This window comes from Apodemus sylvaticus, chromosome 8, assembly GCF_947179515.1.
Source record: "Apodemus sylvaticus chromosome 8, mApoSyl1.1, whole genome shotgun sequence".
In the NCBI taxonomy this organism is placed as follows: domain Eukaryota; kingdom Metazoa; phylum Chordata; class Mammalia; order Rodentia; family Muridae; genus Apodemus; species Apodemus sylvaticus.
Window position 1 is genome coordinate 102,187,578 of NC_067479.1, and position 72,089 is coordinate 102,259,666.

General features: G+C 37.3%; 1 pseudogene; it reads right to left on the bottom strand.

Annotated features, from left to right (window-relative positions):
* Positions 1-38,365: 38,365 nt before the first annotated feature.
* On the bottom strand, positions 38,366-50,511 carry LOC127690827 (60S ribosomal protein L6-like; annotated as a pseudogene).
* Between the last annotated feature and the right edge of the window lie 21,578 nt (positions 50,512-72,089).

Below are 72,089 nucleotides of genomic sequence, written 5' to 3' on the forward strand. Positions count from 1 at the left end.
TCTCTCTCTCTCTCTCTCTCTCTCTCTCTCTCTCTCTCTCTGTCTCTCTCTCTCTCTCTCTCTCATTGTGTGTGTATGTGTGTGCATACCTGTGTGTATGTGTGTGTTTTTGTGCAGGCACAGGCGTGTGTACTCCTATGTGTATTGTGGTTTGTTAAGAGAGGTGTTTGCTTCATGTTCTGTGCAATCAGGTGCATCCTGGTGTAAGTTGCTACAGATCCCTTAGAGTTCTGATGAATAATGTTTCTCTAATCCTTGACACACCAGCAGTAAAATCATAACAGTGTGGAAAAATTAAGCTGAAGAAGAGCTCTCAACAGCAGATTTACATATAGTTAACAGTAGATTAATTCAGCATTCGGTAGTGACATAGTGTGGGTGTCATTACACTATTTTTATTCTTCATACAGATGGCTTTAAATCAACAATTTGATTTAAAATATGAGCCTCATATTTATGTTTGAGTGGCAGGTTGTCATTTGTTCTTAACACTATTCTCATATTCTGTTTTATTAAAAAATGTCAACTCATAGCACATACAGATGAATGCAATCTACCTCAAGCATTCATTAAAATATTCACGAAGGATTACAAAGCTAAATATAGCATCAGCTTAGAAAGAAAAAAGACAAGGACAGCAAAGACTCACTCAAATGAAAAAGATCACAACAAAACAGTTTTGTCCACAATGTCACTTAAAAACTTTTCAAAGAGGGAAGTTTTACATGAATTCAATACACCATATTTTAAGAACCATCTGCTTAGCAGTCATTGTGATAAGAAGTGAACTAGATATGAGGACCTACCTTGATGGTAAAGAAATGATCCCGTGCCTCATAAAATACTTCTGCTTTCAGATTCTTTTCACATGGTACAAACTTCTGTTGTAAATACCAAATATAAGACAAAGGAGCTGCGTGATTTCCAAGGAAGTATTTACAGTCTAAGCTACTATATCTTCAATAGTATGTCCATATGAGCTCTTTAACTTTGCAGATTTATTCTCAAATGGATTAAAAATTTACAGCTCTCTTAAGAAAAATCAGGAATGAAGGGCTACCAAAATACTCAGTTTAATGTTTTTACTGAAAGACCCTTTTACACAGACACACTGGAACCTTTAAAAGGGGGATAAAAAGCATAACCAGAGTCCTATATATTGATACTGGTTAACAAATAGCCAGGAGGATGCCCTTCTGAGAAGACACAAATATTCATTCTCTGTTTACTTCTTCCCAAAAGAACTACACATAGGAAGTCTGAAAGATGAGAGAGGAGTGGACTGGTTAGGAACCTTTAACTCAAAGAATAATATAGTACTGAATCCTGCGAAGTCAGCTTTAAACTGTATGTCTCTGACTTATCTCTAAAGAAGTCAACTACTAATATATACCAGAATAGACAAGCCCAAAAAGAAGGAAATTAAAATAACAACAAAAAACAAGAAACACCAAAAAAAAAACAAAAAACCTGTGACTATTCCCTTTCTAGTTTCCAAGTGCAATATAACAAGACAGAAAATGTACATGGAATAACCAATGTACTCAGCCAAGACCTATAGAAAACTGAGAACCAAACCTATGTTTTCTACAAAATCTTAGGGAATAATCTAGATCCACTCCCACCCTTCTGTAAACTAATAAAGCATTATAACCCCTTCTCACATACTAAAGTGGCTAAAAAAAAAAAAAAAAGTGGGAGAAGAGAGTATTTCCCTTAGTAATGTGAGTCACCAAACTGCACTGAAATATCACAAGTGACATCCTGCAGTCTTAAGCTATCCTCAAATATTTTGATGGTATTTGAGAAGGCAGTGAGGAGCCAAGTACATTCACCATTGCCTGGCATTGAAACCAAGTTCCTTGCTACACTATCTCTACACTCTATTTTAAAAGAAGCTAAAACAGGGCCAGAAAGGGACTAGTAACCAGCAATGCATCAGTGTAGGTCTACTGGAGAGCTGACATTGGCTCAAACTCAAAATCAATAAACCAAATTTAATTTAACTAGGAGAAAAATGGGGAGCTTGTTCATGCATCTCCATCTGCCTGAAACAAAAGGAGGTTACGCTCATTATCTTCTCTCTCTCTCTCTCTCTCTCTCTCTCTCTCTCTCTCTCTCTCTCTCTGTGTGTGTGTGTGTGTATGTGTATGTGTGTATGTGTGTGTGTGTGTACATGTTCATAGCAATCCTTTTTACAGATCAAATAACAACTCTTGGTAAACACTGACTTTTGGAAGTAGCATTTATTCAGAAGGACATGAAAGACACCAGAATAGCATTTTGCAGCTTAGCATAAAAGAACATTTTATGCATGTCCTAATTTGAGGACAAAATAGTTTAATTTTGATGACATATAGCTTAGCAGAATTGTTATTTTATGTGTTATGATCTTGTGACCCAAGGAATATACTTTCTACTTAATATTTATGAAAATTTCCCATTTTAGTTTTCCTTTAGAAGACTTATAAATCTTTATAAGTCTTTATTTTATTTTAGCATTTTGACCATAGGTCCATTTAAAATTGTACTTTATGCATATAAGTAGGTTGTATGTGTTTATATACGTAGATTTGATGTTTAAGGAAAATAAGTGAGGTGGATAGTATAAAAAAATTTGTAAGTAATAGCATGAAGTTTGAAGATTTTGATTTGATTAAGTAAATAGATTTATCTTTGAGGACTCAGATTATAATCCAGTTTGGTATATGTTAGATTCCTTAAATCTTAGGTCTTACATTTTGTCTACTTCATGCTAACTGTGCAAAAATGAATGAAGTGCTTTCCCTGAATTTTACTTATAGTTAAAGATTTTCTTCACTCCAAAATTTGTATAGTGTTAGCATTTTTCATGAAACAAGAAAATAAATCTCATGTTGCTGTAATGAAAAATGGGTGTACTTTGTGATTTGGTAAATGACTCACTATGTCATGAAAGATTTTGCCATTAATACAATATAAAATACGATTATATCTCATTTTTATTATGGCAAAATCCATGGTAGGAAATACAATAGAAAGAAAGTAACTGAGCTAATTCAAGCATTTCTTGTTCTTGACTGAAACAAGATTTTTTTGTTGTTTTTTGTTTTTTAATTCTTTTCACTGTTCTTTGCTCCTGAGCAATGACTTCTAGCCAAATGCTTTCAAATTACATCTGAGGGGAAATGGTAAGACTACCCTAGCCATAGTTTTTTCATCCACATTTTTGGAATTGTGTTAAGATCTTCACTAATCTCATTAAATTTCCATAGAAGTTTGATAGACTAAGTACATTTCTCCTCACATTGCCAGCAGAGGAATGGAATCTTTTAAGGGTTGAGTCATTTGCACAAGGTCATGCACTTCTAGAGTTTGTAGGTAAATGTGTTTTTCTCTGTAAACCAAAGTAAGTTTTCTGAAGCATGAAAAAATAAGAGAAAAGCTTATTTTGCATTTCTAGGGAAACTAACAGGAATGTAGTTGGAAAACTGCTTATGAGAGAGCTCATCCTGAGAACAAAAGCTACTTCTTGACCTGGGCTGGAACTAAATATCACAGTGAATGGTCTCCAGAAGTTTCATTGGTGGAGTCAACACTTTCTCTAATATGTGGACTGAAATAAACATGGTTGTGACTTCTATCCAGGTCTGTTTAACAGGAGCTCATCTCATGTTAATGTTTTATTTACAATGTGAAGATTGCTGAGGATTCTACTATTAGACATCAATCAAATGACAATTGGAAAGCTGAATAATGTGAGTGAAGGGTCAAACACATTTAAAATCCATTGATAATTATAATATCAGTCTTCAAAAGAGTCTATTTATAAGAGATGAAGATTATGTTAGATGTTGGGTTTTTGAAATTTAAAAATGAATGAATTACAATAACTTTCTTTTTATCTATATATTTATTGTGTATGCGTGTATATGTATGCAAGTACATTCACGTATACTTCACACTGCACATGGAGGTCACAGAAAAACTCACTTGAGTTGATTTTTACATTGTACCATGCAGTCCGCAGGGTAGGATCATCATTGCTTGGGAGCAAGTCCTTTCACCTGCTGACCAAACCTCAAAAGCCATAAAAAGATGGTGTTGATTTTGTAGTTAGTGATTCACAGTTGGAACTGTGTTGGTATTCACCAAGAGCAGCCTTCAATTTCTATCTTGTCTGATCATCAAGACTGAAATACTATTGAGCAAAGTCTTCTTTGCTTTGCTTTCCACAATGCGATTTTATTTTGAAATGAACCATGAGTATTTATGGCTAATTTCTGTAGCTAATTATTTCTCCAGTTCATACTCTCTATTTGTCTCCATAAGCTAAAGAACTTTTTGTTTTCTTTTGCTTTTTGTGTTTTTGAGACAAGATTTTTCTGTGTAGCTCTGGCTGTTCTAGAACTCACTCTGTAGACCAGTCTGGCCTCGAACTCAGAAATCCACCTGCCTCTGCCTCCCAAATGCAGGGATTAAAGGCATGTGCCACCACTGCCCGGCTGCTAAAGAACTTGAAAGCTACAAATGTAGCATTTTTCATTTTTCTTCACAAACTAATGACTGCTCAGAATCTTTATGATACCATTTAGAGTTTTTGGTGTAGTAACCAAGGATTTTTGAAAACTCAAAATCATGAGTACATACACTGGGTGTGGAGGTGACAGAAATCACTGTTGGATTTCACTGCAGATGGATTTTGAGATTATGATAGACATAATGAAGAAATTTTAGTTTATGTATCATGGATTATAGCAATAGCTATACGGGAGATAAAACTAGTTATCTTTGGAATGCTCTTTTGAAAGAAGGGGAACAGGCACCTCTGCCTCCACAGGATCATCATCATCATCATCATCATCATCGTTATCATCATTATCATTATCATTTCCAGCAGCAGCAGCAGCAGCATCCACTGCCACTGTCACTGTCATAACCCTCATCGTACACCTTGATCAAGTCTACCATTTCCAGTTCTATATTCACCATTCTTCAAGATTTCTAGAGTTTCTAGATCAGTGTGTGTATCTCTGTAACCCAAAGTAGTAAGTTTTCTGAGGCATGAAAGAATAAGAGAAAAGCTTATTTTGCATTTCTAGGGACCCTAAAAAGAATGCAGTTGGAAAACTGCATGTGACAGAGTTCATCCTGAGAACAGGAAGAACTTCTTGACCTGTGCTGGAACTAAATACTATAGTGAATGGTCTCCAGTAAATGGTCTTCTTCCACCAATGAATGGCTTCATTGGTGGAATCAACAGTTTCTCTAAAACATGGTCTGATGAGAATTGCTTCTGTAAACATCATGGCTAGAAGAGTAATAGCAGAAAGTAGAATGCAATTAGAGTTGGGAACAGTCAGAAGATGTTCAATGCCATTCTTACTGGCTTTTGTTTTTGACAAAAGTTCTATTTATGCTTTAATTTTTAAAAATTGTGTTGCTCTTCTTGGTCTTCCTTTGATTGATTTCTGGTGGCTATCTGTCAGTATTACCTTCTTGCTCTTTTAATTTTCTTTTTTTTCTTTTTTTTTATTCAATATATTTTTATTTACATTTCAAATGATTTCCCCTTTTCTAGCCCCCTACTCCCCAAAAGTCCCATAAGCCCCCTTCCCTCCCCCTGTTCTCCCACCCACCCCTTCCCACTTCCCTGTTCTGGTTTTGCCCTATACTGCTTCACTGAGTCTTTCCAGAACAAGGGGCCACTCCTCCGTTCTTCTCTGTTTTCATTTTCAATTCCATCCTTTAGATGAATCCCATGCTAAAAATGATTATTCACACAAAACATTTGGCAAATGGATAAAGCTTTTATATATAAGATGTTGCATTTGTCATAAATACTCACTACTAATAATTTAAACCATTTTTCAATTATATCATGATTAAACCACCTTTACCCACAAAGTTAATTTAGGTGATGGTCATCTCTCCTTTCCTCCATTTCCTAGCACATATTTTTATTTTCATAATATGTGGTCTGCCATGCTCTGGAAAGATTCTGTCCCCCTTTTGGTTCTTAGTTGTGACTTTCTGAATCTATTTTTTTCTTTTCTTTTTTTTTTTGATGTATTTTTATTTTACTCGATATATTTTTTATTTACATTTCAAATGATTTCCTGTTTTCTGGTCCCCCACTCCCCCAAAGTCACATAAGCCCCCTTCCCTACCCCTGTTCTCCTACCCACCCCTTCCCACTTCCCTGTTCTGGTTTTGCCTTATACTGCTACACTGAGTCTTTCCAGAACCAGGGGCCATTCCTCCGTTCTTCTTGTACCTCATTTGATGTGTGGATTATGTTTTGGATATTCCAGTTTTCTAGGCTAATATGCACTTATTAGTGAGTGCATACCATAATTGATCTTTTAAGACTGGGTTACCTCACTTAAATGTTCTCCAGCTCAATCCATTTGCCTAAGAATTTCATGAATTCATTGTTTCTAATGGCTGAATAGTACTCCATTGTATATATATACCACATGTTTTGCATCCATTCTTCTGTTAAGGAATATCTGGGTCCTTTTCAGCTCCTGGCTATTAAAAATAGGGCTGCTATGAACATAGTGGAGCATATATCCTTATTACATGCTGGGGAATCCTCTGAGTATATGCCCAGGAGTGGTATAGCAGGATCTTTTGGGAGTGAGATGCCCAGTTTTCTGAGGAACACCAGACTGATTTCCAGAGTGGTCGTACCAATTTGCAACCCCACCAGCAGTGGAGGAGTGCTCCTCTTTCTCCACATCCTTGCCAACATCTGCTGTCTCCTGAGTTTTTAATCTTAGCCATTCTAACTGGTGTAAGGTGAAATCTCAGGGTTGTTTTGATTTGCATTTCCCTGATGACTAATGAAGTTGAGCGTTTTTTAAGATGTTTCTCTGCCATCCAAAGTTCTTAAGGTGAGAATACTTTGTTTAACTCTGTACCCCATTTTTTAATAAGGTTATTTAGTTTTTTTGCGGTCTAACTTCATGAGTTCTTTGTATATATTGGATATTAGCCCTCTATCTGATGTAGGGTTGTTGAAAATCTTTTCCGAATTTGTTCGTTGCTGATTTGTCCTTTGATGGTGTCCTTTTCTTTACAGAAGCTTTGTAATTTTATGAGATCCCATTTGTCAATTCTTGATCTTAGAGCATACGCTATTGGTATTCTGTTCAGGAACTTTCCCCCTGTACCGATGTCTTCAAGGGTTTTCCCCAGTTTCTTTTCTATTAGCTTCAGAGTGTCTGGCTTTATGTAGAGGTCCTTGATCCATTTGGAGTTGAGCTTAGTACAAGGAGACAAGAATGGATATATTCACATTCTTCTGCATGCTGACCTCCAGTTAAACCAGCACCATTTGTTGAAAAGGCTATCTTTTTTCCATTGGATGTTTTCAGCCCCTTTGTCGAGGATCAAGTGGCCATAGGTATGTGGGTTCATTTCTGGATCTTCAATCCTGCTCCATTGATCCACCTGCCTGTAACTGTACCAATACCATGCAGTTTTTAACACTATTGCTTGAGGTCAGGGATACTGATTCACCCAGAATTTCTTTTGTTATTGATAATAGTTTTAGCTATCCTGGGTTTTTGTTATTCCAGATGAATTTGAGAATTGCTCTTTCTACCTCTATGAAGAATTGAGTTGGGATTTTGATAGGTATTGTGTTGAATCTGTATATTGCTTTTGGCAAAATGGCCATTTTAACTATATTAATCCTGCAGATCCATGAGCATGGGAGGTTTTTCCATTTTTGGAGTTCTTCTTCCATTTCCTTCTTCAGAGTTTTAACTTCTTGTCTTACAGATCTTTCACATGTTTGGTAAGAGTCACCCCAAGGTACTTTATACTGTTTGTGGCTATTGTAAAGGCTGTCATTTCCCTAATTCCTTTCTCACCCTGCTTATCCTTTGAATATAGGAAGGCTACTGATTAGCTTGAGTTGATTTTATAACCAGCCACTTTGCTGAAATTGTTTATCAGCTGTAGGAGTTATCTAGTGTAGTTTTTTTTGTCACTTAGGTAGACTATCATATCATCTGCAAATAATGATGGTTTGACTTCTTCCTTTCCAATTTGTATCCCTTTGACCCCCTTATGTTGTCTAATTGCCCGAGCTAGTACCTCCAGTACAATATTGAAAAGATAAGGAGAAAGGGGGCAGCCCTGTCTAGTCCCTGATTTTAGTGTGATTGCTTCGTGTTTTTCTCCATTTAGTTTGATGCTGGCTACCGGTTTGCTGTATGTTGCTTTTACTATGTTTAGGTATGGTCCTTCAATTCCTGTTCTTTCCAAGACTTTAAGCATGAAAGGATGCTGAATTTTGTCAAATGCTTTTTCAGCATCCAATGAAATGACCATGTGGTTTTTTCTTTGAGTTTGTTTATGTAGTGGATTGCATTGATAGATTTTCGTATATTGAACCAACCCTGCATCCCTGGAATAAAGCCTACTTGGTCATGGTGGATGATCATTTTTATCTGTTCTTGGATTCAGTTGGCAAGAATTTTATTGAGTATTTTTGCATTGATGTTCATAAGAGAAATTGGTCTGAAGTTCTCTTTGTTGGATCTTTTTGTGGCTTTGGTATCAGCATAATTGTGGCTTCATAAAAGGAATTGGTTAGTGTTCCTTCTGTTTCTATTTTGTGGAATAGTTTGAAGAATATTGGTGTTAGGTCTTCTTTGAAGGTCTGATAGAATTCTGCACTAAAGCCATCTGGCCCTGTACTTTTTTTTCTATGACCCCTTCTATTTCTTTAGGGGTTATGGGACTATTTAGATGATCTATTTTATCCTGATTTAATTTTGGTATTTGGTATCTGTCTAGGAAATTGTCCATTTCCTCCAGATCCTCCAGTTGTGTTGAGTGTAGGCTTTTGTAGTAGGATCTGATGATTTTTTGAATTTCCTCAGTTTCTGTTGTTATATCCCCCTTTTCATTTCTAAGTTTGTTAATTTGGATACTTTCTCTGTGCCCTTTGGTCAGTCTGGCTAAGGGTTTATCTATCTTGTTGATTCTCTCAAAGAACCAGCTCCTGGTTTTGTTGATTCTTTGTATGGTTCTCTTTGTTTCTACTTGATTGATTTTGGCCCTGAGTTTGATGATTTCCTGCCTTCTACTCCTCCTGGGTGAAATAGCTTCTTTTTGTTCCAGGGCTTTCAGGTGTGTCATTAAGCTGGTAATGTATGCTCTCTCCATTTTCTTTTTGGAGGCACTCAGGGCTATGAGTTTTCCTCTTAGCACTGCTTTCATTGTGTCCCATAGATTTGGGTATGTTGTGTCTTCATTTTCATTGTGTTCTAAAAAGTCTTTAATTTCTTTCTTTATTTCTTCCTTTACCAAGGTATCATTGAGTAGAATATTGTTCAGTTTCCACGTGTATGTGGGTTTTCTGTTGTTGTTGTTTTTTTTTTTTTTTTTTGCTATTGAAGACCACTTTTACTCCATAGTGATCTGATAGGAGGCATGGTATTAGTTCGATCTTCTTATATTTGTTGAGGTCTGTCTTGTGACCAATTATATGGTTGATTTTGGAGAAGGTACCATGAGGTGCTGAGAAAAAGGTATATTCTTTTGCTTTAGGATAGAATGTTCTATATATATCTGTTAAATCTAATTGGTCCAAAGCTTCAATTAGTTTCATTGTGTCCCTGTTTAGTTTCTGTTTTCCAGATCGGTCCATTGAGGAAAGTGCAGTGTTGAAGTCACCCACAATTATTGTGTTAGGTGCCATGTGTGCTTTGAGCTTTAATAAAGTTTCTTTTACGAAAGTGGGTGCCCTTGCATTTGGAGAATTGATGTTCAGGATTGACAGTTCTTCTTGTTGTATTTTTCCTTTGACCAGCAAGAAGTGTCCCTGAGAGTCTCTTTTGATGACTTTGGGTTGAAAGTCAATTTTATCTGATATTAAAATAGCTACTCCAGCTTGTTTCCTGAGACCATTTGCTTGTAAAATTGTCTTCCAGCCTTTTACTCTAAGGTAGTGTTTGTCTTTGATGCTTAGTTGTATTTTCTGTAAGCAGCAAAATATAGGGTCCTGTTTGCGTATCCAGTCAGTTAGTCTATGTCTTTTTATTGGGGCATTTAGTCCATTAATGTTAAGAGATATTAAGGAATAGTGATTGTTACTTCCTGTCATTTTTGTCGTTATTTTTTAAATTTGATTGGTTAACTTCTTTTGGGTTTGATCAAAGGTTACTATCTTGCTTTTTCCAGGGTGAAATTTCTCTCCTTGTATTGGTGTTTTCCTCCTATTATCCTTTGTAGGGCTGGGTTTGTGGATAGATATTGGGTAAACCTGGTTTTTCATGAAATATCTTAGTTTCTCCATCTACGTTGATTGAGAGTTTTGCTGGATATAGTAGTTTTGGCTGGCATTTGTGTTCTCTTAGAGTCTGCCTGAGATCTGCCCAGGATCTTCTAGCCTTCATAGTCTCAGGTGAAAAGTCTGCTGTGATTCTGATAGGTCTTCCTTTATATGTTACTTGGCCTTTTTCTCTTACTGCCTTTAATATTATGTCTTTGTTTAGTACATTTGGTGTTTTTATTATTATGTGACAGGAAGTATTTCTGTTCTGGTCCAGTCTGTTTGGAGTTCTGTAGGCTTCTTGTATATTCATGGGCATCTCTCTCTTTAGGTTAGGGAAATTTTCTTCCATAATTTTATTGAAGATATTTGCTGGCCCTTTAAGCTGTAAATTTTCACTCTCATCTATGCCTATAATCCTTAGGTTTGGTCTTCTCATTGTGTCCTGGATTTCCTGGATATTTTGGGTTACAAGCTTTTTGCATTTTGCATTTTCTTTAGCTGTTGAGTCCATGGTTTCTATGGTATCTTCAGCATCTGAGATTCTTTCTTCTATCTCTTGTATTCTGTTGTTGATATTTGCATCTATGTCCCCTGATTTCTTCCCAAGGCTTTCTATCTTCAAAGTTGTCTCCCTTTGAGTTTTCTTAGTTGTTTCTACTTCTGATTTTAGATCCTGGATGGTTTTGCTTAACTCCTTCACTTGCTTGTTTGTGCTTTCCTGTAATTCTTTAAGAGATTTTTGTGTTTCCTTTTTTCATGACCTCAGCCTGTTGACCAAAGTTCTCCTGTATTTCTTTAAGCATTTTTTGCATTTCCTCATTATTGGCTTTTGTATTCTCCTGGATTTCTTTCAATGAGTTTTGTGTTTCCCTTGCAAGGGCTTCTAACTTTTGATCCATTTTCTCCTGAATTTCTTTAAGTATGTCCTTCATGTGTTCCTGTACCAGCATCATGACCAGTGATTTTAAATCCAAATCTTGTTTTACTGGTGTGATGGGGTATCAAGGACATTCTGGTAAAGGAGAATTGGGTTCAGATGTTGCCATATTGCCTTGATTTCTGTTAGTGACGTTCCTGCGTTTGCCTTTTGCCATCTAGTTCTCACTGGTGTTAGTTGGTTTTGTCAATGCTGGACTCACCAGTGCAAGCTGCCCCTTCCCAGGTGGCCTCTGGGTGCACACCAGGTCTCCTGCACTTCCTGGAGACCAAGGACTGTGGCCCAGGCTGTTCAGATCCCAAAGCAGACACCTGAAGGCTCCCGCTGGGACCTGCTGGATTCACCAGAGCATACTGATTACTCCCTGCTGGCTGCCCGGATGCCCCTCTTGCCTTTTGCAGGACCTGGAGATGTGGTGTTGCAGCCCAGGCTGATCCGGATCGAGGTCTGAGGGCTACTGCCACAGGAGCATGCTGTGCTGTGAGCTCCCAGACTGCCTCTGGGTGCTCACCAGGTTGCCCTCACTTCCCGGAGACCCAGTGCTGTGGCCCAGGCTGTTCAGATTCCAAAGCAGGCACCTGAAGGCTCCCGCTGGGGCCTGCTGGATTCACTGAAGCACACCAACTACTCCCTGCTGGCCACCGGGAAGCTTTCCTATAATTCTTTAAGAGATTTTTGTGTTTCCTCTTTCATGACTTCTGCTGTTTGACTCACTTTCTCCTCCATTTCTTTAAGTTTGTGTGTGTGTGTGTGTGTGTGTGTGTGTGTGTGTGTGTGTGTGTGTGTGTGTGTTTGTGTGTGTTTCTTCTTTATTGGCTTCTATCTCTTGAGCCTTATTCTCTTGAATTTCTTTAAGTGATTTTTGTGTTTCCATTATACGAGTTTCTAGTTTATTCATGTTCCCCTCTATTTCTTTAAGAGATTCATTTATGTCCTTTTTGTGTTCTTCTAGCAGCATCATGAACAGTGATTTTAAATCCAAATCTTTTTTTTTAATTTTTTTTATTCGATATAATTTATTTACATTTCAAATGATTTCCCCTTTTCTAGCCCCCCCACTCCCCGAAAGTCCCGTAAGCCCCCTTCTCTTCCCCTGTCCTCCCACCCACCCCTTCCCACTTCCCCGTTCTGGTTTTGCTGAATACTGTTTCACTGAGTCTTTCCAGAACCAGGGGCCACTCCTCCTTTCTTCTTGTACCTCATTTGATGTGTGGATTATGTTTTGGGTATTCCAGTTTTCTAGGTTAATATCCACTTATTAGTGAGTGCATACCATGATTCACCTTTTGAGTCTGGGTTACCTCACTGAGTATGATATTCTCTAGCTCCATCCATTTGCCTAAGAATTTCATGAATTCGTTGTTTCTAATGGCTGAATAGTACTCCATTGTGTAGATATACCACATTTTTTGCATCCACTCTTCTGTTGAGGGATACCTGGGTTCTTTCCAACATCTGGCAATTATAAATAGGGCTGCTATGAACATAGTAGAACATGTATCCTTATTACATGGTGGGGAGTCTTCTGGGTATATGCCCAGGAGTGGTATAGCAGGATCTTCTGGAAGTGAGGTGCCCAGTTTTCGGAGGAACCGCCAGACTGATTTCCAGAGTGGTTGTACCAATTTGCAACCCCACCAGCAGTGGAGGAGTGTTCCTCTTTCTCCACACCCTCTCCAACACCTGCTGTCTCCTGAATTTTTAATCTTAGCCATTCTGACTGGTGTAAGATGAAATCTTAGGGTTGTTTTGATTTGCATTTCCCTAATGACTAATGAAGTTGAGCATTTTTTAAGATGCTTCTCCGCCATCCGAATCTTGTTTTTCTGGTGTGTTTGTGTAACCAGGACTTACTGATGTTGGAGAGTTTGGTTCAGATGCTGCCATATTGCCTAGATTTCTGTTAGTAGTGTTCCTGCATTTGCCCTTTGCCACCTTGTTATTTCTGGTGTTAGTTGGTCTTGTCTCTGGCTGGTATTTGTGCCTCCTGTGAGGCTGTAGGTCTATTTCTGCAACACTGGATGGCTTGGTTTCCCCTGTTGCAGATTGCTGATGTGCTGTCCTCCTCTTGGATACCCTTGGAGCCCTAGTGTGCCTTGCCCCAGGTTGTCTGTGTGAACCAGGTGGTGCCTATTTGCTCCTTCAGGGAGTGCTGATGGTCTATGTTGCGGGGCCTATTCTGAGTGCTGGTCACTCTGCTGGGCAGCTGATCTCCCAACCGGGTTGGTGCACACAAGGCTAGCCTAGCTGCTGAGGCCCTGAGTCTAGGCAAAAGCCTGGTAGGCTAAGGCCTGAGCAAAGTTCCCCTCAGGCTATGACTGTTAATTAGTTCTGTCAGATGGAGTGGGTGCATGCTCCCTGAAAGTTCTGGGAGAGTCTGCTAGGCTAATAATCTCCTGGCCGTGTTGGCACACAGATGGCCCACTGAGCAGCCCAGGGCCTGGGGGCAGTCCAGGGCCTGTCGGGCCTAGACCCAGGTATGTTAGCCTCGGGCTATGACTCTTAGCTGACTTTTCCTGCTAGAACTCTCTGGAGTCCTGTAGTCAAAGTGTGCTGGGCCGGGCAAACAACCTTCTGGCTGGGTTTACACACTGATGGCCCCCCAAAAAGCCCTGGGCCTTGGTGCAGGCCAAAGCCCATCGAGTTTAGACCCCCGCGATGTTGGCCCTGGGTTACATTTGCATACCTCAGTCTGTCTGATTTCTCTGGCAACCGAGATCCAAGATGGCGGAGAGACTCTCATAACTGACTGGCGGGAGGCAGAGTTTTGTTGTAGCTTCTGTGGGGTGAAAGGCACTGTAAATCTGCCACCAGCTTGCAGCCTGGTTGTCCAGCAAAGGTCAGTCGTAGTGGGCCCAAGGCTTGCCTGGACCCATCACCTTGGTTCCACTGCTGATAGCCCTTCTGCTGGACCAGCTGCTGCTGCTGCTGCTGCCACTGCTGCCGCCTATTTTTTTTATTTTTTAATTTATTTTTTTATTGAATATTGTCTTCATTAAAATTGCCAATGGTAAAACCTTTCCCGATATCTCCCTCCCCTAAGACCCCCAATCCCTCCTTTTCCTACGTTCCCTTGCCTCCACATATATGCCTCTCCACCCAACATACTCCCTCCTCCTCTCCCCTCAGTTCCCCTTTGTTTGGTCCTCTATTGAGCCTTTACCTGACCAAGGACCATTCCTCCCACTGATGCACAACAAGGCTTTCCTCTGTCATGTTTTTGGCTGAAACCATGTGTATCCCTTGGTTGATGGTTCAGTCTCTGGGAGTCTTGGGGCATCTGAGTGGCTGAAATCATTGTTCTTCCCATGGGGCTGTAAACCCCTTCAGCTCCTCTGAACCATCCTCCAGCTCCTCCATTGGGGACCCCATGCCCAGTCCAATAGTTGGTTCTTAGCATCTGCCTTTGTATTTGTAAGGTTCTGGCAGGGCCACTCCAGAGACAACCATGGCATGTTCCTTTTGGTATACACTTCTTGCCATCCCTAGTAGTGTCAGGGTTTGTTGACTGTTTATAGGAAGAATCCCCAGGTAGGGCAGTCTCTGGGTAGCCTTTACTTCAGTCTCTCCTCCATACATTGTCTCCCTTATTGCTCCTGCGACTATTTTGTTCCCTTTCTTAGAGGAACCGAAGCACCTTCACTTAAGTCCACCTTCTTCTTGAGCTTCCTGTGCTGGGTGAATTCTAACTTGTTTATTTTGAGCTTTTGGGCTAACATCCGTTTAAGGTGAGGGCTTACCATGTGTGTTCTTTTGTGATTTGGGTTGCCTCGCTCAGGATGACACTTTCTAGTTCCATCTATTTGCCTAAGAATGTCATGAATTCATTGTTTTTAATAGCTGAATAATACTCCATTGTGTATATATACCATAGTTTCTGTATCCATTCCTCTGTTGAGGGACATCTGGGTTCCTTCCATCTTTTGGCTATTATAAGTAAGGCAGCTATGAACATAGTGGAGCATGTGTCCTTATTACATGTAGGAGCATCTTCTGGGTATATGCCCAGGAGTGGTATAGCTGGGTCCACTGTTAGTACTATGTTTAATTTTCTGAGGAATCGCAAAACTGATTTCCAGAGTGGTTTTACCAGCTTGCAATCCCACCTACAATGAAGAAGTGTTCCTTTTTCCACATTCTCCCCAGCAACTGGTGTCTCCTGAGTTTTTCATCTTAGTCATTCTGACTAGCATAAGGTAGAATCTCAGTGTTGTTTTGATTTGCATTTCCCTGATCACTAAGGATGCTGAACATTTCTTTAGATGCTTTAGAGCCATTTGAGTTTCCTCAGTTGAGAATTCCCTGTTTAGCTCTGCATCCCATTTTCAATAGGGTTATTTGACTATCTGGAGACTAACTTCTTGAGTTCTTTGTATACAGTGGATGTTAGCCCTCTATCAGATGTAGGGTTGGTAAAAATCTTTTCCCAATTTGTTGGTTGCCATTTTGTCCTATTGATTGTGTCCTTTGATTTACAGAAGCTTTGCAGTTTTATGAGGTTCCATTTGTCAATTCTTGTTCTTAGAGCATAAGCCATTGGTGTTCTGTTTAAGAACTTTTCCCCTGTGCCCACGTGTTCAAGATTTGTCCCCACTTTCTCCCCTATAAGCTTCAGTATGTATGGTTTTATGTGTAGATCCTTGATCCACTTGGACTTGAGCTTTGTATAAGGAGATAAGAGTGGGTTGATTTCCATTTTTTGCATGCAGATCTCCAGTTGATCCAGCACCATTTGTTAAAAATGCTATCTTTTTTCCACTGGATGTTTTTAGCTTCTTTGTCAAAATCAAGTGACTGTACGTGTGTGGGTTCATTTCTGGGTCTTCAATTCTATTCCATTGATCTTCCTGCCTGTCTGCATACCAATACCAAACAGGTTTTATCACTACTGCTCTGCAGTAAAGCTTGAGGTCAGGGATGGTGATGCCCCAAGATCTTTTGTTGTGGAGAATAGTTTTTGCTATCCTGGGTTTTTTGTTATTCCAGCTGAATTTAAGAATTGCTCTTTCTATAACTATAAAGAATTGATTTGGGATTTTGATGGGGATTGCATTGAATCTGTAGATTGCTTTTGATAAGATGGCTATTTTTACTATATTGATTCTACCAATCCATGAACATGGGGGATCTTTCTACCTTCTGAGAGTTTCTTTGATTTCTTTCTTCAGAGACTTAATGTTCTTGTCATATAGATCTTTCACTTGCTTCGTTAGGATCACACCTAGGTATGACATATTATTTGGGACTATTGTGAAGGGTGTCATTTCCCTAATTTCTTTATCCTCTTGTTTATCCTTTGAGTAGAGGAAGGCTACTGATTTACTTGAGTTAATTTTATATCCAGCCGCTTTGCTGAAGTTGTTTATCAGCTTTAGGAGTTCTCTGGTGGAAGTCTTGGGGTCACTTAAGTATACTATCATATCATCTGGAAATAGTGATATTTTAACTTCTTCCTTTCCAATTTGTATACCTTTTACCTCCTTTTGCTGCCTGATTGCTTTGTCTAGGACTTCAAGTACTATATTGAATACATAGGGAGAGAGTGGGCAGCCTTGTCTGGTTCCCGATTTTAGTGGGATTGCTTCAAGTTTCTCTGCATTTAACCTGATGTTGGCCACTGGTTTGCAGTATATTGCTTTCACTATGTTTAGGTATAGGCATTGGATTCCCAACCTCTCCAAGACTTTTATCATGAAGGAATGCTGGATTTTGTCAAAAGCCTTTTCAGCATTTAATGAAATGTCCATGTAGTTTTTTTTTCCTTTAGTTTATGTGGTGGATTACATTGACAGATTTTCATATATTAAACCATCCTTGCATCTCTGGAATGAAGCCTACCCGATCGTGATAAATTATAGTTTTGGTGCATTCTTGGATTCGGTTGGTCAGGATTTTGTTCACCATTTTTGCATCAATATTCATGAGGGAGATTGGTCTGAAGTTCTCCTTCCTTGTTTGGTCTTTGTTTGGTTTAGGTATAAGCGTTATTGTGGCTTGTGGGTTGTATTCCTTGAGTTTCTATTTCATGGAAAAGTTTGAAGAGTATGGGTATTAAGTCTTCTTTGAAGATCTGCTAGAATTCCCTGCTAAACTCATCTGGTCCTGGGCTTTTTGTTGTTGTTGTTGTTTTGATGGGAGACTATTAATGACTGCTTCTGTTTCCTCAAGACTTATGGGACTATTTAGATGATTTATCTGATCCTGTTTTAACATTGGTACCTGTCATGTATCTAGAAAGTTGTCCATTCATCCAGGTTTTTGAATCTGTTGAGTATAAACCCTTGAAGTAGGTTCTGATGATTTTTTTGAAATTCTAGTTTCTGTTGTTATGTCTCCCTTTTCATTTCTGCTTTTATTAATGTGGATACTGTCTCTGTGCCCTCTGGTTAATGTGGCTAAGGGTTGATTTATCTTGTTGATTTTTTCAAAGAACCAGCTTCTTGTTTTGTTGATTCTTTGTATAGTTCTTTTTGTTTGTTTGATTGATTTCATCACTAAGTTTGATTATTTCCTGCATTTGGTGTTCTGATTATTATGCGATGGGAAGTATTTCTGCTCTGGTCCAATCTGTTTGGAGTTCTGTAGGCTTCTTTTATGTTCATGGGCATCTCTTTCTTTAGGTTAGGGAAGTTTTCATCTATAATTTTGTTGAAGATATTACTGGCCCTTTAAGATGTAAATCTTCACTTTCTTCTTTACCTATATCCTTAGGTTTGTTTGGTCTTCTCATTGTGTCTTGGATTTCCTGGGTGTTTGAGGTTATAAGCCTTTTGCATTTTGCATTTTCTTTGACTGTTGAGTAAATGTTTTCTATGGAAACTTTGGCATATGAGATTCTTTCTTCTCTTATATTCTGTTGTTGATGCTTGCTTCTATGACTGCTGCATTCTCTCCAAGGTTTTCTATCTCCAGAGATGTCTCACTTTGCTATTTCTTTATTGATTCTATTTTCAGATTCAGATCCTGGATAGTTTTGTTCAGTTCCTTCACAGTTTTGTTTGTTTTTCCTGAAATTCTTTAAGGAATTATTGTGATTCCTCTTTAAGGGCTTCTACCCGTTGACCCATGTTCTTCTGTGCTTCTTTCAAGGACTTTTGTGATTCGTCTTTAAGGGCTTCTGCATGCTGACCCATATTCTCCCAAAATTCCCTAAAGGGTTTTTTTGAATTGGCTCTTTAAAGGCTTCTACCTGTTGACCCATGTTCTCCCATATTTCTTTAAGAGATTTTTGTCTTTCCTCTTTAGGGGCTTCTATCTACCTTTTGATCCATATTCTCTTGACTTTCTTTAAGGAATTTTTGTGTTTCTACCTCTTGACCCATGTTCTCCTGTATTTCTTTAAGGGAATTATTTATGTCCTTCTTGAAGTTCTCAATCAACAATATGAGATATGATTTTAAATCTAGATCTTGCTTTTCTGATGTGAAGGATTTGCTGTTGTGTGGGAACTGTGCTCTGATGGTGCCATATTGCCTTGGTTACTATTGGTAATTATTTTGCATTTGCCTTTGGCCATCTCATTATCTCCGGTATTAACTGCTCTTGCTGTCTCTATCTTCTCTGTTCTGCTGGCCTGTGTTTCTATACTCCTGGGATTCCTTTTCTCACCAATGCCCTGCAAACAGCTGGTTCTACAGGAAGTATCACCTGATGGGGTCTTTCCTATGGCAGACTTGGAAAGTCTCGAATGCCTTGCAGGCTGCTATTTCTTAAGTGTTTTGATGCTGCTGTATTTCAAATGCTCTGCTGATGCTGCTTCTCAAATGCCCAGCTTCTACCAGTTTGAATGCACCTACTTGTGTCAGTTCTCGAATGACCTGCTCCTGCCACTTCTTGAATGCTGTGCTCCTGCCCATTCTCTGGAGAGTATCAGGAAGTAGGTTCTTCCCCGTGTCAGAAGGGGCACAGGTCAAATAACCTGCTCCTGCCAGTTCTCCAGAGAGTATCAGGAAGCAGGATCCTCCCTGTGTCAGATGTGGCACAGGTCGACTACATTCGGTGGATGGGGCAGTGGTGATTAACCTGCTCCTGCCAGTTCTCTAGAGAGTATCAGAAAGTGGGATCTTCCCTGAGTCAGATGTGGCACAGGTCTCTAAGAGAAGGACTCTCTCTAAGCTCAGGACTCCCTGCAGGTTAAATGCTCCCTTGCAGGATACATGCCCAGACAGCTGTAGAGCTGCCCAGCTCCAATGTGCAGAAGGAACCCAGGTGGACTGTGTCCCAAGTGATCTTTCACTCTGTTGTTCCCTGCATACCTGGCTGAGCTGGCTGCTTGGTCACAGGAGCCAAGATGGTGGCGACCTCAGATCCCTGAATCTATTTTAAACATATAAAACTCTGGTTGCTACTTGGATGGAGGAGGCTCCAGGGAGTCCATGAAGGTGACATTAGCTAAGATTCCTAGCAGTGGGGGATATGGAGTGTGAAGTACAATCTCCTGTTGCTAAACATGATTCCTAGTGGAGAGCTAAGGACATAAACTCACCTACAAAATCTTTGACCCAAAATTTGTCCTGATTACAAGAAGTGCGGGGACAAAGACAAAACAGAGACTGAAGGAATCAGTAACCAATGAATGCCCCAACTTGAGACTCATCCCATGGATAAGAAGCTATCTCTGATATTGTTAATGATATTCTGTTATGCTTGCAGACATAGCATTGATGTCTTCTAAGAGGCTCTGCCTAGCAACTGACTGAAAAAGAGGTAGAGACCCACATCAAATACCAGATGAAGCTCTGGAGTAAGCTCTGGAGAAGTTGGTATGGGGAGGGGAGAAGACTAAGGGACCCACGGTAATAGGAACTCCACAAGAAGATCAACAAAATCAAATAACCTTGGACCTTGGGGGTTCCCAGAGATTGAGCCAGCACTCAAAGAGCATATGTGGGCTGAACCACCCTTCCCCTGCACATACAAATGTAGCAGATGTGCAATTTGATCTTTATGGGTATCCCCAATAACTGGAGTGGTTGCTGTCCCTGACTCTGCTGCCTGCCTGTAGATACCGTCCTCCTAACTGGACTGCCTTGTCAGGCTTCAGTGGAAGAGGATGTATGTAGACCTGCAGTTACTTAGGGTGCCAGGGTGGGGTGGGTCGGAATGGGTGTCAGAAGCTGCTATTGGGATATAAAGTGATTAGATAGATAGATAGATAGATAGGTAGGTAGGTAGATAGATAGATGAAAAATGTGGTTGCTATATTTGATGTTACTAAGATTCCTTTTTTAATATATAATTTTGCCCAATTTAATAATAGGGGCATTTCACAGCATTCAGAGTGCCATCACTATCTACCACATTTATGGTCTACTTGTCATTGGGATTTCAGGGGCTCCACATGAATATGTACAGAGAGACTCTCAGCAGAGAACTTGCAGAGATTGACCTGCCATCTTTTATCTTGATAGGTATCTTGCACTTCTGATCATAGGAGAAAGAACACTGTAGAACCTGCTGGCCAGGTGGGACTCTTTCCTTTGGGGATGGGTAAACTGGGGCTATTTCTCATTTTCTAGCAATACAAAAGCAACTTCATATTATTTTTCAGAATTATTTGTGAACTAGAAAGGGGTATCAGGAATTACAAACAATTGCATTTCTCTCTTTTATATTTTTTTTCACGATTAAAAATGCTTTTGTTCTCTGGAAAAATAAAGTTAATAAATGGTGCAATTGGTGTAAAGACAAAATTTCTCTGGAGAAATCGTGAATTCAATCAAAATACTTATACTTTGTACTTCAAAATACTTGTCCAAAGAAGATAAGTAAATCAAGGGTGTTCTATTTTAATTTTATGTGCATAGACTTTAAAAGAAATTCAGAACTCTTAGAAGATAAAATGTCATGGAGCAAAAGAGCTAGGACACACGAAGTCACAGATTCCAATGACGTAACTGGAGAAGCTGCATCATTAGAAGGGGTTTCTTCCAGATACTTTCAATTATTTTACAAAAAAATATTAAATGCCAAGGAGAGCTGAGCATCTTGAGATCATATGAATGCGAGGTTATATGGACAAAGAGATGTTCTGACTCTGAGGAAAAGTGTCTTTCATTTATCTGAAGCAAACACTCAAGAAAAATTCAGCAATCTAAAATGAAAATTGTATCCTAGTGTAACTGGACTGAACAAATATAAATGTGCTTATTTACCTCAACAACATTATATCCCTAACCTTGTTAGACAATTCTCATTCTCATGGGAATAGTCAAAATGCCAACTGAACATGCTCCAGGACTTGATGTTGAGGTTTTTATCCACTGTACTTTTCTGTTGCAAACTATGAGGTAGTGAGTCTAAGTGCTAAAAATGCATTACAGCATTCACTTATTGACATGTAGTTAAAGGGTCTAGAAATTTACCTGAATTATAAAAAAATAGATCTGTAGAAATGGTAGCTTCACATAAAACTAAATTATGGCATTAACTGAAATGGAGGCATTATACCTTATAAAATCTTGACTTTATTTTTTACTCAGATCTTACAAAACATGATTGAATAATTCACTTTTTCAATGAAAGAGACAAAAATGGTTCAATATAGTTCTTTATGGTTTTGTACATAAAATCTAAAGGATATATTTTATGATGGTGCAGGTTGCTCCTTTGTGATTAATATGTATTATTCCTTTTCATATATATTCATTGTTTCCAAAGCATGTTATTTAAAAACCTCACAAAAGTAATAGTTCAACCAAATAGTTTCCACATGTTTTTCAGGCTCCAAGAGTAAATTCTAAAAAGCATGTAATCATTTAGTCCGTGGGAGCATATGCATCCAATCACATCATTATAAAATGGGAGGTCTAGCGAGATGGATCAGAGGTCTTGAGGACATTTAAGGGGCCTGGGTTCAATTCTTAGCAAACACATGGTGAGTCCAATTCCAGAGAACACACCATCCGCCTTTGGGTCCTGTGAGCAAAGACATGCCCACAGTATGGGTAGATTTATGGAGGCAAACACTTATGTACAAAAATTAGAAATAAATCTTTAAAAGAAAGAAAACCAAGGGCTAAGAAGATGGCTCAGTGGATAGGAGCACTTTATAAACAAGTATAAAAGTCAAAGTTCAGATTGGATTTCATATCCGTATGAAAACTGGGCATCATTCAAACATGTGCCAGTCCAGTGTTGGGTAGATCCAGTCAGCTCTGTGAGGTTTAATAACCAATCAATCAGGTGACAAAAAACTAGAAGCTTCACAATCATTAAGAGATCAACATTTCTGACACCCTCCCATACCACACAGCTTCTCTGTTCCTGCCATAATCAGGAAGAGTTGAGGCTCCCACACCAATAGCCATAGCAGCAGAGACCCCCACACACATAGAGCCCTGCAGAATTGGTATCTATCCCACCGCCTAAGCTCCATAGACCTTCTGGAGTGCAATTCCATCTACAAGTGGGGTAGATTCAACACCTGGAACACAAATCCTGCCTGACTCTCAGGAGGTTTTCGCTAACCAGGAACATAGGGAGTCTGCTCTAACCAGAGACACTGGAGACCTCCTTAAACCAGGGGCACAGGATTCTCACCCTCTTAACCAGAGACTACTCCGAGGATGCCCACTCTAATCCATGTTACAAAGTACTATCTGCCTCCAAGGAGGCATGCTCCAGTCAGAGACACTTAGGACAGTTAAAACAAGAGACAACCAGGTAAAAGGCTAGCACAAGAAGATAATACACATGGAATGCAATCTCTGATAAGTGGATATTAATTACCCCAGAAGCTCTGAATACCCAAGGCACAAATCGCATAACAAATGACTCCAATGAAGAAGTATGGAGAAGGTCCTGATCCTGGAAAAGATTGATCTAGCATTGGAGAGGAATATAAGGACAGAGAAAAAGGAAGGAGGTGATTGGAGAATAGATGGAGAGAAGAAGGTTTATGGGACATCTGGGGAGGTGGGATCTGGGAAAGGGAAAATCATTTGGAATGTAAACAAAGAATATAAAAAATAAAAATATTAAAAAAAAAAAGAAACAGAAGCCAATGTAATTGGGCACCATCAGATCCCAGTTCTCATATGACAAGCTCTGCATATTCTAAGAGACCTGTAACACAGGATTCTGATCTAAAATTCCATCTCATGAAGATGATAGAGTTCTTTAGGGAGGATATAAATAACTCCCTTAAAGAAATACAGGAAAAGGCAGACAAACAGGTACAAACACTTAAAGAGGAAACAAATGAATCTCTTAACAAAACACAGGAAAATACAAGCAAACAGGTGAAAAAATTAAACAAACTGGTCCAAGACCTCAAAATGGAAAGAGAAACAATAAAGAAATTACAAGTGGCAGCAACTCTGGATATGGAAAACCTGAAAGAAATCAGGAGCTACAAATGCAAGCATCACTAACAAAATACAAGAGAGAGCAGAGAGAATCTCATGCTTAGAAGATACCATAGAAGATATTGCCAGAACAGTCAAAGCAAATACAAAATATAAAAAGCCTCAATGCCAAATCATCCAGGAAATTCAGGACACACTGAAAAGACCAAATGTAAGAATAATAGGAATAGAAGGGGTAAAGATTCCCAGCTTAAAGAGCCAGAAAATATCTTCAACAATGTAATAGAGGAAAACTTCTCTGACCTAAAGAAAGAGATGGCCATAAATGTACAAGAAGCCTACAGAACAACAAATAGATTGGACCAGAAAAGAAAATCTTCTCATCACATAATTAGCAAAACATTAAATACACAGAACAAAGAAAGAATTTTAAAAGATGTAAGAGAAAAAGGACAAGTAACATATAAAAGAAGACCTATCAGAATTACATCAGAGTTCTCAACAGATACTTTAAAAGCCAGAAGATCCTGGAAAGATGTAACCTATACCCAAAGAGAAAACAAATGCCAACCTAGGCTACTATACCCAGCCAAATTCCCAATCACCATAGATGAAGAAAACAAGGTATTCCAAGACAAAACCAAATTCATACAATATCTTTCTACTAAGCCCTATAGAAGATATTATATGAAAAACTCCAACACAAGGAGGCTAACTACACCCAAGAAAACAGAAGAAATTAATCATCTCACCACAAACTCAAAAGCAGGGAATCACACATACATAATACCACCTCCAACAACAAAAATAAAAGAAACTAAGTAATTGGTCTTTAATATTTCCATCCCAACATCAATGGAATCAGTTACCCAAAAAAAAGACACAGGTTAACAGACTGGACACTTAAATGGGATCTAGTATTTGCTGTATACAAGAAACATACCTCAATGACAAAGACAGATACTACCTTAGAGTAAAAGGATTGAAAAAAGATCCAAGCAAAGGGTCTCAAGAAACAAGCCAGAGTAGCTATTATAATATCTAATAAAATAGAATTTCAACAAAAACTTACAAAAAAAGATGGAATAGGATACTTCATACCCATCAAAGGAATACTATGCCAAGAACAAATCTCTCAATTTTGAACATCTGTGTCCAAAATCAAAGTCACCCACATAAAAGAAACTTTACTAAAGCTCAAAACACACATTCAATGTCACACAATAATAGTGAGAGACTTCAACACCTCACTCTCACCAATGGACAGATTATGAAAAAAATAAACTTAGCAGAGACACAGTGAAACTAACAGAAGCTATGAACCAAATGGAATATATATATATATATATATATATATATATATATATATATATATATATATATATATGGAACATTTCACCCTAAAACAAAAGAATACACCTTCTTTTTCTCAGCACCTCATGGAACCTTTCCAAAAATTGACCATATAATCAGACACAAAAGAATCTTCAATACATATGAGAAGATTGAGATAATCCCACTTACTTTATTAGATCACTATGGACAAAGCTTTGTCTTCAAGAACAACAAAAACAACAGAAAGCCCACATAATCATGGGAAATGAAGAACTCTCTACTCAATGATAACTTGGTCAGGAAAGATTAAAGACTTTCTAGAATTCAATGAAGATGAAGACACAGCATACCCAAACCTATGGGACTCAAAGAAAGCACTGTTAAGAGGAAAATTCATAGAGCTAAGTACCTGCATAAAGAAGTGGGAAGGATCCTATACTAGAAACTTCAAAGCAAACCTGAAACCTCTAGATCAAAAAGAAGCAAACACATCAAAGAGGAGTAGATAGCAGGAAATAGCCATATTAGTGGCTGAAATTGCAATTAGAAGCAAAGACAACCATTTACAGAATCAACAAAACTGAGATCAACAAGAGAGATAAGCCCTTAGCAGAACTAAAGGACACAGAGTCAGCATCCAAATTAACAAAATCAGAAAGAAAAAGAGAGACATAATAACAGAAACAGAGGAAATTCAAAAAATCATCAGATCTTACTACCAAAGCCTATACTCCTCAAAACTGAAAAGTCTCTACAAAATGGCTGATTTTCTAGTCAAATACCATGTACAAAACTTTAATCAAGATCACATAAACTATATAACCAGTCCCATAAACCTTGGTGAAATATAAGCAGTCATTATAAACCTCCTATCCCTCTAAGCGCACGTGCGCGTGTGCGCGCGCGTGCGCACACACACACACACACACACACACACCACAAACACACACACACACACACATACACACACCACACACTCATACAAAAACAAAAACCAAACAAAAGATCAAGCCTAGATCTAGATGATTTTAGTGGAGAATTCTATGAGACCGTCAAAGAAGAGCTAATACCAACATTTCTCAAATTATTCCACAACACAGAAACAGAAAGAACCCCACAAAGACCCAATGAACAAAGAGCAGTTTAGACAAATTTCCCTTGTAAATATTGATGCAAACGTACTCAATGTACTCAGCAAAATTCTTGCAAATATAATCCAAGAACACATCAAAACTATCATTCACATTGATCAAGAAGTCTTCATCCTGGGAATGCAAGAATGAATCAAAATATAAAAATCCATTAACCTGATGTACTATATAAGCCATCTTAGAGAAAAAAGTCACATGATCATTTGAGTAGTTGTTGACAAGGCCTTGGACAAAAGTACAAGAACCCTTCATTTTAAAATTCTTAGAGGGATCAGGAATTCCTGCCTAAACATATTAAAAGCAATATGTAGAAAACCAACCGCAAGAATCAAATTAAATGGAGAGAAATTAAAATCTACTTGTCCCTTCTCTCTCCCTCTCTCTCTCTCTCTCTCTCTCTCTCTCTCTCTCTCTCTCTCTCTCTCTCTCTCTCTCTCTTCAATAAAGTGCTTGAAGTTCTAGCTAGAGCAATTAGACAACAAAAGTATATCATGGGATACAAATTGGAAAGGAAGAAATTAAAATGTCACTATTTGCAGAATTTATGATAAGGGACCTCCAAAATTCCACCACAGAACACTTACAGCTGAAAGACAATTTCAGCAAAGTGGCTGGATATAAAATTGACTCAACCAAATCAGTTCCTTTCCTTTACAGACATGATAAACAGACCTAGAAGGAAGTTAGGGCAGCAACAACATCTACCATAGCCACAAATAATGTAAAGTAGTTTGGTGTAACTCAAACTAGTTAAAGATTTGTCTAAGAAAAACTTCAAGTCCATGAAGAAAGAAATCAGAGAAAACCACAGAAGATGCAAATATCTTCCATGCCCATGGATTGGTCGGATTAACATAGAATAAAAGGGTCATCTTACCAAAAGCAGGCTGCAGATTCAATGTCAACTTCATTAAATTCTAGGACAATTTTTCACAGACACAGAAAAACAATTCTCAATTTCATATAGAAAAACAAACAAACAGAAAAACAAAAACAAAGCAGGATATCCAAATCACTCAACAATAAAAAAATTTCTGTGGGAATCACCATCCAGGACCTCAAGTTGTATAATAGAACAATAGTGATAATGACCCCCTGGTATTGGTCCAGAGACAGACAGGTGGATCAAAGGAATAGTATCAAAGACCCAGAAATAAACCCAAAAGTTGGGGAAAATCATAAAAAAAAAAAAAAAAATCCAAACTATGCTGGCAGGGCACAAAGGGCTGGCAGGCCAGGCACTGGTGGGCATGGCCAACCTGGTCTCATCTCACAGAGACTAATTCAGAGCTCTTGTACATTCTGAGCCATCCATCCCCTGTGGTTAGCCATCACAAATCCCTTTAACCCAGTAAATCAAAACTCTTAAATCTTATAATTATCAGTCAGTTTTATATATCAATAAATTATCAATTCACAAGCGGCCCACACAATAATTTTAGAGCCAATTGATAATGATACAAACTACCCACCTAGATTACACAATTTATCCCAATCATTCTATCCTTTTATGATATGCCTAGTTATCTCTGGCTATGTAAAGACACGTGGATAATGTTCATCATCTTCTGCATCCATCTTTTCTTGTCCTCCTCCTCCTCTCTTCCTATCCCTGTTTCTGCATGTGAAACTCTTAGCTCTGCCTCCTCTTTCCCTGTCCAGTCATAAGCTTCTTGTTGTATTAATATTTAAATTAATTGGTGGAAATTCTGCTACACCTCAATCTTTCTGTCCAAATTAAAAAATAATATTTCTCTCAAATATAAATTGAGCACAACTATTACATTTTGCAAATTATAAAGTATAAGATACACCTAACATCCAGTCCATCAACTTTGACAATTAAATAGAACATTCTCTCATATATCCTAGCTTAAACGACTTATAAATCTATATTTTGGCCTGGTTTAGCTTGTATACTCTCTGAAAACTATCTTCTCAAATATGTTCTTTCAATGCTAAATAGCCTGGGTTGGCTATGAGACTATTAGTTGTCTTTCAACCCCACAGGAAATCCTAGAATGACCAACATCATCTGAAAATATAGGAAGCCTAACACAGTATCCAGAACTGAGAAACGTTATAGAGATAGCTGCCAACCTGTACAACACGAGTAAGCCAGTAAACTGGAGCATGAGTCTTCAGCCTTCTGACCCAGGATAATCTGACAGAGCTCTGAAAAACAGGAATTATTAAGGACTAGCTTATTCTGTCTTTATAGAACTAAGTTGTCTTAACCTATAACTTGTATCCTTTCAAGAACAGTACAGGTCCGCAGGGGAGATAGGCAATTTCTACCTAGTGCCATCTAGCCACAAAGTACTACCTCACCTGGAGGTAGAGACGTTCAATTTGTTTTTTGAATCCACAAAAGGGGAGATCTGCTAGGAGCAAATATGTCTTAACAATAAAAGAATAAGTGACATTAAATGTCACATTCTGTGGATTTCTGATGTTTTTGAAAACCAACTATCTATGTAAAGTAATCTGGACAGTTGTCCATTAACTCTCAGCTATTTCTAATTAAATTATCTGAAAACCCCTTTACAATAAACGCAAAGCCATGAATTTGCTATCTGGCCCTTAACATACAGGCATAAATATCTCAGATCAGTCTATAACAACAGTTATAGAACTACAGGTTCTAAGCATTGTATTTTAACATTTTGCATCAATAGAAGAAATTTATATCAATGAAAGTCTTGATTTTGCATCAAAATTAATTCTGTAACAAAATAAATTATTACTTCAACTTAGTAACTATTGTAAAGATTTCTATCAAATGAGTTTATGGCTACACAATCAATTTTAGCTGTTTCATTCCTGTTCCAAACATGGCTATTTCTAAATTCCCCAGGAAGGAAACTTTAGAATAACCACCTCCAGCCCCAAAGCCCAGAGAACAGAGGCAATGATTCTTCATAACTTCTTCAACTCAAGCTCAATATGGGCTTTGGTATATCTTTGAAATTGGGGAAGTGTCAGGAAAATGGGGGAGTTGGTTAGCCTTAAGAAGTCCATACCAACGATTAGTCTCTGATGTCTGTGTCCTGACAGGATCTGGCTGAAAGACTAAGAGATCAGTTCAAAGTAGATCAGTTCAACATGTCTGCATCCATCTTTTCTCGTCCTCCTCCTTCTCCTCTCTTCCTATCCCTATTCCTATCCCTGAAACTCTTATCCCTGAAACTGCTTTTTCCCTTTCCAATCACAGACTTCTTGTTGTATTAATATTTAAATTAATTGGGGGAAAATTTTCTACACCCACATACCTATGGACATTTGATCTCTGACAAACAAGTCAAAACTATACAATGAGAAAAAAAAAAAGCATTTTCAGGAATGCTTATCTAACTGGCAGTATGAATCTAGAGGACTGAAAATAGATCCATATTTATCACTTTGCAGAAAATTCAAGTCCTAGTGGATCAAAGACCTCAACATAAAACCAGATACACTGAATCTATTGGAAGAAAATGTGGGAAACAGCCTTGAGTGTATTTGCACAGAAGAAAAAAATTAGGTGCAGAATTAAAGAGAAAATTTTCAATACAGAAATCTTGAATAGAGGAGAAAAACTCAAAGAAATATACAACATCCTTGTGATCAAGGAAATTCAAGTCAAAATGATTCTCAGATTGCACCTTGCACCAATCAGAATGGCTAAAATAAAAAACTCAAGTGACATCACATGCTGGTAAGCATGTGGTGAAAGGGGAACAGTCCTTCATTACTGGTGGGATTGCAAACTGGTACAACCAATCTGGAAGCTAATTTACCCTTCCTTAGAAAAATGGAAATAGTTCCACTTGAAGACATAGCTATATTGCTCATGGTTATATACCCAAAAGATGTTCCACCATACCCTATAGACATGTGCTGCAGCAGACTGCTGGGTCTGGGTTCAGTCAGAGAAGATACACTTAACCCTCAAGAGATTGGTGATGCCAGGGAGTGGGAAGGTAGGGTGTGGTGGAGGTTGGGGGTTGGAGCATCCTCATGGAGACAGGAGTGAGCAGGGAGGAGATATGGGATATGGACCAGAAAGAGGGTAGACTGGGAGATGCACAAAATATGGAGTGTAAAAAAAGGATTAAGTAAAATATTGTTGATGCCAAAAAGTGCTTGCTGACAGGAGTCTGATATAGATGACTTCTGAGATGACTCTGCCAGAACCTGACCAATATAGATGAGGATGCTTTCAGCCAACCATCACACTGGGCACAGGAACCCCAATGGAGGAACTAGGGGAGGAACTGAAGGAGCTGAAGTGCTTTGCAACCCCACTGGAAGAACAACAATATCAACCAACCAGATCCCCCAGAGCTCCTTGGGACTAAACCACCAACCAAAGAGTTCACGTGGAGGGACCCATGGCTACTGCTGCATATGTGGCAGAGGATGGCTTCATCTAGCATCAGTGAGAGGGGATGCCCTTGGTACTGTGAAGGCTTAATACCCCAGCATAGGGGAATGTTAGGGCAGTGAGGCAGGAGTGGGTGGGGGAAGCACCCTCATAGAAGCAGGGGCAAGGGGGATAGGATAGGGAATTTTCGGAGGGGAAACCGGGAAAGGGGATAACATTTGAAACATAAATAAATAAAATAGCCATTTAAAAAAAAAAGAAAAAAGGATTTAAAACTTTATACTGAGTAAGGCAATCAAAACCCAAAAGTACATGCATGGTGAGGACTTACTCATAAGTGCATATTTATCAAAATGTTTAGAACACCCATGATATACCCTACATAAGGAAGGCCCAAGTGAGGATGCTCCAATTCCATTTAGAAGAGGGAACAAATAGTCATGGGAGGCAAAGGGAAGGAAAGACCTGGGTTGGGGAGGGTAGGGCTAGGGGAGTAGGGGACAGATCAGGCATGGAAAGAGTCCTAGAAGGCCATGAGAATGAATCAATATATGCAGCTGCCAAAGGCAGGGCTGGGGTGATTCTCTAGGAAGTCCCACAGAGTCAAAATGTGGTAGGCTCCCAGAAATTAGTGCAGGTGACCTTAGGTGAAATGCCCAACAGTGGTGATAAGGAACCTGAATAGCTCACCTCCAACTGTATGATAAGACTCTCAGTGGATGGATGAGGACCCCAACCCTCTTACAAAGTGGGTCCTGTCTAAATGAAATGAAATGCAGGGACAAAGATGGAGCATAGACTGTAGGAATGGCCAACCTACCCTTGAGGCCCATCCTTGTGCAGGCACCAGTCCCTTATACTATTATTGATGCTATGTTGTGCTTGCAGATAGGAGCCTTGGATTGCAGCACTCTGAGAGGCTCTACTTAGGAGCTTACTGAGACAGATTCAGATACCCACAAACATTGGACAGGGGTTGGAGAATCCTGTGGAAGAGTTAGTGGAGGACAACTCCACGGGAAGGCCAATAGTGTCAACTAATCTGGACTACTGGGAGTTCCCAGAGACTGATCCACCAACCAAAGAACATACATGGGCTGGTCCAAAGTCCCCAGCACATATGTAGCAGAAGGCTGCATATCTGGCCTCAGTGAGAGAGAGAATGCACCTAACCTTGCAGATACTTGATTTTCCAGGATGAGAAGAATCCCAAGGGTGGTCTCCATCCTCTATGGGGAGAAAGGGAGAGGGAGGATGTGGGAGGAACTCTATGATGGGTCACCAAGAGGAGGGGCAGCAGTTTGGATGTAAATAAATAAATAAATAAATAAATAAATAAATAAATAAATGAAAAACAAATTCATTCTCAAAGGGATAAGGGGTCAAGTGATAAATCAGAATACTCAATGTTCTCCATGCTCTTCTCTGGCTTCTCTGTGTGTATACATTGGTATATTCAATTGGAACACACACACACACACACACACACACACAAACACACACAGGTGCGCAGAGTGCAGGAGGAATCTATAGTAATCATACATATAAGGCAAATATTTTCTATCCATTATCACAAATGAAGTAAATTATTTGATCAAGAAGACCCATCTCAGAACTGATAGCACCTACAAGATAAAACTCATTTTCTAAAATTTAAGAACATAATTTCAAGCCAAATATCCTTGAAGTTGCATATATGACTTTGCTTCCTTTCATTTACTGTGACCTAAGACATTGGACAAACTTCCATGCTTAGCTCATAGAGACATGGCTTTCTCGCTTCCTCTTTTTTTTTTTTTATTCTTTTTTTTTTATTCGATATAATTTATTTACATTTCAAATGATTTCCCCTTTTCTAGCCCCCCCCCACTCCCCGAAAGTCCCGTAAGCCCCCTTCTCTTCCCCTGTCCTCCCTCCCACCCCTTCCCAGTTACCCGTTCTGGTTTTGCCAAATACTGTTTCACTGAGTCTTTCCAGAACCAGGGACCACTCCTGCTTTCTTCTTTTTTGTCTCCTTCCCTGAGGAAATTGCTCACATTTACAGCTTGTCTGCATGGAGTTTCCAACCCTAACAAAACGCTTTTATGATACTTCAACCCTACTCCAAGAATTGCAGGCAACTGCTGGGCATGGGAATAGGAGAGATGTTCTCACTCAGGAAAAAAAAAATACACCAATTGGTCATCTGGTGCCAATCACTTAGCACTGAAAAGTAATATATTGACTAAGTCTATACACACATGTAGTATATATACACGATATTTAGAAATACATGTACATATATTAATGAAAAAGTAATGTTTTAGTCCCTTGTGATTTTAGTTTCAGTACTGTGGACTGAACTCAGGGCCTTGTTATTAATGAAAAAGAGTTTTGTTTTTTTTTGTTTGTTTTTCTTTTTTTTAGAATTAAAGGTTATTCAAAATTTTATATAGGTATAATAATGGTAGGCATAAAAGTATTCCTAATTGAAAGTGGAATTTTAAACATTTTCTGATAAACTTGAAGATTTACATGGAAAGTATTTCTGATAAAATTGAAATATATAGAAAAACATGTTAAAATAAAAGATTATCATGGAAATTATACAGATAAAATGATAGGCATAAAGATAATGTTAGGGCGGCGACGGCAGCAGCAGGAGCAGCTAGTCCAGCTGAAGGGCCATCAGCAGTGGAACCAAGGTGACAGGGTCCAGGCAGGCCTTGCGCCCACGACCACTGACCATCGCTGGCCAGCCAGGCTGCAAACAGTGGTGGATTTACGGTGCCTTTCACCTCACAGAAGCCACTTCAGAACTCTGCCTCCCACCAGTCACGAGAGACTCGCCTCCATCTTGGTTCTCGGACTCCAGAGAGATCAGACAGACTGAGGTACACAAACATAACCCGAGGCCAACATCACAGGGGTCTAAGCCTGACATCAGAGAGCTCTAGCAGGCAAAGCTGGCTAAGAGGCATAGCCCAGGGCTAACATAGCAGGGGGCGGGGTCTAAGCCCCAACAGGCCTTGGACTGATCTGGGCTGCTCGGTGGGCCATCTGTGTGTCAACTCGGCCAGGAGGTTGTTAGCCCAGCAGACTCTCCCGGCACTTTCAGGGAGCACACATGCCCACCATCCTGGCCACCTGACAGAACCATTTAACAGTCATAGCCCGAGGGAAACTTTGGTCAGATCTTGGCCTCCTAGGCTTTTGCTTAGACTCAGGGCCTCAGCAGCTAGGCTAGCCTTGTGTGCACCACCCTGGTTCGGAGATCAGCTGCCCAGCAGAGTGATCAGCAGGCTGAAAAGGTCCCCACAGCACACACCCTCAGCACTCCCTGAAGGAACAAATGGGCACCTTCTGGTTCACAGACACAATCTGGTGTAAAGCACACTAGGGCTGCAAGAGCACCCAAGAGGAGGACAGCACATCAGCAATCTGCTTCAGGGGAAACCCAGCCATTCAGTGTTGCAGAAATAGCCCCAGAGCCTCTCAGGAGGCTCAAACATCAGCCAGAGACAAGACCAACTAACTCCAGAGTACAAGATGGCAAAGGGCAAATGCAGGAATGCTACTAACAGAAATCTAGGCAATATGGTAGCATCTGAACCAAACTCTCCAACATCAGCAAGTCCTGGTTATGCCAACACACCAGAGAAACAAGATTTGGATTTAAAATCACTGGTCATGATGCTGCTAGAAGAACACAAAAAGGACATAAATGAATCTCTTAAAGAAATACAGGGGAACATGAATAAGCTAGAAAGCCATATAATGGAAACACAAAAATCACCTAAAGAAATGCAGGAGAATAAGGATCAAGAGATAGAAGCCAATAAAGAAGAAACACACACACACACACACACACAAAAGAAAACAAAAAAAAACTTAAAGAAATGCAGGAGAACTTGAGTCAATAGGCAGAAGTCATAAAAGAGGAAACCAAAAATAATCTCTTAAAGAATTACAGGAAAACACAAGCAAACAAATGATGGAACTGAGCAAAACCATCCTGGATCAAAAAAAAAAAAAAAAAAAAAAGAAGTAGAAAAAAACTAAGAAATCACAAAGGGAGACAACTTTGGAGATAGAAAACCAGGAGATAGAAACTAAGAAATCACAAAGGGAGACAACTTTGGAGATAGAAAAAACCTTTTTTTGAGAAGAAATCAGGGGCCATAGAAGCAAATATAAGCAACAGAATACAAGAGATGGAAGAAAGAATCCCAGATGCCAAAGATACCATAGAAACCATTGACTCAACAGTCAAAGAAAATGCAAAAAATATATCGAATTAAAATAATGAAGATTATCATGAAAAATAATGCAGATTAAATGGTAGACATAAAAAAAATTACTAAATTAATTAAAAGGGGAATTACCAAGATTTTCTGATAAAATTGAAAAGTTACATGAGAAATATTTCTGTTAGTCTATGTTTTTATTGGGGATTTGAGTCCATTGTTGTTAAGAGATATTAAGGAATAGTGATTGCTGCTTCCTAAAGGGCCAGTAAATATATTCAAAAAAATTATAGAAGAAAACTTCCCTAACCTAGAGAAAGAGATGCCCATGAACATACAGAACTTCATGAAGCCTTCAGAACTCCAAACAGTCTGGACCAGAACAGAAACTCCTCCTGGTACATAATAATCAAAACACCAAATTAACTAAACAAAGTAAGAATATTAAAAACAGTAAATGAAAAAGGGCAAGTAACTTATAAAGTCAGACCTATCAGAATTACACCAGACTTATCACCAGAGACAATGAAAGCTAGAAGATCCTGGGCAGACCTCATACAGACCCTAAGGACAAAATTGCCAGCCCAGGCTACTATACCCAGCAAAAGTCTCAATCATCATAGATGGAGAAACCAAGATATTCCATGTTAAAACCAAATTTACATAGTATCTGTCTACAAATCCAGCCCTACAAAGGACAATTGATGGAAAATGCCATCACAAGGAGGAAAACTACACCCCAGAAAAAGCAAGAAAGTAATATTCTTCCAACGAACCCAAAAGAAGATACCCACATAAACACAAAAATAGCACCAACAATAAGAGGCCATAAATCTTGAGATCAGGGAAGGGTATTTATAAGGGTTTGGTGTGCTTTTAAAAAAATTAAAATGTTAGGCCAATTAGCTATGGTAACTAAATTAATTGAATTCTAACCAATAATTTGGTCAACACCTTTGTATTTTACTACAAGACCTTTGCAGGAACATCAGTGACCAATTAAGAGATGAAGTACCTCTGCTATTGTGATACCAGGAATGTATTCTTAAGAGTGAAAATTTTTATAAAGTTGGTCATGCTATATATATTATACCTAGTAAAGCAGCAGGGAGAAAACTATTTAGGAAATGCATGTCCCTTGAGGGGCAATTACTGTTTTAACTGTCACCCACAAGTCCCATAAGTTACCCTGTTATTTTCCTTAGTTAAATATATTCCATAATTTCAATTGAGATTTCTTCTTTTACCCATTGATTTATAAAAATGACCTTTACGTTTGGCTAGTTTGTTATGTTCTAGAACTCTTTCCGTCTTTGAGCTCCAGTTTAATGCCACTGTGGACTAGGGGTCTATGTGTATCATTTAGTTATGTGTTCAGTTAGTTAAGATGTGTTTTATGGTCTAGAATGTTCAAGAACAATGCGCACTCTGGTTTTGTTGAATGAAATATTCAATAAATGTCAATTACACAGACGTGACTCATATACACAGAAGTTCCATCCACCTATATGCTTAAAGATTTTCCTTCTTTCGTTGTCTATGCATGTCCTACATATTAGTATTGAAGCCTCTATAATAATGTGTTTTTCTATTTGTTTTTCAACACTATCATTTTGCCAGTTGTAATTTTGTCTCCTTGTTATATGTACATAAGTTCAGGACTACTTGATTTCTTTAATAAAGTAAAATTTCCTTCATTTCCAAGTCTTTTCCAATCTTCCTTCATATAAATTTAATTTGGCAAGTATAGCTTTTTTCATGAGTATCATATCCTATTTCACAACACATTTTTAGACTATATGAGATGCTTTTAGAGAAAATTAAATGTTATTTTCATTTGCTCCTATTTTTCTCTCACTAGGTATATTTAGATTACATTTAAGGCAGTCCATATGTATATGGATTTATGGTTGAGGTACTTGACACTTCTATTTGAGGCATTTTATTCTTTTTGTATTTTTCCCTTTTTTCTAGTTTTAACTGAATGTTTTCTCTCATCTATTTTTAAACATATGAATGTGTTTAATTGTGTTGTTAAGAATTTAGAACAACACCTGCTGTCTCCTGAATTTTTAATCTTAGCCATTCTGACTGGTGTAAGATGAAATCTTAGGGTTGTTTTGATTTGCATTTCCCTAATGACTAATGAAGTGGAGCATTTTTTAAGATGCTTCTCCGCCATCCGAAGTTCTTCAGGTGAGAATTCTTTGTTTAACTCTGTACCCCATTTTTTAATAGGGTTGTTCGGTTTTCTGGAGTCTAACTTCTTGAGTTCTTTATATATATTGGATATTAGCCCTCTATCTGATGTAGGATTGGTGAAGATCTTTTCCCAATTTGTTGGTTGCCGATCTGTCCTCTTGATGGTGTCCTTTGCCTTACAGAAACTCTGTAACCTTATGAGGTCCCATTTGTCAATTCTTGCTCTTAGAGCATACGCTATTGGTGTTCTGTTCAGAAACTTTCTCCCTGTACCGATGTCCTCAAGGGTCTTCCCCAGTTTCTTTTCTATTAGCTTCAGAGTGTCTGGCTTTATGTGGAGGTCCTTGATCCATTTGGATTTGAGCTTAGTACAAGGAGACAAGGATGGATCAATTCGCATTCTTCTGCATGCTGACCTCCAGTTGAACCAGCACCATTTGTTGAAAAGGCTATCTTTTTTCCATTGGATGTTTTCAGCCTCTTTGTCGAGGATCAAGTGGCCATAGGTGTGTGGGTTCATTTCTGGATCTTCAATCCTGTTCCATTGATCCTCCTGCCTGTCACTGTACCAATACCATGCAGTTTTTAACACTATTGCTCTGTAGTATTGCTTGAGGTCAGGGATACTGATTCCCCCAGATTTTCTTTTGTTGCTGAGAATAGTTTTAGCTATCCTGGGTTTTTTGTTGTTCCAGATGAATTTGATAATTGCTCTTTCTAACTCTGTGAAGAATTGAGTTGGGATTTTGATGGGTATTGCATTGAATCTGTATAGTGCTTTAGGCAAAATGGCCATTTTAACTATATTGATTCTACCGATCCATGAGCATGGGAGGTTTTCCCATTTTTTGAGGTCTTCTTCCATTTCCTTCTTCAGAGTCTTGAACACTCCTCCACTGCTGGTGGGGTTGCAAATTGGTACAACCACTCTGGAAAGCAGTCTGGCGGTTCCTCCGAAAACTGGGCACCTCACTTCCAGAAGATCCTGCTATACCACTCCTGGGCATATACCCAGAGGATTCCCCACCATGTAATAAGGATACATGCTCTACTATGTTCATAGCAGCCCTATTTATAATTGCCAGATGCTGGAAAGAACCCAGGTATCCCTCAACAGAAGAGTGGATACAAAAAATGTGGTATATCTACACAATGGAGTACTATTCAGCCATTAGAAACAATGAATTCATGAAATTCTTAGGCAAATGGATGGAGCTAGAGAACATCATACTAAGTGAGGTAACCCAGACTCAAAAGGTGAATCATGGTATGCACTCACTAATAAGTGGTTATTAACCTAGAAAACTGGAATACCCAAAACATAATCCACACATCAAATGAGATACAAGAAGAAAGCAGGAGTGGTCCCTGGTTCTGGAAAGACTCAGTGAAACAGTATTTGGCAAAACCAGAACGGGGAACTGGGAAGGGGTGGGAGGGAGGACAGGGGAAGAGAAGGGGGCTTACGGGACTTTCGGGGAGGGGGGGGCTAGAAAAGGGGAAATCATTTGAAATGTAAATAAATTATATCAAATAAAAAAAAAAAAGAAAAAAAAAAAAGAATTTAGAACAGAAGTTTGTGAGAATACATCCCATTTGTCAGGGATAACTGAGATTGCAAGTAGTCCTGGAGCTGAGTAATAGCTTTGATCTTTGGCAAAATCCCCGAGTCCACAGTTTTTTGATCAGCCCTGTGCTGCTCTGTAATCTCATATTTCCCTTTCTCCATGTTGAAGATTTCATCCTCCTGGTGCCTGGGCTTGTGCAGCTCCTTCTTGAAATAAGTGTTGGTCAGGTGTTTGTGGATTGTAACATTGCTGATAGAGGTGGACATGACAGACTTCTGGTGTGTTCTGTGCAGAGAAACTTGGATGAGGGCAAGAGGCTCCATCACAAACAACAAGCTGCTGCCTAGTTGCTTCAGAAAACCCACTCCCTTGCCCCTGTGGGGTCCAGTGAAGATGATCAGGATAGTCCCAGGAGTGATGCAGGATCTCAGCCTTCTCCCATGCTGACAGAAGGGCTTTGTGACATAACTCAGCCACTTCCAAGACATATCATCGGTAGGCATTGTTCAAAGCTTCACCACCTGGGTATCACTGTTCTTGTCTCCACCAGCAGTTGCTGTGATTGTTGCAAGGACCTTCTCCTTTCTCTTCTTTTCAACCTTGGACTTTGCAGTTGAATACTTCCTTTCTGGAATATATAGCAGCTTGGGAGTAGCTGCCAATTCCTCTAAACAGGACATGGTTTCAGCTGCAATGGGGTTTCCTACTTCCTGGCTTTTTAACCTTAGGGTCACCTTTTTTTTTGGATGCACCAGTACCCAGAGTAACAGCAGTTGCAGCACTGCTGCCTTCTTGGTTGCAGATTTCTTCTTTGTGTCAAGATTCTCAGCTTTTTTTTTTTTTACCTGCAATCTTGCAAAATGAGAAAGAGAACTAAGGTAGCCTCTGTCTTCCAATTTTATGTCCTTTCTTAACCTATCAACAAGAATCGTTTAAGCTTTTTTAGGCATGACATATTTCTGCTTTTTATTTAATTTGTCTCAGTCTTCAGATAACACCATACTGCCTTGAATAGATCCTTACATGTAATAGAATCCATCTGGTGTTTAGTGTTCACTTCTCACATTTATCTTTTCACAACTATAGAGTCAATCAATCATGACTCAGAATATCAAAAAATTATCTATATTGACTATAAAGGTTTTTCTCTCATTGTCATTTTTTAGAAAGTCAGGGTAGTAGCTGTTAAGCAACATTTACTTAGTATTATACTTATATATAATACTAGTTGGTAATTTGTATGCAAATACTATACCATTTATATAATTTAGCATCTTTGTCTATAAGCATTGGCCTCATGCATGACACTGAAACTAAACCCCCAATGAATACTATGGACAATTAAATCCCCATTTCCTATCTTGTACTTCAAATGATACAGCTGTCATTCATTCCTGTTATCTTTACATTTTAATGGCATGATCTATACGACAAGAACTTCAGGTCTCTGAAGAAGGAAATTGAAGAAGACCTCAGAAAATGGAAAAATCTGCCATGCTTGTGGATTGGCAGGATTAATATAGTTCAAATGGCCATCTTGCCAAAAGTGATCTACAGATTCAATGCAAAATCCCAACTCAGTTCTTCACAGAGTTAGAAAAAGCAATTCTTAAATTCATCTGGAATAACAAAAAACCCAGGATAGCTAAAATCTATTCTCAACAACAAAAGAAATTCTGGGGGAATCAGTATCCCTGACTTCAAGTAATACTACAGAGCAATAGTGTTAAAAACTGCATGGTATTGGCACAGTGACAGACAAGTGGACCAATGGAATAGAATTGAAAACCCAGAAATGAATCCACACACCTATGGTCACTTGATCTTCGACAAAGGAGCCGAAAACATCCAGTGGAAAAAAGATAGCCTTTTCAGCAAATGGTGCTGGTTCAATTGGAGGTCAGCATGCAGAAGAATGCTAATTGATCCATTCTTATCTCCATGTACTAAACTCCACTCCAAGTGGATCAAGGACCTTCACATAAAACCAGACACATTGAAACTAATAGAAAAGAAACTGGGGAAAACCCTCGAGGACATGGGCACAGGGGAAAAGTTCCTGAACAGAACACCAATAGCTTATACTCTAAGATCAAGAATTGACAAATGGGACCTCATAAAATTACAAAGTTTCTGTAAGTCAAAGGACACTGTTAAAAGGACAAAACTGCAACCAACAAATTGGGAAAGGACACATTCATAGAGAGACTGTATATCTTTATTTAATCTCAGACAATCTTCTTTGCAATTTTGTCACCTAAATATTTTTTCTTCTGCTCAATGAAATCCCTAGATACTTATGCTCCTAGGGGCCATGTAGCTCTAGTTCATTATCTTCTTCATCCATTTTTTTCTGTTCTCCATCTTGTCTCCTCCTCTTCTTACTCTTTGCCCACTCTCTTAAACTTTCAGCTTCACCTTTTCCTTCCACTGCCCAATCAGAGGATCTAGCCTTATCTGACCAATTAAGATTTCCCCTGATCTCATCTGATATGGGCACCTCTTCTGAAGGAGCAGAAAATACAAAGAGCAATCTAGATCATTCTCCTACCTCTGGTCAATGAGCTGGAATGCTAAATACATGAGGCTTTGAAAAATCAGCTCTGTTTTTGTTTGTGTAAATTATAATTCATTATAGTTATAATTATTTCTATTTAAGATTGCAATCATTCTCCACTGAGCAAATCTTTGATGCTGAATCTCTGTGAAGATGATTGGTTCCAGATTTGGGTGTTTTAACTCACCCAGGGAAATCCTCCCACTGATAGTTTCACAATAAAAAATTATTTCTCCTTTGCCACCTCTGTCAATGTTAGTGGAGCTACAATGTTTATCTGTGGAGCTGAAAACAAATGGAATGTCCCTTGACTTTAGGTCTTAATACTCTGGCAGCAAAGTGTCTCTTTGTTTTCAGAGTAAGACCAAACATACACTGGAAAAGCATAGTAGTCCTTTGAGGTTCAGAAAAGGATTATAGACTTTAGAATTTATAAATTTATAAAACACCATAGAATTAATGGCCTAGAGAACCTGGAAAGCATTGAAAGGGCCCATCTTAGATCTATCAAAAGCTTTGTGCTGTGTACATGGGGAACTCATAGCACTGAAAACATCCATAAATTCTTAGAGGAATTTTTGTGTGTATACCACTCTGTTCATCTCTCTGTCACATATCTATTTTTACACACACATAGACTCATACACAGACATGCACACAGATACAAAGAAACAAACAAACATACAAATGAGAGAGAGTTTTTAACTTGTTTTTAAACAAACTAGATCTAACATTAGCCACTATGTCCACCATTGCCCTTAAATTCACTTAAAATTATATGTATCATTAAAACAATTAGGATAATCTTCAACTATCATAGAATCTTGGAAATTCTGGTTCATTACCCTTAGACCAATCTAAACTTCATTATTTTCCACATTAAAAGACACTGTGAACATTGATTGCTGGAAGTGATCTTTCAAAATTCTTTAGCTCTTTGGCAAGGTCATTTTTCAATATCTGATATATTTAAGATATGGTTCCTCAGCCAATAAGCCTCACAGTGAAACTCTGATGAATAGCCTGGGCTCAATACCACAGACTCTAGGAATATTTATATATCCCTGTATTGTCACACTCTGTTGTAACAATCCTTTACAATCAATGTGCAAATCCAATGACATTTCACCGATTCTAAAGAACAGGAAACATGAGATATATAGAATATAAAATTATAGTCACAGAATTTTAACCTCATTTACAAATTGCTTTTCCACCACGTTAATATAGCAATTTTAAGTTCTACCATTAAAAGAACTCTCAACAGGAATGACAGTGCAGCTGGGACAGGGACTATCTGGGCTCTACCTGCCCCTAGGAGCTAGACTGAGCCACAGCACTCTGTGTACCAATTTTGCCAGGGAAGAATTGGCCTGAAGGGAGTACTTTGATTCCCTGGTTTGGAGAAGAGACTGCCATTTTCCTTCAGACAACTGTGTAGGCAGCTCAGGCTAGGGAACACAGGAATAGCAGAACAGCTGGTCCATGGTCCTTCCAGGTTCCATCTGGATCCATGATCTGGGCTGAGCCACAGTGCCCTGTGCTTGGGGAGATCCAGTCACCCAGGGGTGCTGAGACAGGCTTGAAGGCCCAAAGGAAGGACAAGCACCATCCAGAAACAGCAGGACCAACTAACACCAGAGATAATGAGGACGGCGAAAGGCAAACACAAGAATGTTACCAACAGAAATGAAGGCAACATGGCAGCATCTCACCCCAATTCTCCCACAATAGCAAGTCCAGGATACCCCAACACATTGGAAAAGCAAGATTTGTATTTAAAATCACAGCACATGATGCTGATAGAGGGATTCAAGAAGGACATAAACAAATCCCTTAAAGAAATATAGAACACAGGTAAACAGGTAGAAGCCCTTAAAGAATTAAAGGAAAGCACAACGAAATGGATGAAGGAATTGAACAAAACCATATAGAATCTAAAAATAGAGGTTGAAATAATAAAGAAATCACAAAGGGAAAAAACTCTGGACATAGAAAACCTAACAAAGAAGCTAGAAGTCATAGATGCAAGCATCAACAACAGAATATAAGAGATAGAAGGGAGAATCTCAGATGCAGAAGATACCTTAGAAATCATTGACGCAATAGTCAAAGAAAATGCAAAATTCAAAAAGTTCCTAAATCCTCAGAAATCCAGGAAATTCAGGACAAAATGAAAAGACCAAACCTAAGAATTAAGGTATACAAGAGAACGAAGATTTCCAACTTAAAGGGGCAGCAAATATTTTCAACAAAATTATGGACGAAGAGTCCCCTAACCTAAAGAAAGAGATGACCAATCATGAATATACAAGAAGCCTTCATAACTCCACATAGATTGGATGAGAAAAGAAGTTCCTTATGTCATATAGTATTTAAAACACCAAATGTACTAAACAAAGAACGAATATTAAAAGCAGTAATGGAAAATGGTCAAGTAACTTCTAAAAGCAGACCTTTCAGATTTATGCCAGACTTCTCCCAAGAGACTATGAAAGTCAGAAGATCATAATCAATTGTCATACAGATCCTAAGGGAAGATAAATGCCAACCCAGGCTACTATGCCCAGCAAAACTCTCAATTACCATAGATGGAGAAACCAAGGTATTCCATGAGAAAAGCAAATTTACACAATATCTTTACACAAATGTAGCCCTTCAAAGAATAATGAATGGAAAACACCAAGAAAGTGAGGGAAAACTGCACATTAGAAAAAGCAAGAAATTAATCTTTTAGCAAAGCAAGTAGAAGAGAGCCACACAAACATAACTCCACCTCTAAAAACAAACAAACAAAAAAACAGGAAGCAACAATCACTTCTCCTTAATATCTCTTAATATCAATGGACTCAATCCTCCAATAAAAAGATGTCAACGAAAAGACTGGATACATAAACAGGACCCAAATTTTGCTGCATTCAAGACACTTACCTTAGGCACAAAGACAGATACTACATCAGAGTAAAAAGCTGGAAAACAATTTTCCAAGCAAATAGTTCCAAGAAACAAGCTGGTGTACGCATTCTAATATCAAATAAAATCCACTTTCAACCTAAAGTGACAAAAAATGATAAGGAAGGACACTTCATACTCATCAATAGAAAAATCTACCAGGATGAACTCTCAATTCTGAACATATTTGCTCCAAATACAAGGGCATCGACATTCATATAAGAAACTTTACTGAAGCTCAAAGCACACATTATACTCCACATAATAATAATGGAAGACTTCAACACCACACTCTCATCAATAGACAGATCAGGGAAACACAAACTAAACAGAGAAACAGTGAAACTAACAGAAGTTATGAAACAAGTGGATCTAACGGATATTTATAGAACATTTTATCCTAAAACAAAAGAATATACCTTTATCTCAGTACCTCAGAGTACCTTTTCCAAAATTGACCATATACTCCTTCACAAAACAGACCTCAGCAGATATAAGAATATAGATATAATTCCATGTATCCTATCAGATCACCCTGGATTAAGCCTGGTCTTCAATAACAAGAAAAACAGCAAAAGCCCACATAAACGTGGAAACTGAACAACATTCTACTCAAAGATCACTTGGTCAAGGTAGAAATTAAAGACTTTTTAGAACTTAATGAATGCACAATATACCCAAACTTATGGGACACAATGAAAGCAGTACTAAGAGGAAAATTCATGGCTCTTGGTGCCTCCAAAAAGAAACTGGAAAGACCATACACTAACAACTTGACAGCCCAACTGAAGGCTCTAGAACAAAAAGAAGCAGATATACCCAAGAGGAGTAGATGGCAGGAAATAATCAAACTCAGGGCTGAAATAAACCAAGTAAAATCAAAAAGAACTATGCAAAGAATCAACCAAACCAGAAGCTGGGTCTCTGAAAAAAACCAACAAGATAGATAAACCCTTAGCCAAACTAACCAGAGAGCACAGAGACAGTATTCAAATCAGCAAAATCAGGAATTAAAAGGGAAACAAAACAACAGGTACTGAGGAAATCCAAAATATCATCAGATCCTACTACAAAAGCCTATACTCAACAAAAGTGGGAAATCTAGACAAATTTGACAATTTTCTAGACAGATACCAGGTACCTAACTTAAATCTGGATCAGATAAATGATAGAAACAGTCCCATAACCCATAAAAAAATAGAATCAGTCATTAATAGTTTCCCAAACAAAAGAAAGCCCAGGGACAGATGGAATTAAGGCAGAGTTCTATCAGACTTTCAAGAAAGACCTAATACCAATACTCTTCAAACTATTCCACAAAATAGAAACATAAGGAACACTACCCAATTCATTCTATGAAGCCACAAATACTCTAATACCTAAACCACAAAACGACCCAAGAAAGAAAGAGAGCTTAAGACCAGTTTCCCCTTGGAATATCAATGTAAAAATACTCAATAAAATTCTTGTCAACTAAATCCAAGAAGACACCAAACTGATCATCCACCATGATGAAATAGGCTTTATTCCAGGGATGCAGGGATGGTTCAATATATGGAAATCCATCAATGCAATCCACTATATAAACAAACTAAAAGAAAATAAACCACATGATCATTTCATTAGATGCTGAGAAAGCATTTGACAAAATCAAACACCTCTTCATGATAAAAGTCTTGGAAAAATCAGGAATTCAAGGCCCATACCTAAACATAATAAAAGCAGTGTACAGCAAACCAGTAGCCAACATCAAACTAAATGGAGGGAAACTTGAAGCAATCCCACTGACATCACAGACTAGACAAGGCAGTCCCCTTTCTTCCTACCTGTACTCAGAGTCCTAGTCAGAGCAATTAGACAACAAAAGGAGGTCAAAGGGATTCAAATTGGAAAAGCAGAAGTCAAACTATCACTATAGTTTGCTGATGATGTGATAGTATACTTAAGTGACCCCCAAAAGTTCCACCAGAGAACTCCTAAACCTGATAAACAACTTTAGCAAAGTGGCTGGATATAAAATTAACACAAACAAATCAGTATCCTGCCTATACTCAAAGAATAAAGAGGCTGAGAAAGAAATTAGGGAAATGACACCCTTAACAATTGTCACAAATAATATAAAATACCTTAGTCTGACTCTAAGCAAGCAAGTGAAAGATCTGTAAGATAGGAACTTCAAGTCTCTGAAGAAAGAAATTGAAGAAGATCTCAGAAGATGGAAAGATTTCCCATCTTCTGAGATGGGATTGGCAGGATTAATATAGTAAAAAATGTCCATCTTGCCAAAAGCAATCTACAAATTCAATGCAATCCCCATCAAAATTCCAATTTAATTCTTCATAGAGTTAGAAAGAGCAATTTCCAAATTTATCTAGTATAACAAAATCCAGGATAGTGAAAACTATTCTCAACAGCTAGGTCAACTGACAGTCAACATGTAGAAGGATGCATTCTTATCTCCCTGTACAAAGCTCAAGTCCCAGTGGGTCAAGAACCTTCACATGAAACCAGATACACTGAATCTAATAGAAGAGAAAGTGGGGAAGAACCTGGAGCCCATGGACACAGGAAATTTTCCTGAATAGAATAGGAATAGCTTATGATCTAAAATCATTAATTGACAAATGGGACCTCCTAAAATTGCAAAGCTTCTATAAGGCAAAGGACACTGTCAATAAGACAAAACAGCAACCAACAGACTGGGAAAAGATCTTTACTAATCCTACATCAGATAGAGGTCTAATATCCAATATATACAAAGAACTCAAGAAATTAGACTCCAGAGAACCAAATAACCCTACTAAAAAAAATGGGGAACAGAGCTAAACAAAGAATTCTCAACTGAGGAATACCAGATGTCTGAAAAACACCTAAATAAATGTTCAACATCCTTAATCATCAGGGAAAAGCAAATCAAAACAACCCTGAGATTCTACCTCACACCAGTCAGAATGGCCAAGATCAAAAACTGCAAATGCTGGAGAGGATGTGGAGAAAGCAGAACACGCCTCCATTGATGGTGGGATTACAAGCTGGTGAAACCACTCTGGAAATTAGTTTGGCAGTTCCTCAGAACATTGGACATATCACTATTTGAGGACTTAGCTATACCATTCCTGGGCATATGCCCAGAAGATGCTCCAGCATGTAATAAGGACATATGATCTACTATGTTCATAGCAGCCTTGTTTATAATAGCCAGAATCTGGAAAGAACCCAGATATCCCTCAACAGAGGAGTGGATACAAAAAAATGTGGTATATTTACATAATGGAGTACTACTCAGTTATTAAAAATAATGATTTCATGAAATTATTAGCCAAGTGAATGGAGCTAGAAAGTATCATCTTGAATGAGGTAACCCAATCACAAAAGATTATACATGGTATCCACTGATAAGTGGATATTAGCCCAAAATCTCGGAATACCCAATATACAACTCACAGACCACATGAATCTCAAGAAGAAAGACCAAAGTGTTGATACTTTGATCCTTATTGGAAGGTGGATCAAAATTCCCATGGCTCACAACCAACCAATAGAATGAGCATAGGGTTCCCAGTGAAGCAGCAAGAGAAAGGACCCAAGTGCTGAAGAGGTCTGCAGCCCTGCAGGAGGAACAACGATATGTACCAACCAGTACCCCCAGAGCTCCCATGGGCTAAGCCACCACCAAATAGTACACATGGAGGAACCCATAGCTCCAGCTACATATGTAGCAGAAGATGGCCATTTCAGACATCTATGAGAGGAGAGGCCATTGGTCCTGTGAAGGTTCAATCCCCCAGAATAGGGGAATGCAATCAGGAAATTGGTAGAGTGGTAAGCAGGAGGAGGGGGGATGGGAAAGGGTGTTTTATGAGGGTAACCAGGAAAGGATATACCATTTGAAATGTAAATAAAGCAAATATCTAATTAAAACAAACAAACAAACAACAACAAAAAAAAAACAGCTCTCAGATGTTTCCTAGCATGTGACCCTAATCCACCTGCAAATTTGCCAACTCCTCTGCTCTCCATGTTGGCCAGATATCCGATTTCAGATGTGCTCTTAAATGCCACAGTAAATGCACAATAACTATGGTGTTCACCCCCTATAACATCAGGTACAGAAAACATGCTTAGCAAAACAATGTTTCCACATAGATATTGATGTTGTGTGCTGTTTATATAATCAACAATGTGCAGGATGTCTCTTCTGTCAGAAAAGACCTATTAAAGGGTCCCATTTTATTATTTATGTGGCAGTCCACTTCTCTGTGTGAATTTATCTGCACCATAGTAGGTAACCTTGGCCTAAGTACACAGAAAAGAAGAATAACAGTCATTGGTCTGCCTGCATCTGTTATTCCAGAGAAGTAGTTCCGCCCTGAACCTTGTTAGAGAAAGAGACAAGCTGAAAAAGGACCTTGAATGTGAATTGTGGCATTCCCCTCTTCTTATTAAAGTCATGCCTGTGCTTGTCTGGCCTCTGCAACTGCTTTTCTTAGTCAGAGAGTTTTCTGAGTGGTGAATGAACAGTCAGATACTTTGCAGTTCAATGCTGCATATGGATATGGGCCATTTGTCAGAGTGCCAACCATAGCCACCTCAAATATGGTATTCTTTTAAAAAGACCAACTAGAATTATTGATATGGATGCTTTCATACATAGAAGAAAAGTATATTCATCTTTATGTATTGAATCTACTTGAATGCCAAAACACTACATAGAAGCCAATATTTAAAAGAACTTAATGGTTTGTTATTATTTTTGCATATGTGTGTCTAATAAAACATATATTGCAATATTATATAAGGTTAATCCATATCCTTTTAACATAAGCCAGTTAAATTTCACACATTTGCTATTTATTTATTGGATAAACTCCAAGAATTTTTTTCCATTTAGGAAACGGAATTTAGGACTTCAGGCAATATAGACAATTTTCATCACTTAAGCAATCATTTAACTTTTTGTAATATTTGTAAGTAGACATCCTGTCGTATTATATTTATAGTTAAACATTAATGACTCAAAGGTTGTTAGATAGAGCTTTGCTGCTGTAAACAGACAACATTCCCAGGGCAACTCTTATAAGGAGAACATTTAATTGGGGAAGATTTACAGGTTCAGAGGTTCAATTCATTATTATGGTGGATACATGGCAGCATATGGGCAGGCATGCTCTGGAGGACCTGAGGTTTCACCACCTTCATCTGAAGTCTGCTAAGACTGGCTTCCAGGCAGCTAGGACAAGGGTCTTAAAGCCCATGCCCACGGTGACACACCTATTTCAAAGGGCCACACCCATGCCGTGTTAAATGGTGTTGTCCAAGCCAAAAGTGGTGACAATGGAATCAATTTGTAAAAACTCTCTCTACTCAGTGCAGGCACCCAGCTAGGTTCTGTATAATTCTTTTTACTTTTCAGTACATTCTGTCTCCTGCTGTTAGATTATGTTTAGAGTTTATAATGATTTTCTGCATGGAAGTTCAATACCACAGAACAAATTGCATTTTAATTAAAAAATGCTTCTTCAATATCTTACTTTAAGAGCTACAAATAAGAAGTCCATATTGAATTTGAATGTTACTACTTATAAAAATCTAACTTACCATTACTTGGATATATATATATATATATGTAATATATACATACATACATATATCCACATATATATGTGGATATTTCCATATTAATTTAATCTAATAATAACATAGTAACAATACTGCAAATATTTCTGTATTCATGTGTTTTGAATTAATTTTATCATATTCTGCTAAATGTGCCATATTAATTTTGCTTATACTTTGCATACTTTAAAAAAATTATTTGGTGAAATAAAAGTTAACCAAATTGGAGCGTTAGAAACAATTATCAATAAATGATTTACTTTTAAAATTACACTTTGTGTGTGGGGGGATGGGGAGGAGTACACCTGTGTACATGTGCATGTGCATAACCTGATACACATGTGGAGGTAAGAGGCCAACTTGAAATTGGTTCCCTTGTGCAGTAGTACCCAACTAAAATTCTCAGATTGCAGAGGTCTTGGCGTTTTTCACTACCCGCTCTAATGTTCTAGTTTCCCAAGGGAGAGACATGTACACACAGTCATTACATTTTGTTATGCCCAAGTCAGCTCAATGGCTAGGCCATTTCCTACCCTCCACGTGGCTAATCCAGCTCCCTCTGCTATTCTCAAATTATTACTTACTAAAATCTATATTCCATCTTTGCTGCCCTGGACCCAGTCAGAGAGCTTCTTGGAGCTGCTCTCCCCCGACCCCTACATGGCTTCGTGACTACGTGGCGGTGGGGCTCTCAGTCTTGCATATTCTCAGGCATGGTGTCTCCTCTTCCCCACCTCTCTTGGCATGGTAGATCTCTCTCTCCTGGGAATCCTAGAAATCCTATCTCTGTCTGCCCTGCCCAGCCATTGGCTGCTGGCAACTGTATTTACCAATCAGAACCAACTATTTATTGTGCGGATGGGTGGATTCTCGTGTAAACAATTTTGGAGACACAAATTAACATAATACAAACAGCATTGGGCCAAACCCACTATGCACTTGTTCTATCACGCGTATCCTAAAGCTCAATTGCATGTTCTCAGACTTGACGGCAAGTACTTTTACACAACGAGCCATCTCGTTCACCCATTGACTGATCCGATTTATATTGAATTTTAGGAAATCTTTTTTTAAAGCTGGTAGATTTAGGCAGTTAGAAAAGTTAGTGTTTTAGAAAAAGATGTTAAGCTTCAAAAGAAAGGCAAAAGAATTAAAACAGTAATTATGTACTTCTGAACACAAATATAATCTAGTTTGGTAACCTAAACACATGCTTTCAAATACTAACTTTCCAAGCTGAAAGATGTTGGTTCTTTTTCAATTTAAGCCTTAATAATTTGGCAATGATAGAGAATCATGCCATTTTCTACAGTGTTAGTGATTATAACAAATCATGGCATTAAATTTAAACATTTTAAAATAAATTTTAAATTTTTTAAAAGAGCAATGTAAAAGTAAATTTTATCATGTAGTTTTTATGATTTATGAGAATTCTAACAATTATAACTTCTTTATTATAATTCTTCTAAAAACTCCAAGGAAACCCTCTAGTAGTTCTAACATTTTAACTTTAAGAAAATTTTGTTCCTAACATTGGCTCAATTTATATATAAGCATTAAGTTATAACCAATAACATTCTTGATCAATTTTGAAAAATATGTCAAGAAATAGTATTGCTTAAAATTAAATTGCTTAAAATGGATAAATCTTATCCATTCAAATGTTACACAGTATTTTCATAAACTGTATTAAACACACCTTAAAGATGGGTGACACGATAAAGTGAACATGAAATTTTTCACATGGAGTGTGTAAGTCTACATAAAGGCACAATCATATATTGTACAAAGAATCCCAGTTTCTTTTTTGTTGTTTTCAGAAAGTACCACAAAAAAGAAAATTCTAAGTGGTATAGTGTTTATTCTACTTACAGTTTATAGAACATTATTGCAGGTACATCAAGTTAAGAAATTAAAATTGATTGTTCATAACTACCATCGATCAGAGAGAGAGAGTAGATTCATACATTTTGATCCAATGTTCATGTCCCTCTCTATAAGCATAAAGCATATATCCCAGGATGTCCATTCTGTTAAATGGTGCTGCCTGTACTGAGACAGGGCCTCCCTTGCCAATTAACATAATCAAACTAGTTCCCCACAAATATAGCTGATCTAGTCAATCACTCCTTGGGACTCTCTTCTCGAGTGATTCTTCACTGTAGCAATCTGACAATTAAAGCTAACCATCTGGCTGTGTTATGACTGTTTTTTATTTGTGCAACAACTGTTCATCAAAAGCTTAAGAAAATATCCTATTTTGAACCTATATAATAGCCATGTCCCAGAAACATGGCTTTATTTAAAATCCCTAAGTAACATATTCTGCTATAAAATGAGTTGTGAGATCTTTTACAGACTAAGAACATATAAACCCATTAACACACACACACACACACACACACACACAAATTGGTGGATGCACTAGAGAGACAGTATACAACAAATGGATGAATCTTTTCTGTAGATATCAGATACCATTTTACAATTAGTTTTAGTTTTAGGTTTGAAGGGAGTTAGAAGTCCACCTAATTCAACAGGGTTTTAGTAAAAGTTTGCCTAACATGACATTTAGATCAGATGCAAGTTGAAAATAAATGGCAAGTGAAGGGCCCGTGAGAATCCAAGGAAATGTTGGCTCTTATTCTGCACCATTCTGTCTCTCCATAATCACAATGTTTTGGTTAGGAAATGTCAAGAGCATGGTCATTGGTACAGATGGTACTTCATCAGAGAGGTCAGGCCATACAAGTATCAGTTAGTATGTTCACTCATGATTGTGTGTGTGTGTATGTATGTATGTATGTATGTGTATATATATATATATATACAATATATATATATACATATATATATATTCCTGTCTTCACATATATTAATAATAGTGTGTCTTTTCTTTGGGATGTAGGACGCTAAGTGACCCTGATGAATATGTCATTCTTAGGGTTAGTAAAATTGCTTGACCTGCATGACAGTTATATGACTTCCTCATTTGGCTCCTGGTACCAACAAAGTTCCATCGATAACCACTCTTTTACTGGTTTTACAGCTTCTAATACAGCAGTAAATTGAACCTCCTGGGAGTCAGAATTTGAATTTTCTCATAGGCATACATGGAGTTATTTCTAGTTGCTTATTTGTTCATTTATCATTTTAAAGCTATTTCATATTATTAAACTTAACTTTTCCATCTATGGCTTAGCATTATATAAAGTACCTTCAAGATACTATAAAGTAACTATAAAGTTAAAACAGAGTATCATAGGACTGGAGAGATTGTTTCATTGAAACCTAGACTCACAACCCAAACTGTAGTATCCTTGTCTCCATATAGTTAGTGTAGAGCTATTTGCTCACCATTAACAACTTATCATGTGAAATGCATGTATTGACTTAAAAATCCCAGATTTTAAGCTTTAAAGTACCTTGGAAATTTAATGTATTCAAACAAATAAAAATCATAGTATATATTTGCAGTATTGGTTGAAAGTCTAAGGTGCCTAGATTTTTTTGGTTAAAATATATGAAACAGAGATATTGAATCATGTAGAAAATAAAAACCTCCTATCAGTAATAGTGCCTTTCTGCAGATTCGACAGACCTGTAATTTATCAATAACATTACATTATTATTAATTTTATTGTTATTTATATTTTAATGATCATTAAATCACATTAAATCACATTAAATTAAATGCTGATGATTTGTACACATTCATAGATATATAGGTGTCTGATCCAAAACTTGTTTATAGCAGATGATAAAGGAGATGCACTGCATTTAAACTTCAGGTTTAATTTTTTTATATAAAAGGTATCTAATAAACAGGTGCATTCTACTTGATGAAATCACAGACAAAATAGAAAGGGATGAATTCTCTCAAGGATTATTAAATTTGGGTGGTTCTTCATTGGGCAGCCAGTGATGTGACCATAATGTGTAGAAACCTCACTGATTTTTCTCTGATTGTCACAACAAATGATTTCGTACTGACATTTAGAAGGTCGCAATTAGCAATTGTTTGCAAGAGCAAAACAGTGATTCTCTCCCTACCTCCTGTTGGAGTGGCCATGCTTAAAAATACTGGGAGATTTAAATGTATCTTCAGGACCAAAGAAATATCTGGAATGATCCTTTTGCTAAGACATATAAATAGGGAGTATTTACCAGATATCAGTATGGGAAATAATTTAGTTAGAAAGAAAAAATAAACATCTTTATACTGAGCTTTAGGGACCAATGTATGGGGGAAAATCAATAAATAAGAACGAACAATCACTAAGAGATTCACTCATCCAGCATGCATATTGTCTGCTCTACATTACAGTTTTATCTATGAAAAATTATAAGAAAAATGAGATTGTTCTATTTTACAGAGAGGAACATAGAAGCCAGAGGAAAGGAACAATTTTCTCAAGGATGTAGAACTACTAAGTAGTATACTCCAGGGAGCTGAGAGCGCCAGAACTGGGACAGACTCATTGGCATCTAACCATTCTTTTCCACCAGCAACCTCCCACTTAATATCCTGCACTTCTATGTAAAGCATCATTAAAGTAATAAGGGAGGCCAAAACCCAAGATCTCACTAGGCCATATTCTGTAGGTGATGTGAATAAGCTGTTAAAGTAAAGTTCTTCCAATGGGAGTGTTTTAAAAGCATTTGATTTATATCTCCACAGGAAACCTTACAATGAATTAATGGGTCTTTGTGCTTCTGTTTCTATGATATTTTTTGTTTTCCTTTTTTGTAAGTTTATTCATGTTGGTCTACACAGATCACTAAGAGACTGGAATAGTTTCTATGACAATCCTATAAACATAGTTACTGAAGAATTAAAAATGATTAGCTTCACAGCCATTTGAAAATGTACTGTTAAATAATAAGACCTAATTTGGAAATCTGGAAACTCTTATGAACAGCCCATTATTGTAATTGGCTTTTGTGCAACAAATGGAATATGTTCCTTCGGGCTTTGTAAGGAAATGAAATAAATTGAATATAAACTAGATTACCATTCCTTAAAGTACTTTTAAGACTTTGTGCAGTTTAGTACTTTAGAGATATTTGCCAACAGTATACACCCCTCCATGTCTGATTTTTTTGTTGTGTTTCTTATTAGAATCTGGAAAACAGATCTCCCAGGAAGATAAGAGATGCCTAAGTTAAGCACCGCATTTCTAGAGTCCTTTTTATACTAAATATCACAATACTTTTGCTTCTTTAGTTGGATGAATACAAGCTATTAGCATGTATTATATGGCAATTAAAATGACCCAATCTTCCATTTACAAGGCAATCTAATCTATATGAATCACTAGGGTATTTAATACATGTTCCTGTGTGTACCATCCTTTCACTACCAACATTCATATATTTCATGGATACACAGTCTGATGGGTGCAGAGCACCACTTGTTTAAATATCTTAGAGACTTAAAAGTCCCAAATTGATTTTTTTTTATTGTCAGCATTCCAAAAAGAAGTGAAACTGTAAGTTGATTGAGATAAAATCAGCCAGGTGAGGAACAAAGGAAATTTATATTCACGTGAGGCTTATTGAGGATGGAATCTGGGAGATGCCAAAATCAAGCATCCTTGAAAGTGTGCACTGAAGTTTCATAAAGTGGTGGCTGGTTTTAGAGCTTATATTGCAAAGTGGGTTGTTAGATGTATCTCTAGAATGTTGGGAATTATGATGGTTGCAGCAAACACTGACTGTCTTGAAGTAGAGGTGTGAGATGCAGTCTTGTGAAATCAGATTTTCACAAGCTGTTACCAAGACTAGTAGACTTCATTATATCATTTCATTTTATTCCAAGATCACATCTGCCTTTGGCTAAAAACAAGACCTCTTACCTTTTTTTTTGTTTTTCATTTTGTTCTGTTTGAAAGAGTATGTCATTATGTAGCACAGGCTGGCCTCAGTGCTGGGATGACAGACACATGCTCCCTACGCAGCTTCTTTCCTTCCTTGATACCAGAAAGTCTAAGAATGGCAAGTAAGAAAAAACCACAATGTTTAGAGTAAGTGAATGTTTGAACAATTTTCTACACAAAATGGACTGAAAACTATTCTATGTAGTTGTTTTGCTGAACATATAAAATGGAAAAGTAAGATTTCAAGGGGGGGAGAAATGACTCAGTGAGTCATCTCTTCTCAAAAATGAGGGTAAGAGTTTGGGTCTCCAGTACCCAAATGTGTGTTGGATCTGGGTCCCCAAGGGTGGGGATGGCCCTAAGTTAAGGGCTGGCAGGTAGGAGAGGCAGGACTATTCCTAAAACTAATTGATAAGCCTATTTATATCCATGAGCTTCAGATTAATGAAAGACCATTTTTAAAAAGATAGGTATAGAGCAGTTTGAGGAATGGCTCAATTACCACATGTAGACTCAAACAAGCATACATGCATCCTTATACACAAACGCACACAAATGGAGAAGTACATACACCAAACATATTCAAAATGCCACACACCTACAAAATAAAATGTATACACATATAAACTAAAATAAAATGGTATTTCAGTTTCCTTGAGCACAGAAACAGCCTCCATATTGAAACTGATGCAATAGCAGTAGCTACATAGAAGTACCTCTGTGAAATGAAGAATGAAGTTGTAAGCATATCATTGTCCTTTACATGGATGATCTAAGTATGTTTCTTCACTTGTAAACACTTCTTAATAAACAAGCCTCTGTAAATTCTCAAATAAGGACACATGTTCCACTATGTTCACAGCAGCCTTGTTCATAATAGCCAGAAACTGGAAACACACTAGATGCCCCTCAAAAGAGAAATGGATACAGAAAATGTGGTACATTTACACTATCCAGTTATTAAAAACAATAACTTCATGAAATTCCTAGGCAAATGGGTAGAACTAGAAAATACCATCCTGAGTGAGGTAACTCAGTCACAAATGAACACACATGGTATACCCTCAATGATAAGTTGATATTAGCCCAAAAGCTAGGAATACCAAAGATACAATTCACAGACCACATGAAGCTCAAGAAGAAGGAAGACCAAAGTGTGGATACTTTTGTCCTTCTTAGAAGGGGGAACAAAATACCCATGGGAGGAGATACATAGACAAAGTGTCGAGCAGAAACTGAAAGAAAGGCCACCCAGAGACTGACCCACCCCATATCTAGTCAGCAAACATATACACTATTGTGGATGTCAACAAGTGGTTGTTGACAGGAGCCTGATATAGTTGTCTCCTGAGAGACTCTGCCAGTGCATGGCAAATACAGAGGGGGATGCTATCAGCCGACCATTGGATTGTGTACAGGGTCCCCAATGGAGGAGCTAGAGAAGGGACCTAAGGAGCTGAAGGGGTTTGCAGCTCCATAAGAGGAACAACAATATGAACCAATCGGTACCCCCAGAGCTTCTAGGGACAAAAACACCAACCAAAGAGTACACATGGAGAGACCCATTGCTCCACCCACATATGTAGCAGATGATGGCTTTGTTGGACATCAAGAGGAGGGGAGGCCCTTAGACCTGTGAAGGCTCATTGCCCCACTATAAAGGAATGTCAGGACAGGGAAGCAGGAGTGGGTGGGTTGATGAACAAAGGAAGGGGGAGGGAATAGGTGTTTTTTGGAGGAGAAACCAGGAAAGGGGATAACAGTTGAAATATAAATAAAGAAAATATCTAATAAAAATTAAAAAAAAACAAATATAAATCTGAAGTTTTCTATTAAAAATTAATGTTGACAATTGGAAACAAAGGAGCCACATCATGCATGATGGGACTTACTGCAACATATTTCATCTTCAATTGTCTGCACATAAATCTCATATAGTAGAGTAATATAAAAATTCAGGCTCCTTTGTTTCCAATGGCAATTTTTCTAAACAGGAGGATTTAGTTTTTCTTTCTTTTCTTCTAGATTTTAAGTGCTGACACTTCAGGTATTAACTCTTTAGAACTCTTTTTTTTTTAATTTTTTTATTCGATATAATTTATTTACATTTCAAGTGATTTCCCCTTTTCTAGCCCCCCAATCCCTGAAAGTCCCGTAAGCCCCCTTCTCTTCCCCTGTCTTCCCACCCACCCCTTCCCATTTCCCCGTTCTGGTTTTGCCAAATACTGCTTTACTGAGTCTTTCCAGTAATCTATCACTGCTCTAGCTTCTCATTCAGTCCAACCGCTGCTTAGCCTACAGCTCTTTGCTTGTTGAATGGCTCCCTATGTGGCAACTTGTATGGGGAAGCTATCAAGAACCCAAGTACTTTACGGCTTTACCTTCCATCATTTTTTTAAATGAACTTTAGCAGTCAGAGGCACAATTCGTTTTTATGATAATATTCCTGGTATCTTTTGTTATCATATCATAAAGTTGCCAATCTTAATATTACTGGAATACTGAGGTTCACAGGATTAAGTAGGGTAAAGTTAATGGTTGTAACCTGGGGAAGCAAACAACCCAAGCTAAGGAAAGGGCAGTAGTGACAGTGAAGGAGCACACAGACACATGAAGGTCACATATGGAACATCACTGGGAAAGCACTTCCCCTTTGTTGTGATGTTTGAGGAGAAGCTGATTGGAGAGGCTTCTCCTGAAGCAGAAACAGTGCTGGATTTAGGAGAAAAAAAAGCATGGCAAGAGGAGGTCACCAACTGTGAAATTCTCTGCATTTCCCCATCTAGCTGGCTAAGAATTTCTAGGAAAATCTATGAAACTCCTCTTCTTTTGATTTCCATTAAAATACTCATTTTTCCTAGAAGTGGTAAACAACTTCCTAGCAGGCCTTTGGGGGTCTATTCCCTCCATTTAGCAGTAAGCAGAGTAAGCTTAACTAACTAGAGACAACTTCCAAGAGTACCATCCAAATTATGTCTGTCCTAGAATTATTTAGCAGCACCATGAATCCCTAAGGTCTTAATGTTCCTGCCTTTCAACATTCACACTTATTTTCTAGGAAAAACAATTGAAATTCAGCCTTCAAGAACCAGAAGGGCATAGCTGAACACTTGAGCCATAGCTCTAAAGTCCTTAAATGGAGTCACACCTTTTCTGACTGGTAGTTTTTTTCCAAGAACAGTTATTATTTATGCCATACCAAAATTAATTAGATCAAAATCAAATTGAGAAATTTTGTTATGTTTATCTCATGGTGATTTGTTGAGTTTTCAACAACCATCATCTGTACATTTTACCATTGTACAAATGATGATTCCTATGTGTATTGACATATATAACACTGTGGTTATGATAAGCCATAATTCAATTACCCACTACACTTTTGTATTAGTGAATGTAAGATGTCAATGCTGAAAAAAAGACCATTGGAAATAGGCAGAAAATTTAGATAGGTTCAAAATAAGTGATAGTTAAATTCTTACTTTTGAACAAATTAGATCTTTTACCTTGTGTATATAGGATAATCTATATGATTCAAATAACTTTATTATAAGCTGAAGAGATAATATACTTCCTTAGATGATCACTTTTATTGAAAATGTATTTATTTTTAATAGCATTTGGGTAGCAGACACTATTGAGTACTATCATGGTTCTTTGAACTGATGCCAAGTTATGAAGGAAACAATGGGCAAATTTTACAGGTGCTTATTTCCAGTTTGTTTTTATTCAATAATTTTGAAGCAGATGTCAAATTAATTATCCCAATTTAATCTATCAAGATAGGAGGGAGAAATGCTAACATTCCTCCAAATTCACCACGTTAATGAAATTCACATTCTCGCCTCAAGCTCGTGTTTGTCTCTCCAATTAGTTAACATTGCCTCATATTCTTTTCTCAGTGGAAATAGAATTCATACGTCATTGGCTTTCCCATTTTAATGGCCATAATTTGGCAGCACTTTAGAGTTAGGCAACCCTCATAGATGTTTGACTTCAGAACATTTTTTTCAATCCATAGATAATTTATGTTCCTAGTAGGAATCACTCCCATTCCTTGGTAGTTGAGTGTTCAGTTCATGACATAAACAAACAAAACAAAACAAACAAAATTGAAAAAAAAATCCTTATACCCTACAGCAATGGATTTTTGTCTTGGCTGGGAGGTTTTGTGTGCATGCTATGATATACCTTCAATATTTAGGTTGACAACTATAAATGTCTTCCTTGCCCCCACTTCCTACTATTTTAAAACATGGTCAGAATCTTCATCATTTCCAAATCTACTGTAGCACTGATTGGAGGATGAGACCAGATATATTTAAAGTTTGCGATGCTTACTGCTCTTGCAGATACTCATTTGTTTCTCTTTTTTCATTCCTTTCTTATTGAAAATATTTTTATACAATATATCCTAATTAGAGTCACTTCTCACTCTACTCCTCCCAGTTTTTACCCATTTTTCCCTGCCATCCAAACCATTTTCTGTCTCCTTCTCATAGGAAAGAATATGTTTCTAAGAGATAACAAAATAAAATATAATAAAATAAAACAAAAACTATCATATTGGAGTTGGACAAGACAAACAAATACAATGAAAAGAGCAATATAGAAAGCAGAAGAATCTGGGAATGGTGTGTTCACATGCTCAGGAGTCACATGAAAATACTAAACTGAAAGCTAAAAGACATATACAGAGGACCTGATACACACCCATGCAACCCTGTGCTTCCTGGTTAGTGTCTGTGAGGTCATATGACCTTTACTCACATTATTTAGAGGGTCTGGTTCGATGTTCATAAGGGAAATTGGTCTGAAGTTCTCTTTCTTTGTTGGATCTTTGTGTGGCTTTGGTATCAGCGTAATTGTGGCTTTGTAGAAGGAATTGGGTAGTGTTCCTTCTGTTTCTATTTTGTGGAATAGTTTGAGGAGTATTGGTGTTAACTCTTCTTTGAAGGTCTGATAGAATTCTGCACTGAAACCATCTGGTCCTGTGCTTTTTTTGGTTGGAAGACTTTCTATGACTCCTTCTATTTCTTTAGGCATTATAGGACTGTTTAGATGGTCTAGTTGGTCCTGATTTAATTTTGGTATTTGGTATCTGTCAAGGAAATTGTCCATTTCCTCCAGATTCTCCAGTTGTGTTGAGTACAGTCTCTTGTAGTAGGATCTGATGATTTTTTGGATTTCCTCAGTTTCCGTTGTTATATCTCCCTTTTCATTTCTAAGTTTGTTAATTTGGATACTTTCTCTGTGCCCTTTGGTCAGTCTGGCTAAGGGTTTATCTATCTTGTTGATTTTCTCAAAGAACCAGCTCCTGGTTTTGTTGATTTTTTGTATGGTTCTCTTTGTTTCTACTTGATTGATTTCGGCCCTGAGTTTGATGATTTCCTGCCTTCTACTCCTCCAGGGTGAAATAGCTTCTTTTTGTTCCATGGCTTTCAGGTGTGTCATTAAGCTGGTAATGTATGCTCTCTCCATTTTCTTTTTGGAGGCACTCAGGGCTATGAGTTTTCCTCTTAGCAGTGCTTTCATTGTGTACCATAGATTTGGGTATGTTGTGTTTTTATTTTCATTGTGTTCTAAAAAGTCTTTAATTTCTTTCTTTATTTCTTCCTTGACCAAGGTATCCTTGAGTAGAGTATTGTTCAGTTTCCACGTGTATGTGGGTTTTCTGTTGTTTCTGTTGCTATTGAAGACCACTTTTACTCCATAGTGATCAGATAGGAGGCATGGGATTAGTTCGATCTTCTTATATTTGTTGAGGTCTGTCTTGTGACGAATTATATGGTCGATTTTGGAGAAGGTACCATGAGGTGCTGAGAAAAAGGTATATTCTTTTGTTTTAGGATAGAATGTTCTATATATATCTGTTAAATCTAATTGGTCCAAAGCTTCAATTAGTTTCATTGTGTCCCTGTTTAGTTTCTGTTTTCCTGATCGGTCCATTGAGGAAAGTGCAGTGTTGAAATCACCCACAATTATTGTGTTAGGTGCAATGTGTGCTTTGAGCTTTAATAAACTTTCTTTTATGAAAGAGGGTGCCCTTGCATTTGGAGCATAGATGTTCAGGATTGAGAGTTCTTGTTGTTGTATTTTTCCTTTGACCAGCAAGAAGTGTCCCTCAGAGTCTCTTTTGATGACTTTGGGTTGAAAGTCAACTTTATCTGATATTAAAATGGCTACTCCAGCTTGTTTCCTGAGACCATTTGCTTGTAAAATTGTCTTCCGACCTTTTACTCTAAGGTAGTGTTTGTCTTTGACCCTGAGGTGTGTTTCCTATAAGCAGCAAAATGTAGGGTCCTGTTTATGTATCCAGTCAGTTAGTCTGTGTCTTTTTATTGGGGCATTAAGTCCATTGATGTCAAGAGATATTAAGGAATAGTGATTGTTACTTCCTATCATTTTTGACGTTATTTTTTAAATTTGATTGCTTAACTTCTTTTGCATTTGATGAAAGGTTACTATCTTGCTTTTTCCAGGGTGAAGTTTCCCTCCTTATATTGGTGTTGTCTTCCTATTATCCTTTGTAGGGCTGGGTTTGTGGATAGATATTGGGTAAACTTGGTTTTGTCATGAAATATCTTAGTTTCTCCATCTATGGTGATTGAGAGTTTTGCTGGATATAGTAGTTTTGGTTGGCATTTGTGTTCTCTTAGAGTCTGCATGAGATCTGCCCAGGACCTTCTAGCCTTCATAGTCTCAGGTGAAAAGTCTGCTCTGATTCTGATAGGTCTTCCTTTATATGTTACTTGGCCTTTTTCTCTTACTGCCTTTAATATTCTTTTTTTGTTTAGAACATTTGGTGTTTTGATTATTATGTGACAGGAAGTATTTCTGTTCTGGTCCAGTCTGTTTGGAGTTCTGTAGGCTTCTTGTATATTCATGGGCATCTCTCTCTTTAGGTTTGGGAAGTTTTCTTCCATAATTTTATTGAAGATATTTGCTGGCCCTTTAAGTTGTAAATCTTCACTCTCATCTATGCCTATAATCCTTAGGTTTGGTCTTCTCATTGTGTCCTGGATTTCCTGGATATTTTGGGTTACAAGCTTTTTGCATTTTGCATTTTCTTTAACTGTTGAGTCCATGGTTTCTATGGAATCTTCAGCATCTGAGATTCTTTCTTCTATCTCTTGTATTCTGTTGTTGATATTTGCGTCTATGTCCCCTGATTTCTTCCCAAGGCTTTCTATCTCCAAAGTTGTCTCCCTTTGAGTTTTCTTAGTTGTTGCCTTTGTTCCAGTGTATATTTCTTACTTCTTTATCAATAGTCAGATATCCATAGGTGTGTGGATTTATGTATATGTATCCCATTTGAGTCCTTGATTAACATATCTGATGTTTATTTTATAGCTTTGTAGTACAACTTGAAATCAAGAATAGTAGGAGCTCTAAGATGTCTTTGAATGTTCAGCATTGTTTTAGCTACCCGGGATTTTTGTTTTCCTTAAGATACAGACAATCAAGATCTTTGAAAAACTGTACTGGATATTTGATGGAGATTACACTAAATATGTAGATTGCTTTTTGTATAATTGACACTTTTACTATGTTAGTGCTACTTATTCATGTATATGGAAGATCTTTGTACTTCTGATATTTTCTACCATTTCCTTCTTTGTTTTCTTAAAGGTTCTTTATTTAATCATACAATTCTTTCACTTGCTTGGTTAGAGTCACTCTAAGATATTTTATGTAATTTGAAGCTACTGTGCAATCTATGAGTCATTTGTATATAAGAAAACTAATGATTTTTGAGTTAAATTTGTATCCAGCTCCTTGGCAAAAATCTTCATCAGTTCTCAAAGTTCCCTATGAAATTTTTAGGGCCATTTACATATACTATCATAAGATCTAAAAATAATAATACATTTATTTCTTAGTTTTCAATGTGTATCCTCTTGATCTCCTTCTAATACTATATTAAGTAGCTATAGAGAAAGTGGAAAACCTTGTCTTGTTTTTATTCTCTCCATTTAGATTCATATTGGTTACAGGTTCTCTGTAAACTGCTTACATTAGGTTGAAGTATATTCCTTATATTCCTAATCTATCCACAAATTTTATCATGAAACATAAAATTGGGTTTTGTCAAGTCCTTTTCTGTATCTAGTAAGATGATTATGTGCTTCCCCTATGCCAGTTTGTTTATAGAATAGATTACATTTGTTGATTTTATGTTTTGAGCTATCTCTGCATCTCTGGGATAAAGTCTATTTATTCATTCTGGATGATCTGTTTGATGTGTACTTAAACTAAGTTTGAAAGTACATTTTGAGTTTTTGCATTTATGTTCATTAGGGAAATTAGTCTGTAATTCTTTCTTCATTTGGTCTTTATGAAGTTTGGGTTCCAGGGTAACTGTGGTCTCATAAAATGAATTGGGATATGTTCCTCCTGTTTCTATTTTGTGGGGTAATTTGACCTTTATTTGCTGCTTCAACATTGGAACATGGGATTTGTATTAACATAAATTTGTATTCTAAGGCCATGGTCATTCTTATTTGGCTCCCAATTAAGCTATCTCTTAATTCGCTTTGAAGTGAAAACTATGGTTTTGCATTGACATGCAGGATTGTTAGCAGCTTGAGTGAGCCATTTGGGAGAAAGAGCCCCACCCCATGTCATATGGATTTCTACTTGGGAAAAAGGGTTTCAAGATATTATGGTGAGTTATGCTCACAGATAAGGCAGTGAGGAAAGAAATCATAGCAGCTACTAGAATATGTATCTATCCTAGGGCCCCTTCTACTGCCCCCAACACAGACTACTTATCTATAGTGCATTCGAACAACTTAGTAAAAGAAAATTACTTTTCATTTTTTCCCTTCTTTTTATCATGAGGCATACTTAAGTTATGTTTCTATGATTTTTGAAACTGGTAGATTTTTTACCTTAAGACTTTGTTCTGTACTCTCTGTGCCAAATTGTAAAGAAATCTTGAAAAGCCAGTAACATTTGAAGTGCCCTGACAGCTTGAAAGCTGAGTTGAGCCACTTGCTGAGTAAGAATAACCTGTTCAATTATGAGTCAGCAAATTTCAGGTTTTCCTCTGTAGAGCAACAACTTTGTTGGCAATTCCACATGGCCTGATTTGTCATTCATGTATTTAGATTATGCTTTAATCTTTATCCCCATGTTTGATGCATACATATATGTGGTCAAAAATAAAACACATATTTTTAAAATGTCAATGAATCAAAGTTTATTATTTTGATTATGTTTTGAAAAGTAGATAAAAAAAATTCAAATACAATTGGGCCATTGAATTTTCTTACTATGTGGAAGCTATTAAGGAAGACTGTACTGAGATGAAAATAAAAATAGTACATATTTATAATATTAATTTCATGAGATCACTATTGATATGTATTGTAACTGCCTGCAGTTAGATTGAACGGATTACCTGGAAGGGAAGCTGGGGATGTATGGGAAGGCAGCAAAATGAGATGAAGACCAAGACAACATTGCTGTTCAAGGTCTTGAAGTTTAATGAAAAACTTCAAATGTATAGGTAGGGGAAAACCCTTCCCCAAAGGATGGAAGCTTCTCAGCAGAACCAGTTCAGTTGCTCCGCAGGTGGCTAGTGTTTCTCAGGAAACTGCAGGTCCTTGAAGAACGATGGGTTTCACCTTGGTCTGGGCACACCACCCTAGGTAGAGGGGATTATGGCTAACACAGGAGTTCCTGCTCAAGGGCTAGGAGAGGAACTTCACTTTGGTCACTGTCACATTTCTGCCAGGTGGCATGGCACCTCCATAAGGCTCTCTAAGTTACTCTTTTAGATTATTACTATGTTTCTCCTTTGAAAATATTTTTTGCATGTGCTATAATACACATAAATATTCATAAAAGTTTACATTTATTAATGGTTTTTCTTTCAAATTTGTTTTAATGGTAGGACAAAAGAAGATTCCAGATGCCCCAATAGCAGCTTTGGGCATCTAGATAAACTTTTATATTACTCTCTATATAAGAGGTAAACAAAGGTTGAGATTGTTACGTGTTGTCATAGAGAAAACTAGTATCTTATTTTAAATAGTGGTGAAATTGTTAACATGTGATGTGATTAAATGCTTAGACAAAAAATGTAACACTCAAATTTGCTAGAAAAACCTAAAATAAATTTATGCATAAAATGATTTTTAAAAATAAAGACAGACCTTCATGTGGAGACACTGTTTTGTTTCCCTTCATGTAACATATTTTGCCAATACTTACTTGGACAGTTATTTCTATTGGTATGATGAGACTTTTTACCAATATTAATCCACTGTCAATAGATATTATCCTAATTTTGTTATGAAGCATGCTATATAATAAGGTAATTTAATGTCTAATTTTGTATAAAACAATCAATTTTCAGTAAAAAATATTATTATATTTACAACCTATGTTCATTTAAATATTATATAAAATTTCTATGATTATAATATTTTTCAAAGTGTTTGTGTGATATCTATAATAACTGATATTCAGTTCATTTTGAAAAGTGTACTAAAGCTAGATTAATATTCTATGCATATGTTAAAATATAATACAATACTGTGTAGCTAATATGTAAGTGAAATTCTAGTAGCTGCAGTTTGATAGGATATCACCATAAATTTAGTTTATTTTTCTTGAATTTTCTAAATTATTTGTACAGAAAGTCACATTTTTTAAACAAAAATTTCCATGTTGCCTGTTAGCATTTAGTACAAACTTTTGGGGACAAAATACCAAGAAATTGTTATATTAGCTATGGCATGATTTAATAAACATACAGTACTTTTATGTATCAATAAAACTCAGAAAAATGATAAATATGATTTTTTTATAAATATTAATTAAGCAGCCAATAGTTTGAAAGTTTCAAATGAAGCTGCCTGATAATTTTGGTTATCATTACAATTCTAAAGTGTTTTAAAATTGTTCTCTGAAGCATCTTATTGCTTAAAGCAGAAAGTCCATTTTAATTTTATAATTATTTTCCTCATCAAAATCAAGAATTATAAAAGGGAAACCAACTTTCTTCAGAGGTCATGATATCTTTTACAGGTATTCTGATTTCTGAGATTAATGACTCTGGAAAGATTAAATATTTAAGATGAGACACAAAAGATTTATTCACTTGCAGAAGGTTGAAAAAATAATGCCAAGAAAAGACTTATACATAATTAGGTTAGCTGTAATCAAAATAAGGCTGCCTAAGAGACTTTCTAATTCTTTATATTCAAAACAAAATATGCAATGTTCCTAGAATATCAATTTATTTTCAGTACAATTTGCAAAACATTCTGACTTTTAAAGATGTTTTATGTTTCCTATTAACTTTGTCGGCATCTTAACTGAATCAGAGCACATTTAAGTTTCTGTTTGGGTTGAAGCAGTTTTAATGACCACATTAAAGCTCTGATTAAATAGTTCTATCCTACATGTGAAGTGCAGTGCATACAAAGTAATCAATCTACAGCCGGTTTTTAACAAGGCAAAAGCAAAGTTCTCACCTAAAAGGGGATAAGAGATCTTTGTTTTCTGGAGCCAAGTATGAGTGACTATGGCCATGGAACCTAGACTCAGGTTACTCCCAAGTTCAAGCATAGTAACAGATTGATTTTTTTTTTTAAAACGGATTTGATTTACTGTAAAATTTTTTACAGTAAAACAAAGAAATACATGACTTAAGACAACTTTTAAATACACAAGTGGAAACATCAGGTAAGAAGGTTGCATCAAGAAAAATACCAGCTACAGATGTTAGATTCTGTTTGAATATAATTTAGCCTTTTTAGTTAATGGAAACTGGGATTTGTTAAGTTCATATATTCCACAAGGTTTTACCATTTTCTCACAAGGATATGAGGTCAGACCCAGAGGTAGGAAGGGATATTGCTTTGAAGGCTAAAAATATCCCTGGGTAAATGGTGACGAAGTTTTAGATCTGGGGCATTCCAACTTCTCCACAATGGCAAAAATTCTCATCAGTTAATCATCCTTACAGAAGGCACAGTGTAATATGTGGTTATTTTCAGGATGTTTTTCAATAATGATATTTTCAAATATTTAAAGGTTTATAATCTTCAATAGGTAAATCGTTAAAGATTAAACATTCCTCAGCCTGATGTTTTCATTCAAAGAAATGACTAATAATTATAAGCATTTTGGATGTATGCAGGTTCCTAATTATAGTGTGATCATTTTTGAAGTCAAGTAATGAGATAAGTCAAATACTTAACTAAGCAGCACTACTCTAGCATGTAAAAGTCTGAGTTCTGATTTACTAACTAGTCTAGAAATACTGCATACAAATGAAATAATTAACCTACCTTGTCAGTTGCTACAACGTCTCTGAAATTCTGAGGGCCATTCTAATTCTTTTACCATCCAGAGATCTGTTTCATTTTTAAAAACTATTCTTTCTCTTTATTGAAAAAAATCTACTTGTAAAGAATAAATTGCTACTGTATAAATAGTAAATGATTATTATTTGTGAAGGACAATATCTTTTTTAATTAAATGAATAAAATTTTTTTAAAAAAATATACAACATGGTATTCACATTATTTTAAAATCATAATTTATAATAGTTAAATGCCTCTTTTTTTTTTTTTTGGTTTTTTTGGATTTGGTTTTTCCAAGATAGGGTTTCTCTATGTAGCCGTGGCTGTCCTGGAACTCCCTCTGTAGACCAGGCTGGCCTCGAACTCAGAAATCTGCCTGCCTCTGCCTCCCAGAGTGCAGATTACAGGCGTGCGCCACCACCGCCCGGCTAATTAAATGCCTCTTAAATGTACATGATATCTTCTGAAAGTAATATGTACTCAACCAGTTTTTAAAATCTATTTGGAACATTAAATTTGATAGAAGGAGAAAATATCTCTTATGAAATCCTCTATGAAGGGAAAATGTGTGAAAAGTTCATGATTAGATGGAAACCCTTCCATCTCCAAGGGAGAATACACAGAGTAAATGTGGATTCATAGAGTGAATTGGGTAGTGTTTCTTCTGTTTCTATTTTGTGGAATAGTTTGAAGAGTATTAGTATTAGATCTTCCTTGAAGGTCTGATAGAATTCTCCACTATACCCATCTAGTCCTGGGCAATTTTTAGTTGGGAGACTTGTAATGACTGCTTCTATTTCTTTAGGGGTTACGGGACTGTTTAGATGGTTTATCTGATCCTGATTTAACTTTGGTATTTGGTATCTGTCTAGAAAATAGTTCATTTCATCCAGATTTTCCAGTTTTGTTGAATATAGGCTTTTATAATAGGATCTGATTTTTTTTATTTCCTCAGTTTCTGTTGTAATATCTCCCTTTCCATTAGTGATTTTGTTAATTTGGATACTATCTCTGTGCCCAATGATTAGTCTGGCTAAGGGCTTATCTTTCTTATTGATTTTCTCAAAGAAGTAGCTCTTGGCTTTGTTGATTCTTTTTACAGTTCTTTTTTATTCTACTTGGTTGATTTCAGCCCTGAGTTTGATTATTTCCTGCCATCTAGTCCTCTTGGGTGTATTTGATTTTGTTGTTGTTGTTCTAGAGATTTCAGGTGTGCTGTTAAGCTGGTAGTGCATGCTCCCTCCAGGTGCGTTTTGGAGGCACTCAGAGCTGAGTTTTCCTCTTAGCACTGCTTTCATTGTGCCCCATAAGTTTTGGTATGATGTGCTGCATTTTCACTAAATTCTAAAAATCCTTTAATTTCTTTCATTATTTCTTCCATGACCAAGTTATCATAGAGTAGGATGTTGTTCAGCTTCCATGTGTATGTGGGCTTTCTGTTGTTTTGTTGCTATTGAAGACCACCCTTAGTCCATTGTAATCTGATAGGATACATGGAATAATTACAATCTTCTTGTATCTCTTGAAGCCTGTTTTGTGACTGATTATATAGTCACTTTTGAAGAAGGTATCATGACGTTCTGAGAAGAAGGTATATTCTTTTGTTTTAGGATGAAATGTTCTATAGATATCTGTTAAATCCATTTGGTCCATAACTTCTGTTACTTTTTGCCATTTCTGTTTAGTTTGTGTTTCTCGATGATGAGTGTGTGGTGCTAAAGTTTCTCACAATTATTGTGTGAGATACAATGTGTGCTTTGAGTTTTAGTAATTTTTTAATGACTCTACTTTAAAACATTTCAGAGCCAATGTTAAGAATACTCTAAGTTAAATTTCAAGAATATTACTTTTTATTTAAGTATGCTTTTCTGTTGGTTGTGCTTTACATTTTACTGCTGCTATTATCTATTGTCATAAAGCTAAAAAAAGAGGTACAAAAGCTCACCTTTCAATTACTAAGTTAGTATATCAATTGGTACCACAAGAGGCCAAACTTAAAGCTTACCTTTAATGAGAAAGATATAGAATATCATTCAGCTTAGATGCAAAAGAACTTGGATAAGTTCAGAAAAAAATGAGAAGTATTTCACACAAAACTCAATATCCTTATAAGAATAGATTCCAGGTAAACTCAACATCCAGACTTCTAGACTATTTGATCACTTAATTCTTTCAAAAGAAAAGGACTTATTCAGACTGAATCCTAGCTTCTAACATTTTCAATCACTAGTTATGAGACATAATCCCACTTAAAAAATAATTCTCGTTCCAGTGACTCGAGCAGTTACAACCAAATCAGAAATGTCTTTGGAGGAAATGCCCAAAATCAGAATGGAAATGACGGGACATTGTAATCATCCCAGCACTTGGGCAGCTGAAACTGTTATAATAGCATCCCAGGTTATATGGTAAACTAAAGATATCTGGGAGACTGTTGATAAAAATGGAAACTAACTCAGCCCTTGTGAAAATCAGTATGGAGGTTTTTTAAAAAATAGAGATAGATCTCTGTTCTCACTTCTAGATATTTCCCTGAAGAATCAACTGTTGGAGAGATATTTGCACATCAATATGTGCTACAATACTATTCACAGAAGCCAAGTTTTAGAACCAAGTTAGGCATCTCACAAAGGAATAGATAGAGGAAAACATAGTGATCCTAAAGCTTGCACTGGAAAACTCTTAGAACTGATACACACTTTCAGCAAAATAACAAGATAGAAAATCAACACACACACACACACACACACACCAATAATAACAAACAATCAAAAAACACAGTAGCATTTCTATGTTACAATAATGAAATTTCTGAGAAGAAAGTTTAAAAACTATTAATAAACTTTACCAAAGAATTCATAGATCTCTACTCTGAAAACTTTTAAGTACTCTAGGAAGAAGCTGATAAAAGCATTGGAGTATAAAATGAGTCCTATGCTTATGAATTGGCAAAAAAAAATAATGTAAAATGTCTATACTACTGAAAAAGATTAATGGACTAAATGCACTCTATTAAAATTCCAAAGGCATTCATGATAGAACTAAAGAAGCATCTCCTAAAATTTACATTGAAAAGTATGAAAGATGCTAGATAGTCAAAGTCACTCAATGCAGAAAGAGCATCCTATTGGCATCACAATACAAATTATACAGTAGAGCCATACTAACAAAAAAAGATTGTTATTGGCCCAGGGCCAGACATGAAGATCAAGTTAAGAGATACAGGATCCAGAAGTAAACCCATCAATCTATATACACTTTTTTTTTTTGGACAAAATTGTCAATACTACACATTGAGAAATAAATGGTGCTAAGAAAATTGAATATCCATTGTTGACCTTAGAGCCTGAACCACTGGTATTCTGTTCAGGAAGTTGTCTCCTATGTCAACGAGTTCAAGACTGTGCTCTACTTTCTGTTCTATTAGATTTGATGGATCTGATTTTAAGTTGTGGTCTTTCCGTCATGTGGATTTGAGTTTTATGCAGGGTGATAGGTATGGATCTATTTGCATTCTTCTACATGCAGATATCCAGTTAAGCAAGCACCATTTGTTGAAGATTCTTTCTTTCTTTCCATTGTATGGTTTTCCAAATGGGACCTCATGAAACCAGAAATTTCTGTAAGGAAACAGACATGGTCAATAGGACAAAACTACAGCTAGCAAGTTTAGAAAAGATCTACACCATCCCTATATCTGACAGAGGTCTAATATTTGAAATATATGAAGAACTCAGGAAGTTTACTTCCAGCATACCAAATAATCCAATTTTAAAATGGGGTACAGAACTAAACAAAGAATTCTTAAAAGAGGATTTTTTGATTGGTATAGAAACACTTAAAGAAATGTTCAATGCCCTTAGTCATGAGGGAAATGCAAAGCAAAATGACCCTGAGATTCCATCTTGCAACCTTCAGAACTGATGAGATAGAAAACAGAAGTAATAACACAGGTAGTGAGGATGTGGGGCAAGGGGAACATATCTCCATTGTTGGTAGGAATGCAAATTGGTACAACCACTCTGTAAATCACCATAGTATTTTCTCAGAAAATTGGAAATACTACTACCTGAAGACCCAGATATAGCACTCCTGGGTATATACATGAAAGGTGTTCTACCTTACCACAGGGACATGTGCTCAACTGTGATCACAGCAGTTTTTTTTTTTTTTCATAGTAGCCAGAAACATGAAACAACCCTGATATCTCTCATCTGAAGAATGAATAAAGAAAATATGGTATGGACCTCTCTGCTTCTGGATCCAGATCAGCCTGGGCGGCAACACCACATCTCCAGGTCCTGCAAGAGGCAAGAGGGGCTTCCGGGTGGCCAGCAGGGAGAAGGCCATGTGCTCCGGTGAATCCAGCGGGCCCCAGCAGGAGCCTTCAGGT